We start from the raw sequence: 72,089 nt of genomic DNA, 5'->3' as shown, positions 1-72,089 counted from the left end.
AAACAAAAATGGTACAAATATTTTTCAGTAACATGTACACGATTCCATGTATCTTTCTTTAATTAACTTTCCTACTATTACTACTACTACTACTACTACACTATTACTACTACTGTTACCATTACTACTACCACTGCCACCAAAACAACACAACACACAACACTCCAGCCACCCACTCTTCCACTCTTCCCCGCTATGTCTGTCCGTCCACATGCAACAGAGGGCGGAGAGCAGCGCTAAGACAAATACCTCTCCCCGGCTGATCCCTGTGGGGTGTGTGCACGCAACAAACAATGAAGGATAAGCTTTCTGTTCCCTGGCTCCCCTCCACGCCCCGCCCTCCCGCCTCTTCCTACCTGTTAGACCCGGCAAAGGTGTGAGCTGTGCTGTCGGGATTGATTGCTGTGTGGTGAGACAGTGAGAACGAGAGATAGATAGATAGAAAATATGAATAGATAGCTAAATAGATAGGTATAGAGATGGATAAGTAGATAGATAAAGAAATATATGGATTGACGGATAGATAGGTATACAGATAATTGATAAATGTATTGAGTGAGGTAGATAGATAGAGACAAAGACGGACAGAGAGAGACACAGACAAAAGCACACACACGGACAGACAAAAAGACAGACTGGCATAGAGAAAGACAAGCCGAACGACACGTAGACAGAAGGTAAACAGAAACTAGACAGCAGGGTAAAATATGATGATGATTATTGGAACGTTCATTTCTTGGCGCAAAGGGTAAAAGAAAAACACAGACATACAGATAGACAGAAAGACAGATAGATAAAAAACAGACACGCAAACTGAGGCAGACAGACAGTATGGCGGGTAGGCATAAATGACAGAGGAGGAAATCATTAGCAAAACGTATTAATAATCATGAACTTAATAAGTGCGCCGAAATGAGACATGTTGTGTTAGATAGATAAACCCGCCGCGTCCATTTGGAAGATCGATAGATAGTGATGATTATGCATTTACTTTGAACTAATAATTATCACAAAAAAATACAGTTACCGCTAATTGACATCGCATCGTATAAATGAACGGAAAAAAAAGATAAAAAAAAGAGGTGTCCTGTAAAATATTTTCCAATAAAACGAAAAAAAATAATTCTGGGGACACTTTTTATTTCTCTTCCCAGGAATTTATTTACCGTTAATTGCGTTTGTTGAAATATTGCGAGAATAAAAAAACGGGATGTGCCTCAAAGGATTTTTTTATTTTTTTTATGCTGAAGAAGAAAAAAAATGTCGGCATCGTTTTGATAATGACGCGAGTTTTAAAACAATGCAATGAAGAAAATTAATGAGAGCGATAAATGAGTGACCCGCCATCGTGTGTGTGTGTGTGTGTGTGTGTGTGTGTGTGTGTGTGTGTGTGTGTGTGTGTGTGTTCCCTCACTTCTTTCCTTCGATCACTTCTCAGCCTTTTCCTGTGTCTTTTACTCCCTGTTTTTCCTCGTCCTTTATCTCCCTCAATTCCCTCCTCCCTCTCTTCTTCTCTCTCTCCTTTCCTCTCCTTCTGAACCCTTTTGTCTCCCTTTAATAATGTATCTTTAATCCTTCTTTCTTCTTCCTCTCTTCCTTCCCTCCTTGACTTTCTCCCCTCTTCCCTTTCTTCCCTTCATCGCTTTGCCACCTCCTCTCTTACATCTTCCTCATTCTTTCCTTCTCTACCTTTCCCTCCCTTCTTTATCTTATCACTTTCCCTTCTGTATATCCATCACTCCTTCCTTTCCTTCCCTTCCCTACCTTCTTCATTTTATCAAGTCCCTTCCTTCACAACCCTCGCTCCTTCCTTCCCTTCTTGCCTGCTTAACCTAATCCCTTCCCTTGCTTCCTTAACAATCTCCCCTACTTCATCTCCTTCACTCCTTCCTTCCTTCCCTTCCCTTCCCTTCCCTTCCTTCTTCATTTTGCCACCTCCCTTCCTTCACAACACTCACTCTTTCCTTCCCTTCTTGTCTTCCTAACCTAATCTCTTTCCACGCTTTTTTAACTCTCCCCTACTTCCTCTTAGTCCTTTCCCTTCCGTCCTGTAACTCCCTCGCTCCTTCCTTCCCTTGCCTTCCTAACCTCTTCCCGGAGCACAAGGGGGCGGCACAAGCTCCCCACGTCGCCAATTAAGTCCTGTGCTTGCTACGGTTGACGGCGCTTCACACGGACAGGCGAGGAGAGGAAGGAAGGAAAAAGAAGTGGGAGTTTTCAGCCGGAGGAACGAGGTCAAAAGTCGCCGTGAAAATGGAGAGAACGATGAACGAGAGGGGTGAAAAATGTGCACCAACCCAGCGATGTTTGTTCTGTGTGTGTGTGTGTGTGTGTGTGTGTGTGTGTGTGTGTGTGTGTGTGTGTGTGTGTGTGTGTTTGTTCTTGTGTGTGTGTGGGAGGGGGTAGGTAGGGTGTGTTCTTGTGTGTGTGGGTGGGGGGGAGGGGGGATTCTTGTGCGTGTGTGTGTGTGTGTGTGTGTGTGTGTGTGTGTGTGTGTGTGTGTGTGTGTGTGTGTGTGTGTGTGTGTGCGTGTGTGTGTGTGTTTGTTTTGCTGTGTTTTCCTTTTAATGTCTTTTCTTTCTTCTCCTTTTGCTTCGTTCTTTCTTGCAGTTCTTTCTTTCTTATTTTTCATCCGTCTCCTTCTTTCCTTCTCTCTTTTCATTCTCAGTGTTGTATTTTTTGCTTTGTTCCTCTTTCTCTTTTTCGTTCCACACAGTTTCCTCTATACGCCGCCAAAAATTATGCAAACACAAAAATAATATTAATGTGGGGGAGAGGAAGAGAAGACGAGGCGGATGAGAAATATATACAAGAACTCGAATAACTGATTGAAAAAAAAAAAGAACCAAAAGCTGAAAGAAAATGTTATAAAAGAAAATTGTTTAATGGTTGATGTCTCTTTCATTCTTCAATTTATTACACTTTTTATTATTAGTATTATCTGTGCCTCGTTTTTTTAGGAGATAATAAAAAAAATGAAAAACTAGGCAAAAAAAGAAAACAGAGCCAAGAAAAGCATAATAAAAGTAAAAATAAGATGATTCAATATTAAATAATTTTCAACTATTTATAATTTCGGTATTTTAATAGTTTTCCTCTCTCTCTCTCTCTCTCTCTCTCTCTCTCTATCTTCTTATTCTTCTTCTTCTTCTTCTTCTTCTTCTTCTTCTTGTTTTCCTTCTCCTCCCTCTCCTTCTCCTCCCTCTCCTTCTCCTTCTCCTTCCTCTCCTTCTCCTTCTCCTCCCTCTCCTTCTCCTTCTCCTTCTCCTCCCTCTCCTTCTCCTTCTCCTTCTCCTTTTCCTTTTCCTTCTCCTCCCTCTCCTTCTCCTTCTCCCTCTCCTCTCCCTCTCCCTCTCCCTCGTTCTCTAGTCTGAAAAAATATATCAAGTCACAGAAGAAAATATAACCAAGAAAAAAAATATGCAATGAAGATGATTTATTAGATTTTGGCTTTATTTCTTATTTCAATTTTTTAGGCCTTTCAATATTTTTTTCCTCTCCTTCCTTTTTTCCCTCCTGTCCTTTATCTTGCCACACCCCACAACTCTCCCTCCCTCCCTTCCCCCTCTACCCCCTGACACTCCCTACCCCACTTAGCCCCGCGCCCCGGCCCACCTGTACGGCGCCTGCTCCTCGACTATTAATTGGAGGTGCTGCTGGCCTTAACACCTCGCTAATTGGACCCACCTGAGGCAGTACCCGCCCCGCCCCCTTGGAATGACTTCTGGTCCGCGCCAAACACTCCCCTTGTTTGTGCCACGCGAGGGTGTTTGGCGGGATGGACGGCCTTCAACACACACACACACACACACACACACACACATACATACCATAAATAAATAATGTGCTCTTAGTTTCTTCATAACTCTACATACATTTAAGGTCTTCAAAATACACAATGAGAAGATAAAGGAATGATGATAAAAGCGTGTTTAGTTATCTCATCATAGTACACACGCTTTAAGATCTTCATAATGCATAACGAGAAAGTAAAAGAACGATATTGAGTTGAAATGATGGTGATTGAAGTACTGGAAAGAGACAAGTGGCCAAATATGCACTATTATAAAAAGGGAAATGTAAAATGGTTATAGATAAAGCATTTGGTCAATCCTCTATCTGCCCTGACTTATACAATTCCTCGGCTGCCATGTCTTATGAGTTCAACGTATCATAAGCTACCATGTGTTTTATTTGTTCTCTTCCTCCTCTTCCCTACCTTCGTTTTCTTCTTTTTTTTTCTTTCCGATACTCTGTTTTCTACTTCTGTTCTCTTTGTTGTTTTATTGTTTATTTTTACGCCTCTTCTCTCCATTCGTTTTCTTCTTCTTTTTCTTCCGATACTCTGTTTTCTACTTCTGTTCTCTTTGTTGTTTTATTGTTTCTTTATACGCGTTTTTAGTTCTTTCATGTCAGTAATTTTTACATGCGATTGATTCCAGTGCTTTCCGTTTTGTTCTTAATCACTAGTAGACGATTCGCAACAAGTGAGGACATTATCAAGCCTTTCCACGATTTTAACTGACGCGAAGAAGAAGAAGACTGCAAATCGAACGTCTCTCTGTAGCATGTCAGATGAAAAGAGAAACAGCGTGCCTTCCTCAATAATCCTAACCCTTCACCAAGACGCGGAGGGAAGAAAATGATGTGAGGAAATGTTACCACACGAATCAGAAAACCAACCGAAGTTAAAACACATTTTCCTGATGCTGCGAGGTGGCATGACATTTGAGTTTTCATTAGTACAGGGAACGAGGAAGAGACTGATGCTGAGGAAATGAGAAGAGATGCTGCGTCGGCTACCTGAATAAGCTGTGCAATAATTTCTTGATGGGAGAGAGTTAGATGGATATAAAGATAGCGACACATAGATAAATAAATAGATAGGAAGATAGATCGATAGATACAGAGAGAAAAAACAAGAGCTAAAGACAAGCTGCTAAATGTCTGCTATATGAATAAGCTGTGCAATAATTCCTTGATGGGGGAGAGTTAGACGGATATAAAGATAGAGATACATAGATAAACAAACAGATAGCTAGATAGATCGATAAATACAGAGAGAGAAGCAGGAGCTAAAGACAAGCACAATAAGCATATGAAACCCAATGATTTGATGAAGTTTGAAGACTGGTTAAACATTTTTCGGTTATTTTTGTATTGATGTCAAAACGAAGCCTGGAAGAACTAATTAACAACAAAACCAGGTATAAAAAAAACACAGGTAATAAATATAAAACGAAAAGGAAAACACGAATATTTGTTGAGGTTTGCGGAGTAAAATCAACAAAGCCAGATGTGATAAACGAAGGTAAGGAAGACAAAACGAGATAATAAAAGACCAACACTGACTTAAAATAATGGGAGGAGAAAGGTAAATAAACAACCTTGACTGAAATAACGGACAGCGACAAGATTACCAAAATATGCACCATTACCTGAGTGAAACGAACACGCAGATAAACATTAATGAATTACAGGAAACACAAAATAAAACAAAACACGTTAAAACAAAAATGCGGTGTGAAAATGGACACTTGGCGGTCATTAGCGAAGGGAAAGGAAACACAGAATAAAGGGAAAGATCGTAATACAAGACGAGAGGTGAACGAACCAACAAAGGCTTGAGAAACAGAGGGAAGAAGGGGAAGGAGAGGAGAAAACAACAGAAAGAATGCAAATGAGAGAACAAGTTGAACAAAAGAAGGCGATCAAGAGGAAGTAACATTACGGTAAAGAGAAGAGAAGGAGGAGAAAATAGAATAGAAGTAGAGAATAGTGAAGAAAAGGAGAAGAGAAAGGGGAAGAAATGAGAGGAGAGTAAAGAGGATAAGAATAGGTTTAAAAGGTAAGAGGGAGAGAGAAACTGGGAAGAAAGAGAAAAGAAAATGGAAGTGGAAAAAAGTGAAGAAAAGGAGGAAAAGAGAAAGGGGAAGAAATGAGAGGAGAGTAAAGAGGAAAAGAATAGGTTTAAAGGAGAAGAGGGAGAGATAAACTAGAAAGAAAGAGAAAAGAAAATGGCAGTAGAGAAGTGAAGAAAAGGAGGAAAAGAGGAAGGGGAGAAATGAGAGGGCAGTAGAGGAAGAGAATAGGTTTAAAGGAGAAGAGGGAGAGAGAAACTAGGTAGGCAAAGAGGAGAAAAGAGAATGAAAGTAAAGAAAAGGGAAGAAAAGAAATAAGAAAGAAAAGGGACAATGAGAGGTGAAAATGAAGAGAGAAAGAATGGGTAAAAAGGGGACTGTAAGAAAGGAGGAAAGGAGAAACAGAGAAGAGAGAGGAGAAAAAGAGTTAAGAAAAGGGAAGAGGGGGAAAATAATGATGAAAAATGACACAGAGGGGTGAATGAAGGGGGAAATAATGAGCTAAGAAAGGCATATAAGAAAGAAGAAAACGAGAATGAAGGAAGACACAACAAGGGAAAAGAATATAACTAAAAAGATGAAAATAAGATAGAAAAAAGAAGGGGAGCAAAAGAAAAGAACAAGGGAAAGGTAAACAACAAAAACAAACAAAACATCTCACTTAATCAAGGTTACAAAGACTGGAGAGAGAAAAAAAAAACGAGTACAGAAAAGATTAAAAAAAATACACAGCTAAAGAGAGGAAACCAGGATGTGAAAAGGATGGAAGGAGAGAAGGACTGAGAGGGCAGGGGGACGGTTCAACATGGTAAGGGCAATCTAACAGGAGGTGTGTACCCCGCGCCTTCCCTCAGCTACGGAAGGGGAAAGCCTTTGAACGATGGGCAGAACGAGGGAGGAAAACAACACGGCCATAGGGTTGTACTGAGGGGAATAGAGAGGATTAAAGAGTAGAGGCATGACGGAAAGGAGAGAGATGTGAGTTAGCAGAAGGGGAGTAAGATGAGAAAGATCAAGAAAGGTAGATAAACAAGTAGAAAAAAACAGAAAAGAAAGTATTAGGAGGGAAAAGAAGAAAAGAGATAGGAAGGGAAGAGAGATGAGAGAAGGCAGGTGAGAAGGGGAGAGGAAGAGAGAAGAGGTTAGAAAGAAAAGAGAAGTTAAGGGGAAGAATGCATAAGGGAATTGAGATTAGGGATAAGGAAAGGAAAGAAAAGAAAAAAAGAAAGAGATAGGAAGGGAAGAGAGATGAGAGAAGACAGGTGAAAAGGGGAGAGGAAGAAAAAAGATGTTAGAAAGAAAAGAGAAATTAAGGGGAAGAAAGGATTATACTTAAGGGAATAGAGAGGTTAGGGATAGGGAAAGGAACTGAGACCTCTCTTTTGGCCACTCATAACTTTTGTCTCTAGGAACAGCGATTAGCGGGCTTTTTTTTATTACACATTTCTTGTTGCCCTTGAGCTGTTTCTTTAGCTGTAAAAAAAAAGGAGAAAAGTATGGGGAAACAGAGCAGATAAAAGCAGATAAGCAGGTAGAGGAAAAGGGACATTACAGGTAGATGCAAATTAGAGAAAAGAAAAAAAGAAGAAATAGGAAAAAAAGGATGAGAAAGGACAATTACTATTACCATTACTAACATCACCACCATCACCACTACCATCAATAGGCCTACCGTTCCATCATCACTGCGGGGAAAGAATGCGCAACTAAGCCGTGTAAGGGGAGCAGGTGACGATCTATATAGAGTGAATGGGATTTTATTGTGTGTGATGGGAAAGGTATTTCAACAACAACCTAAAGACATCAATTACCAGTAGGAAAAAAATAGGGGAAGGAGGAGGAGGAGGAGGAGGAGGAAGTGGAAGAGGAGGAAGAAGAAGGAGAAAGAAAGTGTAACAAAGTAAGGAAGAAAAAGAAGGAGAAGGAAAAGAAGGAAAAGAGGAAGAAAGTGTAACAAGTAAAGAATAGAAATGGAGGAGAAAAAAAAAAGGAAGGAGGGAGAGATGAAGAAAGCCAGGGTGGAGGTAAAATAAGCTAGGTGGAAATAAACGGAGGAGAGATGAGGAGAGAAGAGAGAAAGAGAAAGGAAGAAAGCCAGGGTGGAGCGTAACGAGCAAGGGAAAGAAAGGAAAGGAAATATGAGAATGTAAGGAAGAGGAAGGAACGAAAGAGGAAGCGCAAGAAAGGAGAAGACCAAGGACGAAGAAAAATGTGAAGAGAAAAAGAATGGAAAAAAGTGAAGGAAGGAGGGGAAAAGGGGAAAAATATTGAGGAAAGTTCAGGAAGTGTGGAAATTGCTAAGGGAAGGAGGGAAAGGTAGTAAAAGTGTAAGAAAGAAAAATATAGTGATTGAAGAAAACTAATTGAGGGAGAGTGTGAAATTTTAAAAGGGGATAACAAAGAAATAGAGAAGGAAGGAAGGGAAGGAGGGGAAAGGGGGAAAAATATTGAGGAAAGTGCAGGAAATGTGGAAATTGCTGAGGGAAGGAGGGAAAGGTAGTAAAAGTGTAAGAAAGAAAAATATAGTGATTGAAGAAAACTAATTGAGGAAGGGTGTGAAATTTAAAAGGACCTAACAAAGAAATAGAGAAGCAGAGTGAAATACAAGTTTATTAAAAATGACACAGACTAGGCCTATTTGTTTCTATATTTCCTACCAACGTTCCTTAAAAATGATATAGACATGAACCAACGTCAGAAATACATTAGGAAAACTATTACAACTTCCTTCGAAACCAGAAACCATGAGACGAAGAACTTAAAACTCCTTCAAGGCCCCCCCTCCCCCCCCCCAAAAAAAAAAAAAATAGCCCCCCTTCCAAATACAAAAACTAGGCCCCCCCAAAAAAACAAATACTACGCCCCACTAAAAAAAAAAAGAACACTACACCCACCCTTAAAAATATAGCCCCCCTTTCCCCCCATCCCCCCACCCACGAAATATAATCTTGCTACAATATTTTTTCATAACTGACGCCAAGAAAAAGGAGAAAACGAGATATGCAAATGAAAGCATATACGTATACTACTCATGCTAATACAATACGGCTGAAATTGTGAAGAAGTTAATGCAATATTCGTCTCTCTCTCTCTCTCTCTCTCTCTCTTTTTCCTTTTTTTCTTGTTTTTTTTCGGTAGATCTGTTTTAGCATTGTTTTTCTCTATCTTTTTTTATCTCTTAACTGAATTTTAGGTTTAACATTCTCTCTCTCTCTCTCTAACAGAATATACACAAATGAGAACAATAAAAAAACAATAACCCGCCGGAAACAGCGTCAGATAAAAGACTCAATTGAGGACACAAAAAATAGGTCGGAAAATTGAGGGGGAGAAAAGGAGAGAGAAAAAAAGGGGAATGAGACTAATGGTTGGAGAGAGCGTAGCAATGTTTACAGATGAGAGAGGGAGATAAGGGGGGAGGAGAGGAGGGGAAAGGAGGGAAGGGGAGAGGGAAGGAGGGAGGGTAAGTTAGGTGGACAGAAACGGAGTGGTGAGGGGAGAAGGGAGAAGGGAGAAGGAAGTAAGGAGAGAGGGAGGGAGGGAGGAAGTCAGAGTGGAGGGAGAGAAAGTTAGGTGGAGAGAACACGATGATTGAGAAAGCAAAGAGAAGAATACAAGAAGAAAGAAGGAAGAGATGAAGGAAGGGAGGGAGGTAGTTAGGATGCAGGGAGAGAAAGTTAGATGGAGGAGAAACGATGGAAGAGAAGGTAAGGAAAAGTGGATGGATGAAAGGAAAAGGGAGAGGAAATGAAGATATGGGAAGAGAGAGAGGAAGAGAGGGGGGGAGAGGAGGTAAAGCGAGACGATAGGGGAGAGGTAGAGAGGAAGAGGAGGGAATCTCAGTCACTTTCCTTTCAGCATCTTTTCATTCCTCCTTTATTCATTATTCTTCATTCCTCATTTATTTTTCTTCTCCTCTTCATTTCTTCTTATCCTTTTCATTCCTCCTTTATTCATTATTTTTCATTCCTCATTTATTTTTCTTCTCCTCTTCATTTCTTCTTATCCTTTTCATTCCTCCTTTATTCATTATTCTTCATTCCTCATTTATTTTTCTTCTCCTCTTCATTTCTTCTTATTCTTTTCATTCTTCTCTTATTCAGTATCTATTTAATTGTGTCTTTTAACTTTATTATCTATTTATATCTCTATCCCTCGGCTCCTTTCCTTCCCCCTTTCCCTCCCTTCAATTAATCGAGTCCCCAAGCCACTCCCCGCTTCACCGCGCGCCCCGCCTTGTGTGTGGAAAGCTCGGGTCCTCGTCGATCATTAGGGGAAGGTAAGGCGGCGGTGTGTCTAGCTGGGGAGGCGGGAAGGGCAGGTAAGTGAGGTGGTGCTGAGGAGAGAGAAAGGACAGTGATGTGTGAGGTGAAAGGAGAGAGAGAGAGAGAGAGAGAGAGAGAGAGAGAGAGAGAGAGAGAGAGAGAGAGAGAGAGAGAGAGAGAGAGAGAGAGAGAGAGAGAGAGAGAGAGAGAGAGAGAGAGAGAGAGAGAGATGATAAAGAGAGAACACGGAGATAATAATAAAATAAAGAAAGCGAAAAAAGAAAAGAAGAGGAAATGACGATGATAGAGGAGGAGAGAGAGGAAGAGAGGGAAAGAGAGGAGGAGGCAATGGGAGAAGATAAGGGAAAGGGAGAAGATGCTGGGATTGGAAAGGGAGAGAAGGGGAAAAGGAAAAAAAGAAAGAAAGAGAAAATAAAGGGAGATATTAGAGATAGAAATAGAAGGAAGAGAAAAAAATAAACAAAAGAAAGCTAATAAAAAAACAAGACTTGAGAGACATAGAACTATACACAAATAACCCACAAAAAAGGAAGAGGAAAAAAACAATTCCGTATCTTCACACAAATTCAAATCGAGACCAGAAAATATGAACATCAATTTCTACGCCTATATTTTTCTTTATCTTATTTTTTTGTGATACTACAGACCGAGATAGAAAGGGAGGAGAAAGAGGAAAAAAAGGGACAAAGATCAAACAGAAAGGAATAAAAAAAAAAAATGCATTCCTTCACGAACCAAGTAACATAATTTCCCAGCCCTCCAAAAACACAAAAAAAGAAGAAAAAAAGCTTCAGACATCCAAAAATCAAAGGAAAGAAAACGCTCTGCTCTCTCTCTCTCTCTCTCTCTTGGCAAGAATTTAGAATGAGCCAAGAAATATCAACCTTCCCCTGCATATTCCTCTTTGGACAAGACTTGTGACCTTGAGGAAGAGAGGAAGGAAGAGAAAAGGAAGAAAAAGGTAAAAAAAGAGGGATACTGGAGAGAGAGAGAGAGAGAGAGAGAGAGAGAGAGAGAGAGAGAGAGAGAGAGAGAGAGAGAGAGAGAGAGCAGAAATTATGGTTCAAAACAGAGGGGGAAATATGCGATTTTTTTTCAACTTTTTCTCTCTCTCTCTCTCTCTCTCTCTCTCTCTCTCTCATGTTTTCTTTCGGTATATCTGTTTTAGCATTGTTTTCCTCTATCTTTTTTATCTCTTATCTGAGTTTTAGGTTTATTTTCTCTCTCTACCTCTCCCTCTCCCCCTCCCTCTCCCTCTCTCTCTGGATGGTTTGCCTTATTTCGGTTTCGCTCAATTTCGGATCCACGTAAAAGCAAACACTCGATTGGGCAGCAAACGGCGGCGTGCATTGGCTGAGTCCCCCCTTCGAACCCACCGCCTCCCCTTCGCCATCCTTTCTTGTGAAGATCTCCAATAATTTACCATTTATTCGCTGGCCATTTTTTTTTACTTTTTTCTTTACAGATTCATTCCGGAGATTCACCCAATACAGATCCACAAACACTTAAAAAATACTTGCAAATAAGAAATCTAACTACAAACCCAAATTTCATAAGTTATTCAAATGCTTACTCTTCATTACACGTGAATCCCAAAAGTAACTAGTGACCCAAAAAATCTCAACATCACACATCAATGCCAAAAGTAAACAGTGACAAAAAATTCTCAAACTCTGAAATTCTGATTAATTTATACTAACGTCAAACCACACTTACTAAACCCACATCAGAAACTTCTTATGCCATTTCCGTGTAATAAATAACTTAAAATACGAGTGTTGGCATAAAAATAACACCAACATTTTTTTTTCACTTTAAAATTCAGAAACGTTGGCTCCAGGTAGCAACGTTTAATTTCCCTCGCATTCACATTTATCATCTCCAATTGAGGTTTCGCCTTCGCCCATTTTTACCTGTCAATTAACCTCTAATCTTTTCCCTTCCTTCCTTTCATTGCGTTATCTCCCTCCCGCCCTGAAATGAGCCGGGCTGGAGGGAGTAAAAGACTTCTTGCCATTGGTTTTAAGTTTCCTCTTTCACGCCTATGAGAGAAGATTAAATGACAAAGAATATATGAAGAGAGAGAGAGAGTGGGAAGATGAGAGAGAGGGGGGTGGGTTAGAGAGAGAGAGAGAGAGAGAGAGAGAGAGAGAGAGAGAGAGAGAGAGAGAGAGAGAGAGAGAGAGAGAGAGAGAGAGAGAGAGAGAGAGAGAGAGAGAGAGAGAGAGAGAGAGAGAGAGAAGAGAAGAGAAGAGAAGAGAAGAGAAGAGAAGAGAAGGGAAGGGAAGGGAAGGGAAGGGAAGAGAAGGAAAGAGAAGAGAAGAGAAGAGAAAAGAAGAGAAGAGGAGAAAAGAAGAGAAGAGCAGATAAGAGAAAAGAAGAGAAGAAAGGAGAAGAGAAGCGAAAAAAGAAGAGGAAAGAGGAGAGAGAGAGAGAGAGAGAGAGAGAGAGAGAGAGAGAGAGAGAGAGAGAGAGAGAGAGAGAGAGAGAGAGAGAGAGAGCGAGAGAGAGAGAGAGAGAGAGAGAGAGAGAGAGAGAGAGAGAGAGAGAGAGAGAGAGAGAGACGTTATGTATTTTTCCTTCTAAGTTATCAATATAAAAACTAACATACGACAGCAGAATAAACCATTTGTCTGACATATATACATCTTCATCGCAATATAGCACATTAAGTAAATAAGAAGTAGTTAAACTGATTACTTCAATATTTTTCATTCTCATTCATCCTTTGTCCAAGTTTTTGATCGACTATATTTTCCTTTTTTATCTATTTTATCTTTACTTCCTTATACAAATTATTTTCTTGCATATGAGTTTTCTTTTATATGACTTATTTTTAGTTCCAGATCGACTATAATTTTATCTTCTAATTCTTAACCTCTTTTCTACCGATTTTTTATCTTTTCCTTTGTCATTTTCTTATAAACATTTTTTCTTGCATGTGAGTTGGCTCCTTACGTCACCCATTACTTGTTTTTTTCTTTATTTTTATGGGTCGAGGCTATATTTTTCTTCCTAACTAACTCCTATTCCTCTCTCCCTTATTTTTCTTCCCCTATCCACTGTTATCCTCGCAGCTGACCTCTCCATATCAGTCATTTTTCTCTTCTTAACAAACTCATATTCCCTCCCCCTATCCTCCCTCATCCTTCCAGTTGACCTCTCCCTATCAATGTATTTTTTTTATTTTCTTAAAAAAAACAAATTCCTTTCCCCTATCCCCCCTTATCCTCCCAGCTGACCTCTCCATATCAAAGCCATTACAAGTACTGCCCACCATTGATCTTTCTTTTCTACAATTCGAGTCCATTTCTCTTCCCTTAATTGACCCATATTCCCTCTCCTCCCTCCCGTGTGATCAGAATCTCTTCCCTTCTCTACAAATGGCATAGATTTCTCTTAGTCGTCCCAGAGAAACCAACTATATATTCTTTACTAGAGGACTGTATCTGTGTCTTTGTCTCTGTCTCTGCCTCTCTCTTTGTGTGTCTCTTTCTCCCACTTTCGAAATTGATTTAGTTATTTCTCTCGTAGATCTGCTTTTCTTTATTTTATGTGGAAGAGAAGGGGGATGAGAAACGAAGTGATGGAAAAGGAAACTGAAGAAGGAAGGCATATAATGATAAAAAGAAGAATGAAGGGGAAGAGAGAAGAATAGAAAGGAAGGAAAGAATAGGGAAGGAAAGACAAAAGAGGAGAAAGAATAGGGAGATCAAGGGATGGGAAAAATGGGAAAGAAAAGCAACGAGACGGGAAGGAAAGGGAAGAGAGGGAAAGGGAAGGAAGAGGAGGGCAAATAAAGAGAAGGGAGGAAAAGAAGAGGTAAAACAAGGGAAGAAAAGGGAAAATAATCAGAAAAAGGTTATTTAACAACAGAAAAACAAAATTTAAAACATACTGAGAAAAAGGAAGGAAAAAACAAAACAATACACACTACAAAAAAACAAAACAAGGGAAGAAAAGGGAAAAAAATGAGAAAAAAAGGGTATTTAAGAACAGAAAAACTGAAAATTTAAAACATACTGAAAAAAAGGAAGGAAAAAACAAACAAACAATACACGCTACAGGAAACAAAAATAGAAGTGAAGGGTAGAAGTAAAAGGGTTGAAGGGAAGTGAAGTGGAGGCGGGGGCGGCGAGGCGTGAAGGGGGGCAGTCAAGAACGATGAAGGGAGAGGAGAGAGAGAGAGAGAGAGAGAGAGAGAGAGAGAGAGAGAGAGAGAGAGAGAGAGAGAGAGAGAGAGAGAGAGAGAGAGAGAGAGAGAGAGAGAGAGAGAGAGAGAGAGAGAGTACATATAGTAATTTCCACCTAAAGGAGATCAAATATTCTGTTCCAGTGTATTCTAACAATATTTAATCTTATTGAACATAGGCTTTCTAAACATTATTAAAGATTCACAACTCCCCCTTCCCCTCCTCCCTCACCCCGTTTTCTTTCAGCTTCCAATGATAATCTGAAGCCTATTGTGCTTCCCTCCGTTTGTTTTTCATCATCTTTTCAAAGGACGAGAGGAACCGATGTTTTAGGCCTACTCTCTATTCAGGTTCTGGAGTTATGTCATTCTTTCTTTGGTAACTTGTATGTTTTTATGGGTTTATATTCTAAGTTTGTCTTCATGCGCGGTTATCAATGTATCCAGCCCGTCTTAATATACTGTTCAGAAACTTGGCATCACACAAAATATATAGAGAGAAAGCTAGAAAGCGTACAAAGAGGAAATGAAATGAAATTGAAGGGTATAAAATGAAGAGACAGGAAGAGAGCATCATGGATCAAGGAACAGAACAAAAGTTAATATTCTAAGAACAAATAAATAATTAGGGCAGACAATACCTTGCGTAGAACTGATAACAAATCGAATGACAAAAGTAACAAAGAGGCAAACAAGACATTTTAGGAGTTACGTAAGAAAGAGAACAAGTTAAAAAGATGAAATTTGAGTATTTGCCGGAGAAAAAGAACGTTATCCCCACACAGAATTAAGTGGAAGAAAACAGATTCGAATCATCCGTTAGCTTCAAGTCAGTAATAATTAACATGGCTTCTTAATAAAGGAGAACTAGGAGTGCGGTCGTTGAGCTCCACTTGAGAATATCCAGAAACAAACATATGTGGAACAGTTATACAATAAAATGCTTCCTGATTATTTTTCCAGAGTTTACAGCGGGGGAGGAGGAACAGGAAGCGAGGGAGTGGCTCTGAGTACTTCCACGGTAAGTTCATTTTCTGGGAACTTGGAGAAAATTATTTTAATACGTTTGATAGTTCGGAAGTATCAAAACGCAGTGCAAAGGAGACAAATCACGAGAAAATTGAGGTAATGTAAATTGAATGACAGAGAATACCAATTAGAGTACAGCGTAAAGAGTATAGAGTATTATGAAGCAGGGTAGAAAGGATTATATAGAGACAGAGAGAATATACAATAGAGAACAACAGTGCCACACGAGGGAACAGAGTACAGAGGATTTTACATAATCTGGTACATAGCATCACTTATGGGAGGTGAGGCAGCTTACATGAACTTGGTGGAGAGAATAAAGCAGCGTTCACATATGGATAATTATTTCGGTATTTAGCAAAGGGAAAGCGGCTGGAGGTAAACAGACAGGTGAGAAAAGGGGATATTCCCAAGTGAAAAAAAATAATGAGGTCGCATACATTGGAAAAAACACCTGAGATCAGAGGTAGATAATTACAGAGATTAGACAGTCAAAATGGACAATGTGTGAAAGCAGATTAGAAAGGGGAGTTTAATCATAGCTTCATATAATAGAAATAAAAGAGATTAGTGTGAAAAACTCCAGTCCATAATGTCACACGGTTAATTATTTCCGGATTATGTAGAGAGAAAATTAATATAGAAAATAACACAAAACACAGGGATTTTCAACGCAATCTTAGCCAATGGGAATGAAAGTGATAAGTGAGGAAAATAGTTGCCCATTAAGATAAAATACATTACGTTAGGACACAAAAATAAAAATGGATCACAATTAATTATTCCAGGATTATGTAGACAGAAAATTAATGACATGGAAAAAGGGAATTGAAACATAACCTTAACCAGCGGGAATGAGAGAGACAAGTAGGAAAAATAGCTGTTCATTACGAGAAAGAATACAATGGAACACAGGAGTAAAAAAAAAGGGGGGAGGGGGGGGAATAAACATACACATAAAGTTAATGTAAAATGAAGAATGTGAGTGAAAAATGGGAATGAAAGATATAAGATGGGATGATAGCAGTACATTTAATAAAGGAAAAATACATTAATAAGAACACACACGTAAAAAAAGAAGGAACTTGAACACACATCTCCAGTTAATGTAAAATGAAAGAGGTGTGAAAAATGGAAGTGCAAGAGATAAGAGGGAATAATAGCTGTCCATTTAATAAAGAAAAATACAGTACGTAGAAACACAGAAATAAAAGGACGGAACTTCAGCACACAACTTCACGTAATGTTAAAAGAAAGAGGTGGGTGAAAAATCCTTCCCCACATTGTCATAGCCGTGTAGTAATTCAGAGTTTGTGAAGAGCACGGACGGGGAGGCAAAAGCATCCCTGTAAATATGGCAGGTAAAAATTCTATACAGGTGCTCCATACTACAGGTGTTTTATGGCCGGGTGAAAGGGAAAGGATTTATCACGCGAGGGGTGGAAAAATAGATATACGAAAAGGTTAATAAGGGGAGGTTTTACGCATATATATAAAACATTTTTCGCACAAGAGGACGCAGTTTTGACGGTTATGGAAAATGGTTACAAAATGAAGGTGGATAAATAGACGTGTTCCGTGTAGACGAGGGAAAGTGAAAGCGACGTTACCTGGAGAGATTACGTTGCGTTTGCACATGAATTAGAAAGAGGTAAATATAATGTTCGTCTTATAAAGTCTGGTTAGTTTCTCTCTCTCTTTCACTCTCTCTCTCTCTCTCTCTCTCTCTCTCTCTCTCTCTCTCTCTCTCTCTCTCTCTCTCTCTCTCTCTCTCTCTCTCATCCTTTCCTCTCTCCCCCTTATAATCTTTTTCCTCCCCCTCCTTCTCTCCCTCCACTTCCTAAATCCATTGCTCTTCTCTGCTTTCTACCTCCTCATCTCAACTAATCCTCCTCCTCCTCCTCCTCCTCCTGCTCCTTCTCCTCGTACCTTCCTCCTCCTCCTCGTACCCTGAGCCTACACAAGACAGACAGACACAGCCAACGTTGCCCTAAACTCGGGAACACGGGCAGGCCTCGGGGATAATGGACACCTGCCGTAATCACATGACGACTCAACCTCCGCATTATCCGTACCTTGAGTTCACGCCGACGCCTGCACCTTCACAGCCTCCCTCAGAGCCTTGGAAGTGTGTCAAGTGAGAGATATTTGTGGAGGTGTTGAGTGTATGCTTGGCTCGTTCGTTTTACTGATGCATACTAGCTTGGTTTAGTTTATCTAGTGGAAATTGAAGATGTTTACTATAGTTTGAAGTCTTTACAATCAACTGAAGACTGTGCTAAGATGTGCTGATTAAGGGATAGATAAAAGAATGTAGTGGATTGGTAAAGGAGACAGATAGTATAGTGTTAAGTCGTTACAATCAACTAACTGTACTAATGTGTGTTGAGTGAGGGACAAGGTTATCATTATTATTTAAGAGTTTGGAGTTATTATACTTAACCGAAGACTGTACGAAGGTGTGTTAATAAAGGAACAGGTAGGTAGTGGATTAGTTAGAGTATATTCGTATTTGCTTTTGTTTTTTTTCATTTTTAGGTGATTTTAGAGTTTAGTATGTCCTTTTAATATCCTTTTCAAATATTTTCTGAGCTTTTCACAGTGGTCCTTAGATTTTCTATTTTTCATATTTCCATGTAATTTAGCGTTTTATTGATCGAATATTTAGAGACTTGAATGTGATTATGTAACGTAAAGTCTCTCTCTCTCTCTCTCTCTCTCTCTCTCTCTCTCTCTCTCTCTCTCTCTCTCTCTCTCTCTCTCTCTCTCTCTCTCTCTCTCTCTCTCTCTCTCTCTCTATCAGGGGGACTGGAGGAAAAATTTACACTCATTTTTATTTCCCTTATACTATTTCCGTCACTGGTCTCTCTCTCTCTCTCTCTCTCTCTCTCTCTTTCCCTCTAGGCCTGCGCTCTCCCCTTCTCACACTCCCCTCATTTGCCATTCCCCTCATCATCATATTTTCCAGCCTCCCTTTACTCCCTATAGAGGCATATATTTTTAGTGCCGTTCTTTATTTGCAACTGGTTTCCGCTCCTCTACCTCTTTCAGAACCTTAGTATCTTTTTTTTATTTTTTTCTACTACTCCAGCTTTTCTTCTTCCTAGTCTTCCTTTTCCTCCTCTCCTTCTCGCTTTATTTCCTCCATCTTCTCATTTTTTCTTAGGTTTCTTCTTCCACTTCCTCCTTCTGGTCTTACTTTTCTTTTGGTTCCTTTTCTCTCCTTATCTCCTCCTCTACCTCATCGTCAAAACCTTCATATATATCTTACTGTTCATCTCCCTCCTCCTCCTCCTCCTCCTCCTCCTCCTCTTCCGCTATTACTCTATTTATAAGTTTTTTTCGTGTGTGGCGCAGAATAATATCAAACTTAAATTGGTTGCACATTAAAGTTTGTTGGAGTGTTTTATAAGAAGTTCTTGATATTAGCGGGAGGTACAGCTCTCTCTCTCTCTCTCTCTCTCTCTCTCTCTCTCTCTCTCACGTTTAATTCTTTTTTTGCGTTAATTTCGTTTATCTCTTCGTTGTTTTCTATTTAGTGTGATTTAATAATGGTTTCAGACTCGTTTTCTTTCACTGTTGCGTTTTTTCTACTTAACTCACTCAGGACTTTATTTTTTTATGGATGACGATTATGTTTTTTTTTTTTTACAAGATTCCAAGTATCTCCATCCCGACCTCTCTTCTGGCTACTCCTGTTGTCTAATTATGAAGAAGCAGAGATTAGCAGGCTTTTTTTTTCCTTTTATTTATTCCCCTTGAGCTGTTGCCTTTACGGTAAAAAAATAATTGGTCTTTGGGTAGCGAGGGCGATGGGAGTTGTATTTTTTTTATAGTAACCATCATTATCACTTCTACCCTACAAACACCAGCATGTTCACCCTTACCATTATCAACATCAACATCACCTTCAACACTACACGTATGTAACACTGCTTCTCCTTTGTGGTCTCTCCCAATCTATCCTTTTTGCCTAACCGTATTCTCTTCTTTGGGGAGAGAGAGAGAGAGAGAGAGAGAGAGAGAGAGAGAGAGAGGAGCTGTATGTTAAGCACCACCATCACTACACCATCTTCCTTACCATCATCCCTATCCTCATCACCATCCTCACATATATATATATATATATATATATATATATATATATATATATATATATATATATATATATATCTCTCTCTCTCTCTCTCTCTCTCTTTGCTTCCACTAGCCTTCCCCGAAACAGCCAGACACAGCCACGGCTCCCGGCCTCAACAAACACGGGCTGCCCTGCGGAAAAGACACCCTCCCCGGCATGCTCTCTTCTGTTCGTATACCTGGAACCACCTGTGTAATCTGTGTCATTCCCTTTGCTTTTCCCCTCTCTTCTTCTCTTCTGTCTTCTCTGCTTTCGCTTCTTGTCCTTTAATTTCCTCTGCTCTCCTCTCTTCTCCTCTCCTTCCTCTCTCTTTATTCTATTCGTTCTTCCTACAGTTCCAAGAAAGAGGGAGAGAGACAGAGAGGGAAAGAGTCAGAGGTTTCTCGATTCTAACATCCACTTAATGTACATTTCTAACTCTTTCTTCTTCTTTGCATTTTCCTTCCACTCTAACCTCTCTTCAAGACTTTTCATCCACACTCTTCCCCTTACTAAACAGACCTCTTATAACCGACACCATCAAAGCAAGCGAGAAAGAGAGAAGGAAAAAATGTTATGTTCTTATTTTCTCAACGTTCTCGTCTTGTTCTGTTTCCCTTAAGAGTTTCCCTCACTCCCTCCCAGACCCGCATTCCCTCCTTCAAAGCCTCAAAGCCTCCCTGATCCCCTTCTAAACAGGCCCCGTGTGATCCAACCCTCTTCCCCTAAAGGCAGAAGGTCCTCAAGATCTCAGACGGCGATAAAACTCGTGGCAACAATCCTAATTTATCGCCCGCCGCTAACTCCTCCTCGCCACTCAAGACCGCCCGCTTAATCTTCCCCCCGAGGCCTCCCCCCTAACACAACAAATCATTCTCGCCTAATTACTCACCCACTAACCCTCCCCATCATCGCTCCAGGCCCATAACCATCCCTGCTCCATCATCATCCCAGCTTCATCACCACTACGGCTCCTCCACCACTATAGTCCCATCACTACGCTACCCCCATCACCTCTAGTCCCATCACTGCCCAGAATCGGCCTTTGTCTAAGTCTATAGCCAGTTTTCTCACACGCTTTCGGCTCTCACAATAATTATTTTCAAAGACCACAAAGGAGATTAGTCCGGTTCTCATGTGGTGTTTATTTCCTTCATGATGTAGATGTCTTGTCAAACCATCACCAGCCTCATAAAACTACCCATGGAAATACTAACACAAGCACTATGAAAGCCTTGTTAAATGTGGGTGTGTTAGGAACGGAATGGTGGAGAGTATGGGTCTAAATCTTTGCATGTAGTCTTTGTTTTGTTAAGTTTTGAGTTGGCAACAAAAAACGAGGAGATGTAATAAAGAGATCCAACTTGGAGAATGACCGTAAGTGCGTCAAAAAATGTCCTACCTTTTACTTGTGTCTCTGAATGTGAAGAGAAGGAAAAACATCAACTACACCTGACATGTTTTAAGCTTTCCTTGTCTTTCTTTGACGGATGCTGTAAGAGGTTTCAGCCCCAAGGGAAGTTTTTAAGTGTATTACAGAGAGGAAAAAAAAACTAAAACCTTATTCCTGAGTTTCTGGGAATGTCAACCGGAAAACATCCACAACTTACACGTTTTTTTATTTGTTTATTCCTTGGTGTTTTTAAGAGATGCTATAAGAAGTCTAATAGATTACTATGTATAAAAACCCTTGATACCTGTCTCTACGTACTATAAAAGGGTAGCCGGAAAACATTAACCGGAAATTGCGTGTGTTGCTTTTTGCAGTAAAGAAAACAGTTAAAAGAAATAAAAACAGAAGAAAAAAAAGACACTGATCGCTACTCCTTCATAGGTAAACAGGAGTGGCCAGAAGGTCAGTATCAGATGTGTTTTTCAGTCTATATTCTTAAGAAGGTAAGGTAATATTATTTTTTTTTATCACGCGGCAGCTACTCCGGCTCACTGTGCACCAAGGAAGGTCATTAGCGGCGGGTCTCAAGCACCGACACCGTTCTCGAGGGCCCTTGTGTCTGTCCTGGCCCAGCGTCCTCGAGGAATCGGCTCGGGAAGGGACCAATAACGTGATCAGGATAGACGCGGAGTGATACACAACAGGAACGGGCGCCAGAAATGAGAGTCAATTATTACACACAGACTGTTGGGCAAAAACATATCGTGATAAAAAAAACGAACAAAAGTGATAATTGATTCAGGACAGAAATTCGTTATTAAAGTAAACAGTAAACAATCTCATAAACATTTCCCACTGCCAAATAATGAAAAGAATAAAGTTAATGAGAAGAAGAATGTAGCAAACTGGCAATATTAAATAGCTGATGTTACGAAATAATATATGATAAAAAGAAACCAGATAAATAATAAACTAATATAAATATGCTAAAAATAACATCATAAAACAAATAATAACTTGAAAATCTTTACTTAAAATATTCACCCTAAAATTTCAACTATTCTGCCACTCTTTGATCGTTCCATTTAGGCAACAGCAATACACACACACACACACACACACACACACACACACACACACACACACACACACACACACACACACACACACACACACACACACACACTGCAATATAATGACGCCAGCCAGCAAAGAGAAATCATAATGTAGCGTTAATGACAGCTACTGGCGCTCCACTCTTGATCGTTCCCATGACAAACACAACAACACAAACACAGCAACACAAACTCCAATACAATGACGCCATAAAACAAACCATCACAGTGTTGCAATAATGACTCACTCATCAACGTTGCCAGCATTCCATCGTTACGCTTCACTCTGGGCTCTCTGCATGACCGAACATTTGTCAGCCAGCGAGCACTCTCTCTTTACGCACCAGAAAATTAGCAAAGAAGTATTGAAAACGTGAGATGAAAGAGAAACAGAGCACGGAATGACGAATACATATGAAGTTGGAGGTGTGCTACATACTTTCTGTACGAACAATATAGGAAACAAGACTCAAAACGTGTGATAAATGAGAAATATGATACGAAATGATGATAAATTCAACCTGGGAATGAAGGAGGAGGGGGGTACATTCTTTCTGCACGAATAATATTGAAAAGAAATATCGAAAACGTGTGAAAACTTAGAAATAACAATACAAAATGACGAGTATATGGAGAGAGAGAGAGCCGAGTTTCCTTCCTTCCGCGTGAACAATAAAGGAAAGAAATATTGAAAAGGTGTGATACGAAGAAATAACAATGCAAAATGACGATTACATAAAACTGGAGGAACAACACATTATTTTTGCACAAATAATTTAGAGAACAAGAATGAAAACGTGTGATGAGCAAGGAAAAACAATACGAAATGAGAAATATATAGAAATGCAAGTTTGTTATGTTCCTGACGCACGTAAAATTAGGGAAATAAATTTAGAGAACAAGAATGAAAACGTGTGATGAGCAAGGAAAAATAATACAAAATGAGGAGTAAATGGAAATGAAAGTGTGTTATCTTACTGACTTCCTGCACGAACAGTATAGAGAAGAAAGGTAAAATAAACGCGTGGAAGAAGGAAAACAATGCAGAATGACGAATATATGGAGAGGGAGGCGAGTTGCATTCTTTCCGCATCAACAATAAAGGAAAGATTGAAAACGAATGATGACCAAAAAATAACAACGCGAAATAGTGGAAATATGGAGTTACTGTTTTTCTGCATCAGTGATTTATCAAAGAAATATCGGTGACATGTGATGAGTGAGAAATGCAGAATAAAAACACAATTATATGGAGCTGGAAGTGCGAGATGGCGAATGAATAGTGAAGGAGGAGACACGCCCGAATTCTTAAAACATTCCGGGGGCCAAGCTCACATATTTCACAAGACTTTCATAAGAGTGTTGAGCGTTTAAAAGGGTAGTTTTGTGACCCTGGTGGCGGTTTGTCACTCCTTCTGTATCATGAACCAAAGAAAACACTGATTAGAACCCGACATATCTCCATTTTGGCCTTTGAAAATAGTTGATAAAAGAGGCAGATGCGTCTTGCAATACCAACCTTACAGTATTTCCACCTAAACAATATAGAAAACAAGAACCGGAAGCATTTTATAGGCAAGGAAAAACAAAAGGATATGACGAGTATCTGAAGCGGGAGGGGAGTTGCATTTCCTAATATTCCTCTCCCTCGTTTCGCCAAGAGTCTTTCCGCAATACAACAGAGTATAGAAAGTATTGGCAATGTGTGATAAATGAGGAAACACAACAGGAAATAGCGAATATGGAGGTGGAGGTGTGTTACATTTCATACTGATTGCCTTTTTCTCCCCTTCGTTCCTTCAGCATAAATCTAATAAAGTGATTTTTTTTTTACAGCAAAGGAGACAATTCAAGGGCGTAAAAAAACAATATTAAAGAAAGAAAGCCCGTTACTTACTGCTCCTGAATAGAGTACAGAGGAGTGGCCAAAAAGAGAGGTCAATTTCGGGAGCAAAGGTGTCCTGATTACTGAAAAGGTGTGATAAGTAAAGAAATGCAACAGAAAATAGCGAATATGGAGGTAGAGCTGTAGAGGTGTGATACATTTCTTTATATTATCTTTATTTTTCCCATCGTTCCCTTTCCATAAATCTAATAAAGTGATTACTGAAAACGTGTGATAAGTAAAGAAAGGCAACAGGAAATAGCGGATATGGAGGTAGAGGTGTGATACGTTTCTTAATATTATCTTTATCTTTCCCTTCGTTCCCTTTCCATAAATGTAATAAAGAAAATTATCACTGAAAACCTGTGATAAATAAAGAAACAGAACAGGAAATAACGAATATGGAAATAGAGGTGTGATGATACATTGCATATCTTTCTCTCGTTCTTTCCGCATAAATAAATAAAAAGAAAACAAAAATACTAAACGTGGGATAACAGAGATACAACAGGAAATTAATTAACAGGGATTTTGAGGTGTGTTTAATTTCCTGATGCTATTTTGTTTATCAACCCATTACTTCCTTCTGAATGGATTATAAGTGAAGAAGAGAAAGATATATACGCGGGACATCTAAAACGAAACAGGAAATTACCATCAGCGTAAAAATTGAAGTGAGATACATTTGTCATCTACTTGCGTTTGTCTGTGTGTTTTGTGTTTTGTTTGAACGTGAAAATAAAATGAAAATGTCAGTCAGGTGTCATGGTTGGGAGGGTTCAATACGAGATGAGTAACGTGGAGGTGAATATGTGGTGCAGTTGTTCGTATTTCCATCTTTAAATTTGAGTAAACATTATATATTTATGGACAAAAAAAATGCTTGGTGTAAACGTGTAATAGGTCAGAAATACTAGACGGAATTACTGGTATAAACGTGAATGTGAACTAGATTTCCTGTTCTTTTTTTTCTTTTTTCTTTCTTTGTTTTTCTTTCTTTCTTTCCTTCTTTACTCCTTTCTTTCTTTCAGTACTCTCTTCCTTTCTTTCTTTCCTTCTTTTTTCTTTCTTTCAGCCCTCTTTTCCTTTCTTTCTTTCTTTCTTTCCTTGTCTTTATTTATTTCTTTTTTATTTATTTATTTCAGTCCTCTCTTCCTTTCTTTCTTTCTTTCTTTCCTTCTCTTTCTTTCTATCTTTCTTTTTTTCTTTCTTTCTTTCAGTCCTCTCTTCCTTTCTTTCTTTCTTTAACACATAACATATATATACAAGAAAAAAAAAAAACAGTGAAATGTTGAGGAATAGTTACCTTTAAAAACGGTTAATACTACTTCAAAGAGTGACAAATACAACCACATACACTAACTAAGAAAATACAACACTCAATATATTTAATAAAAAGTTAACTACAAGCTGCATTCTTTTACATTCCTCTCCTTCACTCCAATCCCATTCGCTTCCTCAGCTATCAGTCACACACTCTTTCAAACTCACGTCTCCCAATCACTCCATTTTAGGTTCCGTATCTCTCGTCACCTCGGTTTTCACGACTCCCCGGCCTCCCTGTCTGTCTGTCTGTCTGTCCCCTTGTCTGATTGCATTGCGCCTGTTTGTCTGTCTCTCTCTCGTCTGTCTGTCTCTTCTTGAACCTCTATTAATCAAACCGTCGATCACTTCACTTATCAAAACGTCCGTCATTAAGAAGGAAAAGGTGATTGAGGAGGAAAGAGAGAAAGGAAGATGAGAATTATGAAAATGGGAGGAAGAGAGACAGACACAGAGATAGATGGAGAGAAAGAATGGTAGATGTGAATTATGAAAAGAAAGAGGTAGAAACATAGATAGATAGATAGACAGATAGACAGAGAGAGGACGTTGATATATATGTAAAGAGGGAAGTAGAGAAACAGACAGACACATAGAGAAAAGAAAGTGAGATATATGAAAGAAAGGGGAAGAGAGACAGACAGAAAGGTAGAGAAAGAAAAAGAGAGGAAGAGACACAGATACAAAGATATATAAACAGAAAGAGAGAAAGAAAGACGCGGAACATGAAAAGATAGAAGGGAAGGTAGAGACAAACACAGAGATAGATATATGGGTAGACAGATAGGAAGAGAGAGAACGAGGGATGATATTAATGATACAATGAATTTTAAAAAGGAAAGGAAACAAAGAGTTGTGAAGAGAGAGAGAGAGAGAGAGAGAGAGAGAGAGAGAGAGAGAGAGAGAGAGAGAGAGAGAGAGAGAGAGAGAGAGAGAGAGAGAGAGAGAGAGAGAGAGAGAAAAATAACTGACACTCAAATTTACTCAACGAAAAACAAATATACGGCGACCGATTTTTTTTTATTGTCTTTAATTTAGACGGAGAGAAAGTTTGTTAATACTTGTCGAACACTCTCTCTCTCTCTCTCTCTCTCTCTTTTCCATCCATCCATTCACTCATCAGTCTTTCATTCCATCTATTTACTTATCAATCATTCCACCATCCATTTATTTTTTATCATTATTTATCAAACTCACTATCTATTTATCTATTTGACTATCTATCCTCTTTCTATCTATCCATTTATTAATATAAGTACTAATCTAGTCAATTATTCGTTTCTATCTCTTCTATCTCCTCCACCTTTCTATCTATCTCTTCCGTCCATTCTATCCATATACTTATTACAACTACATAGACTTATACTTACTACACTTACATAGATAGATACATATAGATAGATAGACAGGTAGATAGAAGCAAAGAGGAAGAGAACAAGAGGATGCGAGTACACCCCCTTTAATAATTTACAAAGAACATCTACTACCTACGTACTACCTGCCTGCCGGCCGGACTAATGAACTCTCTCAACGAATCTATTAAAAGCCCGACACACGACAGATTGAATTTATAGCTCGCCAACACCTCGCCTCGGGCCCGACAGGTGGCGCTGAGCGTGTATGAATACATCTACATTCATAGACTCACGCACTACATATAGACAGAAGGCAATGCTGATCTGTATAAAAAGATGGGGTGTGTGTGTAACTGTATGTGTGTGGGGGTGAGTGGGGGTGGGTGGAGGGAGTCTGTCTGTGGGTGTGCGTGTGTGGGTGTGGGTGAGGAAGGGGGGGAGGGGATGTGTGTGTGTGTGTGTGTGTGTGTGTGTGTGTGTGTGTGTGTGTGTGTGTGTGTGTGTGTGTGTGTGTGTGTGTTTCTCCTCCTCCTCTTCCTTTCCTCCTCCTCTTCTACTTTATCTAATGCCTCTTTTCTGCGCTTCTCTTTTATTACTGTTTTATCTGAGACATTTTTCTTTACTTGATGGTGTTATATGTTTGTGTGTGTGTGTGTGTGTGTGTAGGTGTGTGTGTGTGTGAATGCGCTTACCCTCGCTAATCCGATTTCGCGTGACTGTTATGCGGACAAGATAACGTGGCGAGTGAACTGGAAACACGCACCCAAAATATGCCATTCCCCTCCTCCTCCTCCTCCTCCTGACACACTCGTTACTCGTCCTGAACACGGTCATATTCACTCTTCCTCCCGTTCATTCCCGTCACTTGCTCGCCCTTACTCACGACACCATGACAATCTTCTCACCTCTACACGGTCTTCTAGTTGTGTTTTTATCTTACTCTTTGCTTCATATTCTTTGCTTCCTCTCATATTCCTCCTCTTATTCCCTTTTCCTTCTGCCCTTCATGTTCCTTATTCATACTAATTTTCATCTTTTTTTTTTAATCTCGGTTTCCTACTTAACTTTTTTTACTGATACTATATATAAAAATCTTATATTCGTTAACTATGCTTCTTGTTTTCCATTCCCATTCTGTGTGGCTCATTTCAGTTAAGCCAAGTCAGTGTTTTCCTCATTATTTCGTATTATTCCGCATTTAGTATTTAGAATTTCAGAAATTTTGTATCTAGCATTTCATATTATATTATCTGGTATTAGTATTTAGTAGCGGTATTTAGGGATTAGTATTTATAATTAGTAGTTATTTGGTCTTTAAGATTTAGTAGTAGTATTTAGTATTTAAATTAGCTCGTTAACCATGCTCCCATTTTCTTTGTTTCCCATTTTCTCCGCCGCACCACATTTGCTTCCTCTCGGTGCATGAACCCCGCGCGCCGAGTTGCCAGCAGTCGCCGGGGATTAATCAGAGAGAGAGGAAATGTGTTTGCCAACCTTTCCAGCGCACACAAAATGGCGAACACGCGCACACAAATGTTTCATGATTAGCAGAAATGAAAAAAAGAATAGACAAAACTTTGGGTGAGTGAAATATTTCTCCACACTCGGATTTTCCTGCATTTTTTATTACTTATGTTTTACGTATTTTATTTATTTCTCTCTTAATCTTTTTTACATTTCAATATTTTGCTTCTTCTCTCTCTCACTTCACCTTGCCTTATTTTCCATTCGCATGCCTTCCCATAACGTTCCTTCCGCCACTTTCCTTATATTTTTTTCCAAGATCAACATGATTCAATTTCCCTTCGTTTCTCTTCCCTTTTCTTCTTTTCTTTTAATTTTCCCTCACGATATTTTCCTTTCCTACCTCACCATTTCCTTGTTTCCTCTATTCCCTTAACTTTTCATATCTTCCCTTCTCTTTTCTTCCCTTCCCTTCCATTTTCTTCTTTTCCCCTCCCTTATCTTCATCTCCTTTCCTTTGTCTTCCATTCCCTTCCTTTTCTTCTCATCTCTTTCCTCCTTTCTCTTCATATCATTTTCCTTTTCTTCCATACCGTTTTCTTTTTTCTCTTCATCTTCTTCCTCTTTACCTACGCCCCCCCCCCCCCCCACACACACACACACACACACAAACACAAACACCATAGCTCTGCGGGAGACAGTCAGAACAATTAATTAACCAGGATGTAAATAAATAGATAGAGGCGATCAGGTGTGGTGAGCCGGATGTACTAAGTCAGGTGGAAGAAACACACACACACACACACACACACACACACACACATGACCACCGTCCGGCCACTTAGTTAATTGAGTTTGAAATTTATATCTCGCTTTTAGTTCGCCTCGCCTAAGGGAACCGGCGGAGAAGACCCGAGCTGATGCGAACATATGTGTTTTAATCCGCCTACACACACACACACACACACACACACACACACACACACACACACACACACACACACACGTAATGTATCTCTTTGTATGGTTATCAAATATCACCAGAGTTACGGCTTATCTTCTCTCCCTCTTCCCATCTTTTTTTTTCTTCTAATTATTTATCTCTCTCCTCCGCTTCCTCCTTCTTTCCCTGTTCCTTCGCCTCCTTCTCCTTCACTTTCTTAGCCCCCTTCACTTCCCATTTCGCTTCCCTTCTTTCTTTCTCCCTAACACTTACTCTCCACTTCACTTCACTAGATAGATAGATAGACAGAGATAGAAAAAAAACAGATAGATGCTTAGTTTTATGATTACTTGTGTTCATATTATTGTCATGTGCGTTCTGTTATATATTTCATCAACTCTTTCCACCATAACCATAATCTATCATCACCATTTTTCATCACCATCACTACCATCACCATCATCACCACCAACAATATTCATCACTCATTATCACACAATTAACCTTCAATTATCATCTCTCTCTCTCTCTCTCTCTCTCTCTCTCTCTCTCTCTCTCTCTCTCTCTCTCTCTCTCTCTCTCTCTCTCTCTCTCTCTCTCTCTCTCTCTCTCTCTCTAATCCTGTATATCCCTTTTCTTTGAGTCTTCCCATAATCCTTTCTGTTATCGCTGGTCTAATGAAGCCGCGTGTGTCGAGGGAGAGGAATTAAACACTAAAGGAAGGGGATCAAAGGGAAGGAAGATGATCAAAGCCTAAAGGATAAGAGAATAAACGGCTCTTTCTTTACATTCATACACAAACATACATACATACATACATACATATATACATTCATACATAGTTGGCGGCCGTTTAGTGTTCGTCTCTCCTATTTTCCATTCCACGTTCTTATGATTAAACACACAAAAAATGATGAGCCCGCTTAAGAGGCTTGCGGTGGCGTGATCCTCGGTCTTATGTGATAACGCCGCGGAGAATCGCTAATTAATTTCGAGGTTGTTGAGGTTAGGGTTGCATCTGTCGCCTCAAGACTTAACGCTATACACTCTCGTTTTGCCTCTGTGTTGACTTTCATTGTGTATCATTGTTTTTATTCTTTCCTTCTTTGTGTTCCCTTTCCCTCTTTCTTGGCAAATGTTCTGATGGTCCTTCGTATCCGTAAGGTCTTAGGGGGCACATCACAGCATATAAAACATTCTTTTCTCTATTTTCTTCTCGTTTCTCAGCTTTCTTCTCTTATTTTCATCTTGGCATGAGTCACCACAGAGCATTTCCACGTGTCCATAAGATTACTTTCCTGTGGGCCACCTCTTTTGCTTTACTTTAGGAGCAGCGAGTAGCGGGCTTTTTTTTATTATTGTTTTCTTTTTTTGTTGCCCTTGAGCTGCCTCCTTTGTTGTAAAAAAAAAAAAAAAAGAATAATGAGATCCAGGATTAGGAACAGTGGAATGGTGATAATCAGACGTGTAGTAAATTGTGTTTCCTCTCCCGAATTTGTATTTTTTTCCCTTTTCCCGGTTTTTTTCCGTTCCTGTTATTTGTTTCTTCCACTTTTTTTCTTTATTTTTCAGTTTTTGTTGTCTTCATTCTTCCCCTTTTCCTTTATTTTTTTCTTCGTTCCTATTATTTATTTTCTTTCACATTTTCTTTGATTGATTTTCCATTTTCTTTATTGTTTTAGTTCTTCCTTGTGTTCTTTCTCTCTTTCTTTGTACTTTTGCTTTCCTATTTTTGCTTCCCACTTCGATTGTTTTCACTTTATCTCTTTCTTCCATCTTTTTTATTCTTTCCTTCCTTGTCTTCCGTTTCCCTCTTTCTTGGCAAATGTCCTGATGTTCCCTTGAATCTGTAAGGTCTTGGGGGGGGCACATCACAACACATAACACATCATTTTCTCTTATTTCTTATCTTTTCTCAGCTTTCTTCTCTTTCATTTTCCTTTCATTAAGTTTGTTTACTTTTCCTCTTTCTTGACAAATGTTCTGATGTTCTCTTGTATCCGTAAGGTCTTAGGAACATCACAACACGTAACACATTTTCTTCTCTCCTTCCTACTCGTTTCTTTTCTTTTGGTTTCATTTCCCTTTTTCTTGGCAAATGTTCTGATGTTCTTTTGTATCCGTAAGGTCTTAGGGGGCACATCACAACAACGTAAGTCATCCCCTTCTTCCTTCCTTCATTAAATTCTTCTCTCCTTCCTTCCTTCATTAAATACTTCTCTCCTTCCTTCCTTCATTAAATACTTCTCTCCTTCCTTCCTTCATTAAATTCTTCTCACCTTCCTTCCTTCATTAAATTCTTCTCTCCTTCCATCCTTCATTAAATTCTTCTCTCCTTCCTTCCTTCATTAAATTCTTCTCTCCTTCCTTCCTTCATTAAATTCTTCTCTTCTTCCTTCCTTCATTAAATTCTTCTCTCCTTCCTTCCTTCATTAAATTCTTCTCTCCTTCCATCCTTCATTAAATTCTTCTCTCCTTCCTTCCTTCTCGCCCCTCTTAACTCACATTCACGCCGCGGTTCTGTCCCTCTCGCCTCCTTCCCTCCCGCTCCCTCTCATCATCTCTCCGCCTTCCTGGATTGCTGGCTTAATATATTCATTACCAAAGTGTTAAGGCGGTGGTGGCGAGGGTATGGCTTCGTCTTTACCTCATTACGTCTTTACCTTTTTGTTATTATTTTCTGATCTTTTTTTTTTTTTTCATTTTCGCTGTATAACTTTTTTTTTTTGCTATTTGCCTTTTTCGTCGTATTGTTTGATCCTTTTTTTCATTATCGCTATGCTGGTTTTCTTTCTGGTTTTCTTTTCTTTTTCTGGTTTGTTTGTTTTCTTTTATTGTTTTCCTTATCGGCAGTTCTCATTTTCGCTCCTACATTTTTTATATTGTTCCTTTTCGTTTTCTTGTTTATCTTTCCATTGCTTTTATTACTGGCTGTTCTTACCACGTTCTCAAATTTTCTTTCTAGTCTTCTTTCTTTCTCTTTTGGTTTTCTTTCTATCTTTTCTTTATTGGCTGTTCTCATTTTCGATTTTACATTTTTCTCTGGCATTCTTTTTTCCTCTTTTTGTTACCGTTTTATTGCTTTTCTTTACCGGCTGTTCTCGTTTCTCAGTCTATTATTTATTAGGTCACTATTTCCCTTAGGTCATGTTTAGTATCACGCTTTTTATTCCCCATTTTTGTTAGTTCCACGTTCATAACATCACCCTTGACCTCTTCTTCCTCATCATTTAGGAGCAGCGAGTAGCGGGCTTTTTTATTATTGTTTCCTTTTTTTGTGCCCTTGAGCTGTCTCTGTTGTTAAAAAAAGAAAAAAACATTATCATCATCAGTTATTTCCTTATGTCTTTCGCTTTCCTTTCCCTGATGTTAAGAGTATTTCACCGTGCTCCAAAAAACTCAACTCCTGACTATCATCGTGGCGTCTTTACCATCCCAAGACTATGCGAGGAAGACGATGGGACGAAGGGATGGTGACAGCGTCGGTGGCGGAGGGGAGTATAAAGTTTCGCTTCGACTTATCGCCCGTCAAGGTTCGAGTCCCGTCGCTTCATCACGCCCGTCTGCCAGTTCGTCGCCTCACAAATCTTGGGCCAGAAACTCCCGCCAAACTTTATCGCCAAGTCCAGAAGGGGGGAAAATTTGATCTTCGTGGGCGCGGACAGGCAGTTTACCGCTTCATTGATTCTGCTTCAACGTGTCTCCTGCGATGTACCTCTTGCGTGTGTGTGTGTGTGTGTGTGGGGGGGGGGCAACACACACACACACACACACACACACACACACACAAAGCTGCTGCTGCTCATGGTGGAAGCATTACATGGGGAAAGTTATTATTGCAGCAATATGTGTGTGTGTGTCTGTGTGTGTGTGTGTGTGTGTGTGTGTGTGTGTCTCCCTGTTGCCTCTGCGCCGCTAATTGTGTGTTGGTTAATATGTTCGTTTGTTTTCTTGTTTTCCTCGTGTGTGTGTGCGTGTGTGTGTGTGTGTGTGTGTGTGTGTGTGTGTGTGTGTGTGTGTGAGAGAGAGAGAGAGAGAGAGAGAGAGAGAGAGAGAGAGAGAGAGAGAGAGAGAGAGAGAGAGAGAGAGAGAGAGAGAGAGAGAGAGAGAGAGAGAGAGAGAGAGAGAGAGAGAGAGAGAGAGAGAGAGAGAGAGAGAGAGAGAGAGAGTGTGTGTGTGTGTGTGTGTGTGTGTGTGTGTGTGTGTGTGTGTGTGTTCGTTTGTAAGCTTTCCGTTTGTTGCCATTTGCAGTCGTCCAATATTTTCATGGGCGTAATTGGTTATTGTATTGCCCTCTGTGTGTGTCTGTATATGTGTGTGCGTGTGTGTATGTGTGTGTGTGTACCCTTTGCTCTTCATTCCCTCTGACACGACTTTCCACAACTGTAATGAAACGTTCCCTTTAGAGTTTCAGGATTTCCTTTTCCAGCTCAGTCCCCGCGCGGCCCGTGAAGCAGAATTTTACCGACGAAAGCTCATTAACGTTTCTCCGGAGCCCGCGAGGTAAATGTCTGCATATACTTGCCTGCTTACACGTTGCCGCTGCCTGGTCTTAATATTTCTTGGTGCGGGATGCTTATGACGGTCTTTCAATACACTGCACCTCGCGAATGCCTGGAAATTAAGTCGACGATCTGGAATGGTTATGAAAGATGACCGTCTTATTAATGTCTGACTGCTAATGACTTTGAAACACATCACTTAATACATATATGATGACGGCCTTTCTATACGTGCACCTCGCGAATGTTTGGAAATTAAGTCGACGATCCGTGCAACAATTAGGAAAGAACGACCACCTCATTTATGGCAGAATGTAAATAATGACTAAGAGACATTTCACCAATTACTAAATATCTCTGTTATGGTTTTTCTATGCACTACACCTCATGAATGTTGGAAATTAAGTCGACGATCTGTGCAATATTTAGAAAAGAATGACCACCTCATTTATGGCGGAATGCTAATGACTAAAAAAACTTCACCGATTACTAGATATCTCTATGATGGTTTTTCTTTGCACTACATCTCAAGAATGATTGGAAATTAAGTCGACGATCCGTGCAATAATTACGAAGAAAGACCACCTCATTTACAGCAGAATGCAAATAATGACTTAGAAACGCTTCACTAATTACAAAATATCTCTATGACGCCCGTAGTAAACACCACTGACAATAATAATAATAATGAAATGATAAATAATAAATAAGTAATAAGGTAATGAACACCACTGATAATAATAATAAATAAAACAATACTCTATGACGGTTTTTCTGTACACCGCACCTCGCGAATATTGGAAATTAAGTCGAAGGTGTGCGCAGTAATTATGAAAGAAGGACAATCTCATTAATGTTGGAATGCTAATGACAAAGACACACTTCACTAATGAAAAAATCGCTTTATGCTGCAAATAAATATATACTTAAGGTTTGGAAGAAAATGACGGTCAATTTGAAAGGAATGAATAAGTTGCAGGTATCATGATTTTACATTCTCTTTTTGGGAAAGGATAATGACCGTGGCAATTTCTGTTTTTTCGTTCATTGAGATAAATACATAGCTAGATAGAGATAGATAATTAGATGAATAGATAAATAACACCAACGAGGAAAAAGATAAATTCTGTATAAAAATGCTAATAACAGAAGCATCTTACATATTTATTGACATTACTCAGCCATCGTTATATATATATTACAATTTTTACATTATCTAATCATTGCATGGAAACACCTTATCCATACCTGTGTATTTAACGTAATTACACCTGGACAACAAACATTAAATTTACCTGCACTGCGAGGGGAGACTTTTCTGATCTCATTAAGGGGAGGAAGACAGGAGGGAGGAAGACACAGGAACACGGGGAAGGTTAAAGGGGAGCCGTTTTACCTTGAACAGCGATGACAAAGGAAGAAAAAGAAGAGGAAGAAAAGAAGTGAAAGTTTAAATTGCCATCATTGTAACTTCGAGAGCAAGATGATGACATTGAAGAACTGTGTAGGGAGAATGAAAGGAAATTAGGAGAAGGAACTGTAGGGATGAGAGAAGGAGGAAGGGAAGGGAAGAGAGGTGAAGGAAGGGAGGGGAAGACAGAGGAGATGGAAGGGAAGGGAAGACATAGGAGGAGAAAGGGATGAATAAAGAAGATGACGAGGAGGAGGAGGAGGAATATGAAAAAGAAGGATAAGAGGGGAGAAGGAGGAGAAGGGTAGAGAGAGAGAGATGTATAAGGAAGGAGTAAAGGGAAGCAAGAGGAGAGGAAAGGAAGGAAACGGAAGGAAAGGGAAGGGAAGGGAAGGGAAGAGAAAGAGGAAAGGAAGGATACTGGAAGAAAGAGAAGGAAGGGTAGGAAAGAGAAATGAGGAGAAAAGAAGGAAAGCGAAGAAGGAGGAGAGAGGAAGGAGGAGGGAGATGAGAAAGAGGAAGAGAGGAGATAGAGAAGGAAGAGAAGTACAGGAAGGAGAAAGAGGAGGATGAGAAGGAGAGAGAGGAGAGAGCGAAGGAGGAGGAAGAGGATAGAGGAGGAAGGTGTTGAGAGACAGGAGAGGAGAGAGAGAGAGAGAGAGAGAGAGAGAGAGAGAGAGAGAGAGAGAGAGAGAGAGAGAGAGAGAGAGAGAGAGAGAGAGAAGAGAAGAGAAGAGAAGAGAAGAGAAGAGAAGAGAAGAGAAGAGAAGTGAAGAGAGAAAAGAGAGAAGAAAAGAGAAAAAAAGAGCAAAAGTGAAGAGAAGAAAAGGAGAGAGAGAGAGAGAGAGAGAGAGAGAGAGAGAGAGAGAGAGAGAGAGAGAGAGAGAGAGAGAGAGAGAGAGAGAAAAAAAAAATACCCTACAACCTTTAATCAAATAACAAACCAAATAACTCTTCTCGTACTGTGTTATTCCTTCTACCTCCTCCTCGTCGCAGCTTTCCCCAGGTGCTAAGGGTAACAGGTAGTATTTAATCAACTCTAAGTAAGGGGCGTCGGCAGCTTACTAGATTAGAGAGGCGAGGAAGCTATACACGATTTTACGTTTTGATGTTCTCCAAGTCAACATTTTGGGATCGTCTTCACCGTTGCCAAGTTATCGGACTCAGAGCATAGTACGTATTTACCGGTTTCTGACGCCTAACTCTTGCCAAGAAACATAAGGATCTAACTCTTTTAACGATGACTATAAATGAGTTTCGTTATTAATTTTTTTTCTTATTTTTTACAACAAAGGAGACAGCTCAAGGGCACACAAAAAAGGAAACAATAATAAAAAAAAAGCCCGCTACTCGCTGCTCCTACAAAAAAGAATCCAAAGAGGTGGCCGAAAGAGAAGTCAATTTGGGGTAGGATGTCGGGAAATATAAGCGGCTGAGTACAACAATCTCGCAACGTTGATCGTCTTGTTTGGTTCGGCCCGGTAAACAGATTATGAACCTCCATTTATCTATACTTGACTTTGGGCTGAAAAGTGGCAGAGTCAAGAGATGGAAAGTTTACGTTCATTCTATATATTTCTATTTTCCTTTATTCAACTCTTTTTTGCTTTTGTTCCTTTAGTTCCTTTTTCTTTGACTTTTTCTTTTCCTCTTCCTTTGATTTATTTTCTCTTAATCTTTTTATTTTAGTTCTTTTTCCTTCAATTCCTATTTTTTTTCAGTTCCCTTCCCTGTAGTTTCAATTTCTTACATTGTTTTTCCTTAAGCTCCTTTTCTTTTGGTTCATTTTCCTCTAATCCTTTTCTTTCATTTCATTTTCCTTTAACCCAACGATTTCAGGTTTATTCCACTAATTCAGCCAATAAAACAGAATATAAACCCAACAACAAATAATTTCACACTGTGGAAATACTATAAACGAATTTCTATTTTAGTTCAGCACTTTCGGATTATTCAGCCTCTTAAGCCCAGAAAGCAGATTTTCAACCCCACCGTAACAACACTTAACTTTGGACTAAGTCTGGACTAAGAAGAGAGAGAGAGTAAAGGGATCAGAAGCTTCCATCTATTTTACGCACTTCTATTTTCCTTTTTCTCTAGTTGTTTTCCCTTTAGTTCAACGATTCCAGCTTTATTCCATTGAGTCACCCTTTAAAACAGAATATAAACTCAACAACATATAATTTCAAAACGGTGAAGAAACTATACGGGCTTTTCCAATTTAGCTCAACACTTTCATATTACTCAGCATCTTAAGCCTAGAAAACAGAATATCAACTCTACCTTAACAACGTGTAACTTGGGGAAAGGAAAGGGAAGGGAAGGGAAGGGAAGGGAAGGGAAGGGAAGGGAAGGGAAGGAGCAGAGGCAAAACTTTGGTGGAAACGTTTCAAACACCGAATAATTCCCTCTGATCCCCCAAGTTACCGCCCGACGCAAAATCATGTCTAGAGGGGGAGTGGAACATGGTCCAGGAGCGATACGAGGGTGGGTCGGGGTACTGTAGGGTGGGTAACGGTACTGGGTGGGTTGCGGTACTCTAAAATGGATTGCGGTACTAAGTTTGGTTATGGTGGGCTGCATTGCTTTTTTGGGGTGGGTTGCGGTATTATAGGGTGGGTTGCGGTACTTAGATGGGTTGCGGTACGTTTGGGTTGCTGCTTTTAGGTGGGTTGCGGTTTTTTGGGTCGGGGTACTGTAAGGTGGGTAACGGTACTGGATGGATTGCGGTACTCTAAAATGGATTGCGGCACTAAGTTTGGTTACGGTTTCGGGCTGCGTTGCTTTTTTTGGCTAGTTGCGGTACTAAGATGGGTTGCGGCACGGTTGGGTTGCGGTTTCTGGGCGGGTCGCAGATCTCGGGTTGGGCTACTTTGCTGCAAAACTATCCCCGCTTCACAAGAGTAATTAAAAAGGATTCGCGGTTCCTTTGGCCGCGGAGATAATGGGATTTGCGACTTCTGAGCTCGTCTTGCAATTCATATGCGAGCAACACGAGTTTCCGGCCGGTTTATTAAAGGGAGGACTTTCCGGTGGTCTTAAAGAATTATGAAAAATCTCCGAGTTGGATTAGATTCCCTTTAGAGGTTTAGAGTAGGAGCTCAATTATATCAAGCATAAAAGTAGTATATCTCGCCGAACAAGACAAACAGACGAGGGAAAATACACATCCACACGCACCCCCACCCACCCAACACACAGACACACACACACACACACACACACACACACACACACACACACACACACACACACACACACATCTTTCAGACACACCTGCTTCCCCTGTAATAGCTGGGCGGAGGATCGGGATAAAGCAACACCCTTAGAAAAGCTCTGATGAGGGTGTGGCGTGAAAGAAGCGGGCGGAGGCTGGGGAGGAAGGAAGCAAATGGGGAAGGTGGATTGAGAGGAGAGAGAGAAAAGAGAAAGGTCAGTTAAAGAAGTGGGAAGAATGGGAGGTACTACTGGAAAAAAGATATACGAATGAGAATGAAAAGAGAGGATGGATTTAGGAGGAAGAAGAAAGGGATAACTTGGATATGCTGGAAAGAGAATAAGAGAGATGAGGGGAGTGAAGTCGAGGAAAGCAGAATAAAGAAAGGGAAGAGGAGGAACGGTAAGGCTGCATAGAGGAAGCAAATAAGAACCAAAATTGACCTCTCTTTTGGCAACTCTTTACTTTTATCTTTTATGGGAGCGGCGAGTAGCGGGCTTTTTTGTACCCCTTTTGTTGCCCTTAAGCCGTGTCCTCTGATGTAAAAAAAAAAAAAAAAAAAAGAAGTGAAGAAATAAAATACGTAGTACTAGCGATTGAAAGAGAAAGTAAGGGAGTCTGGGGAAGGCTTTAAAGGACTGATTAACACCTGTGAAAATGGATGAACAGAAGCAGGTGAAAACAGACAAAAACAAGTGCACAATAAAAGAGAAAAGTGGCATATGTTTACCTACAGTGATGATGAAAATGAGAAGAAGGTGAATGAATATAAGAACATAAGAACATAAGAACGTAGGGAGTCTGCAAGAGGCCGGTTTGATAGTGTAAAAATGACACACTATGAAGAAACCAACCACTTCTGTTCTAATCAGTTATACATTTCCAAGAGATTCAATGTAACAGTACGGTCTGTAACACAAACCTTCATTACATCACTCTTGCTGTACACATGTTTACAATTACCAATATAACGACAAGCCAAGTACCCGTTGCAACACACGACGACCCAATCTATCATGCAGCGTTCACAGAAAGGCCGAGGTAATTCACTGAGCCGCCATGATGAATTACTGATGTACTTACAAAATAAAATTGAACGAAGCTATTCTCACTGCATCCAACTCGCTGCTGTCATGATTAATTGGTCGCATTCTTTACGAACACTTTCCATTTTTATACAACACTTCATTAATTTCACTAAGACCCCCCCCCGCCGCCCACGCCCTCTCTCCCTCACTGAATAAAAATGAATAAATAAAAACTAGATATCAGCGATGCCAATTTTTTTTTTTTTGTTCTACATTGCCGGGGAGAAACGAACGCTTTGAAAAATATCAAAACTGTTAATTATTTCCTGACAACAAAATGATCGCAAACGAATGGAATATTCAATTTCAATTTCAATAGTGTTCCTTTTTTTCTCGAGACTGTTAAATGTTAAAATATTGTCCGATACAATCAAAAGGGAAAAAGTGCTTGTGTCATGTTTCGAAATGATAAATAAGGTGCGATGCTCATGTGATTCTTCTTCCGGGTAACTTTTTTTTCAGGCAGAGGTTATCATGACAAACATAAAATTATATCCACGTTTCTATTTCTTATCTATTTTTCGTCTTTCTTTCTTTTTGTATTAACGGAAGAGTCTAACGAACTTCTTCCAATATTTTTCTTCCGGTTACCTTTTTTTTTTCAAGCAGAGGTTATCATGAAAAATATTTATCCACGTTGCTATTTCTTGTTCATTTTTCATCTCTCTTCCTTTTTGTATTAACGGAAGACTCTAACGAACTTTTTTCCAATATCTATCTTTTTCTTCTTTCTTTTTTTTTGCATTTATGGAAGAGCTTAATGACATTCCAATATTTCCCTCACTATGAACCATCCACTTTTTAACTCTTCCATGCCTTCACTGAATTCCACATACGTCCCTTTCAATTATTTATCCTCTCTTGACATACAGTACTTGAGCCACACTATTATTGCAAAAGAAATTACTACTCTGAAGGATGCAATTAACGAGCAGAAGTGGTGTAGAAGGCTTACTAGGAATGGAAGAGAGAGCTTGTAATATGGGCGTATCTATATCAGGACATAAAACAAGAGAAGATGGAAAGATTAAAGACAGAAAACGAGAGAGAAGGAATGGGAGGGAGGGAGGACATATCTCTATCTTGACAAAAGAAAAAAAAAAAAGATAAAAATACATAAAGATAGTGAACAAAACAGGAAAAAGGATATTCATTTCGTTTTTTCATTTTCCTCTCTATTTACTATTTGTTTCATACTATTTTTTTGTCACTTTTTAGCACTTAACGTGGAAAAAAATAGAAACAAATGGTAAGATAAAGATAGTGAAGGAAAGAGAGAAGGAAGGAAAGGGGGGTGGGGATAAGAGTTCTTTTTCTATACATCCAGCAACGGACAGATATCGCAAACCTATCGGAAATCACTACCTCGATACACCGGCACTTGATGGGCGCCGAGCGAGCCCTTGACACGCGTTGAGGCGAAGAGGAGGCCCAGGAGGAGTGTTTGGTGTGCCCAGCGACCGAGTGTTTGTCTGTACACACTCACACCCTTAATGAACCGAACGTGAAAAAGACATACTAAAAAATTCAAGCCTAACTCAAGTCTAACCTAATGAAACCAGGCCCTAAAATAACCAAACGAAACATAATATAACACAACCCTGTCAATCTTAACTCCTTGACTGCGGATTTCCTACAAGAAGACATCACCAAGCTACAGGAATGGAACAAAAAGTGGCTGCTACAAACCAGTGAAGAAAAATATAAAGTCATGCACCTTGGGAGGGGAAATCCAGCATGCCAATACCACATGAGAAACACTCCACTATCCACCACAGAGGCACAGAAAGACCGGGAAGTATATGTTACCAGGCTACCAGTGAAGGCGAAATCCGTGCTAATCGCAGCGGACAGGGCAAACCTAGACTAAAATTAAACTCATCCAGACAACCCATCTCAGCTTAACCAAATCTAACCAAACCAAATATACCCCAAACTCACCCAACATAACTGGACCAAACCCAACCTAAAAGCTACTAAAAAAAAAAAAAATTAAAACCCTAGATTTAGAAGTATGATAAATTTAGACGTAGGATTAGTTACGGCTGAAAATAATAGTAGTTTCAGAATTAAAGTACTACACTCCACGTAAAAAAATATAGTAAGGCTTAGAAACATTTTAAACAATAGCATAATTATGGGAGTCGTAAAAAAAGTGATAAGATAGTGAATAGTGAAGTATATTAGAGGAATGATAAATGATTTCCTGGAGAGAGAGAGAGAGAGAGAGAGAGAGAGAGAGAGAGAGAGAGAGAGAGAGAGAGAGAGAGAGAGAGAGAGAGAGAGAGACAGAGAGAGAGAGAGAGAGAGAGAGAGAGAGAGAGAGAGAGAGAGAGAGAGAGAGAGAGAGAGAGAGAGAGAGAGAGAGAGAGAGAGAGAGAGGTTTCAGGATTGACCGTGAGCATGTGACATTTAGCTTTATAGTTCTCTCTCTCTCTCTCTCTCTCTCTCTCTCTCTCTCTCTCTCTCTCTCTCTCTCTCTCTCTCTCTCTCTCTCTCTCTCTCCTCCATCCCTTCCCCCCTTCTCCACCCTTCCCTCTTCCCTCCCATTGTCTCTCTTCCTCAAAGTCTCTTAATATTACTTTCCTCCTCTCTAAGCTTCTCTCCTCCCTCCCTCTCTCCCTCTCTCTCAGAATCTCTGGCCTTCTCTGTCTCCCTTTCCTCCCCTTTCTTCTAAGTTTCTCAATATCCTTTACCTCCTCTCTATTTCTGTCTTTCTTTCCCTCCCTTCCCTATCTATTCCCTCCTCCATGTCCCAGTATCTCTTTCTTTCTCCCTCGAAGTCTCGGTATACATTTTCCGCGCCTCCTCCCTTCATTCTCATTTCTTCCTCACTTTCCCTCGCTTCCTCCGTTTGGCTTCCCTCCGTTGTCTCCCCGCTTTTAATATTAGGAGCAGGAAGGTGACACTGAACGACACCGGAACATTGGAAGCCAGGATTGGAAGGGGAAGCTGCAGAACGCCTTTGGGTCGGTACCGTCAGACACTTCTAGACCTCACATCAACTATTCCCAAAGGCCAAAAAGATCAGTCGGGTTTTCATGAGTGTTTTCTTAGGTTCATGGTACAGGAGAAGAGTCAGACTACCACCAGGGTTAGAAAACTATACCCCTGGAAATGTTCAAAACTTCAAAAATACGAAAGCCTTGTCAAATAGGTGAGCTTGGGCGACAAAATGTTTTATAATACTTGATATAATACTTGATTTTTTCCAGTTCCTTTACCTCCCCTCGCTCTACCTCCCATTCTTCCCCATTCCCCCTTGGTTTTCTCCCTCCCCTCTCTCTCTCTCTTCTTCCTCCTTCCCATCCTTTTGAGGCTATATATGCATACTGTTATATGTATGTATATATCTCAATAAATGTATCAAATCAAATCAAATCCCTCCCTCCCTCCTCTCTATCTATCACACCACAAGACACTGAAGACCAGAAACAGCTACGTATTCTTTTTTTTTTAGGAGAGAGAGAGAGAGAGAGAGAGAGAGAGAGAGAGAGAGAGAGAGAGAGAGAGAGAGAGAGAGAGAGAGAGAGAGAGAGAGTAATAATTAACAATGGAGACAATACTGGGCGTGGCTGGGAAGGGGGAAGACGCGATAGGAGGGAGGGAGGAAGGGAAGGAGTCAGAGAAAGAAGTTAGTTATTCATGACAAATTTATGACCGGCATCTGTACGCGGCGTGGAGACAAAACCTGAGAGAGAATGCTTCATGAGGACGAGAATAAAAAAAGAAAACAAGAATAAATAAATGACGTAAATGAAAATAAATAATGATGCAAAGAAAAAGAAAAAAAGGAAGAGAAAAAATAATTGAATGCATGAAAATGAAAGGAAAATGTGTGTTTGTGACCGGACAAATGCTAAAAAAATGATAAAATGTAAGAAATAAATAGAAAATAGACATAAAATGAGGAAACAAAATCAATATGCATAAAAAATAAATCAGAATAGAAAACTGGAGACGGAATATTTTATGAGGAAGAGAATAAAAAGTAATAGTAAATAAATTAGACGTGTACGCGACGGGATGAAGGCTAGAAAATATGAAAGAATAAGAAACAAAAGGGAAATTAGAAGGAAAATGAAACTAAAATGTGTAAAAAAGGAAGCAGAGTAAACAGAGAAAACAAGAGAAAAGAGGAGAAGGAAAAAGAGGAAAAGACAAAATGAGGAAAACAATTAAATATACGTAAAACGAGACTAAAATAAAAACAATAGAAAATAAAAGACAACAAGGAGACAAAACGGGTGAAACACACACACAATAAAAACGAAACAAAACTATAAAAAAAATACACAGAAAAAAAACATGAATGAAAAAACAACAACTATCGGACACACTTCACATTGAAAGAACTTTTGAAAAATGAAAAAAAAATGAAACAGACAAACTGACGCATGGAGAATGGACACAGCGAAAAAAAAAAAAAAAAAAAAAAAAAAAAACGGAAAGAAATACACGGCGCCAAACTTTACCTGGACAGACAGACGGACAGGTGACACGGGACAGGTAGGAAGTGATTACTGAAGGGAGGGAGGGAGGGAGGGAGGGAGAGGAGGAGAGAAAGTGACGAGAGGAGTAGAGGAAAGGAGTAACGATGGGAGGGAAGAAAGAAGTGAAAGGAAGAGAAAGTGAAGAAAGAATGAGGAAAGGAGGGATTGAACAGGATAGAATAAAGAGGGAGGGAGGGAGGAAGGAAGAGAAGGGGAGGAGACAAGAAGAGAAGAGGAGGAAGGAGTGACGGTAGGAGAGAAAGATGAAATAGAGATGAAATAATGATGGAATAAAGGAGAGAACCGGAGAAAATAAAGATGGAAAGAGGGAGGGAGGGAAAAGAAAGAGAGGAGACGAGTAGAGAAGGAGGGAAAGGAGTATTGATAGCAGAGAAAGATAAAGAATAGGAAAGAGATGGAAGAATGATGGAAGAAGGGAGAAAATCGGAGAAAAAATAAAGAGGGAGAGTGGAAAGGAAGGTGAAACTGGGAGGAGTGAATGAAAGAGACGAAGAAAGTGTGGGAGGAGACAAGATGAAAGAGAGAAAGAGGAAGAAAGAGGAACACAAGGCAGAGAAAGATGGGGGAGGAAAGAATGGTGGGATGAAGAAACGAATGGAAGGCGAAGTGGAGGAAGGGAGAGAAAGGAGTGCGGAAGAACGGAGAATACAAGAGGAAGGAAAAAGAGAAAGGGAGATGGATATGAAATTGAAGAGGTGGAGGAGGAGGCAGGAAAGGTGGGAAGAAGTGAAAACGGAGGGAGGGAAGGAGGTACAGAGGGAGAGGAGGAAGGGGGGAGGAGAGGCAAAGGAAGAAGGGAGATAAAGGACAATTAACTCCCCTTAACCCCTCTTAGCGCCCTCCTACCTTGCCTCCTCTTCACCCTGACCCCGATAGAAGGAACCCTGACAAGAACTCGATAACAAGTGGTCGGGACGTTCTCAGAATCAGCTCCTTTTTTGTCTCTCTTCTTTTGCTTTCATTTATTTCTGGTTATTTTTTTTCTTTTGAGTTTATTTTTAGTTGTTTTCTACGTTCTGTTTTGGTGTCTTTCTTTCTTTTTGTTATGCATTTTGTTGTGTGTGTGTGTGTGTGTGTGTGTGTGTGTGTGTGTGTGTGTGTGTGTGTGTGTGTGTGTGTGTGTGTGTGTCCAAGACGTCTATTTTTCTGCGTCGTTTTTTTTCTATACACAAAAATTCGGTTTAACTTTCGTATAATACATTCCGTTGATTAAATTCAGTACTCCCTTTGTTACATTTTCTTCATCACTATATAAAACTAGTAATGTAAAGAAGTATATTTTGCATAACTACACCTCAGATGCATTCTTAAACACAGATTACCATTTGTTCACTTTTATTAGATTTCTCCACATTCCATTTTCTTTATTAGTGTTAAGTTTGCAAAATCAAAAGCTTCTTTATTCTCTCTTAGATTTTCTTAAGTAGAGAAGGAGAGGAAGAAGTGATGGTACGAGAGAAAGATGAAAAAGGGATGGAAGAATGATGGTATAAAGGAGAGAACCGAAGAAAATAAAGAGGGAAAGAGGAAGGGAGGGAGAAGAAAGAGAGGAAACGAGTAGAGAAGGAATCTTAGCATTTTTTCTCACTTTCTCTGTATTTACCTCAAACCTTCGCTTCCTCCTTTTTTTTTTCGTGTTCTCTCCTTCTCTTCCACTTTCCTCCCTTTTTTTTGTCTTCTCACCAGTCCTTCTTCCTTGTCTTCCGTTTCCTCCGCATCCTTTACTCTCTTAGTTTTCCTTCCTCCCTGTCTCTATCTTTCCTGTTTTCAATCTTTCACTCTTTTCCTCGTCCGACCATTTCTTTTCCTCTTCAAAATTCTTTAATCTCGCAATTTTTTTTTTACCAATGTTTGCCCTCAACCTTGTTTTCTCTGTCCCCCCTCCACCTTATCACCAAATCAAACACACACACACACACACACACACACACACACACACACACACACACACACACACACACACACACACACACACACACACACACACATGGAGTAGTGAAAATCTTACACTCTTGTTTGACCTCCGTCCCCCTCAGAGCGTCACAAGAACCTCCTCTGTCTTATCAGGCCAAAAATATGTCGACGCGTCCGAAAAGAGAAGAGGGAGAAGAGGAGGAGGAGGGACAAGAGGAAGCAGAGGAGCGTCGGTGAAGTGGTGAGGTCGTGTGTCGCAAAAATTAATGTTCCTTTATCGTCCTCGGTTGGTTTTCCTTGCGTCGGGGCGTCCAGAGGTGGTTATCGCGAGTGGCCGAGGAAATGGGAGGGAAAGAGAAGGTTTGTTGTGGCTGGTGATGTTTCCCTCCTCTAAGATAAACGACGAAGAGCAGAATACAAGAGGAAATACTGACTTGAAATTTTTTGTTGTTGCTGAAGAGGTAAACTAAGAATAACGAAGGGTCTGTAATAGTTGACAAGGGAAGGTTGTGGTTGTGTTATCTTACTTTCCTCTCTTAAAAATGATGACAAACAGAATACAAAAAGAAATACTGACTTGAAATTGTTTGTTATTGTTGAAGAGGTAAACTAAGAATAAAAAAGGATCTGTAATGGTTGACAAGGGATGGTTGTGGTTGTGTTATCTTACTTTCCTCTCTCATAAATGAAGGCAAAGGGAAATACTGACTAAAATGATTGAATATTATGTTAACGAGGTAGACTGAAAATACTTAAGGGTATATAATGGTTGACGAGGGATGGTTGTGGTTGTGTTATCTTACTTTCCTCTCTTAAAAATGATGAAAAACAATGCCAAGGGAAATACTGACTTGAAAATGTTTGAGGTCTTATATTAACGAGGTAGACTGAAAATACTAAAGGGTCTGTAATGGTTGGAAAGGGAATGTTATGCTTGGTTTTCCTACTTTCTTTTCTTATAAATGCAGAAGAGCCGAATGCAAAGGGAACTGTTGGCTTGAAAATGCTTAAAATCTTTTGTTGACGAGGTAGACAGAGAAAAAAGTGAGTCTATTATAGTTAAAAAATATAATGTTGTGGTTTCTAATACAACTCCTCTGTATATGCCGAAGAAGAGAGTGCAAGATAAATATAACTTGTATAAATATTTGAATCTCATACTAGACGAGGTGGACTGAGAAATAGCTAAAGCATATTAAAGTGAAATAAGACTCGTGTAGGAAATTAAAAGACCAAGGCATCTTTGTGTGCCTCGGGCGGGGAAAGAAAAGGTAAGTGGTGGGAGGGAGGGAACAGCTGAGCGAGGAGGGAAGGTCGGGAGAGAAGAAAGGCCAGAGGTGTTGAGGAGGGAAAGGATGAACGAGGACGCCTGGACAGGACAGAAAAAGAAGGGGAGGGAAAAAAGGAAAAGTGGGGAGGAGAGCATATGTGTAGATAAGTGTGGGAGAGGAAATAAGGAAAGTAATATTATAAAGAAATTAAGAGAGCAGGAGAAAATGGGAAAGAGAAGGTAGGTGGACGAAAAAATGTAGGAGTAAATGAAAAATAAAAGCAGAAAGAACGAGTATACGGAAGGAAGGAAAGGAGGAAAGAGAGGGAAAGCGAAAAAAAAAGTGGACAGGAGAAAATTGAGAAGAGTAAAAATGAAATATAAGGAAATAAAAGGCAAGAAACAAGCCAGCATACCAACACACACACACAAACACACACACACACACCTCCCCCCTCCCTCGCCCCCCCCCACACACACACCTGACCTCACCTCACCTGTCAATTTGTCCGCCATTCATTAAGGTTCAGCCCCCCCGAGGCACACCTGTTTACCTCACCTGGCGGCCGTTCGTCCTCCCACGCCCCCCCCCCCTCCCCCTTCCCCCCTTTTCTCTCCCAGGTAGGGGCGCCTTCCCACCCCTACAATGACCCCCTTTGTTCCTCTTTTTTAATTTGATGGGCAGAAAATAGGCGGATATCACGGAAGAGAGAGAGAGAGAGAGAGAGAATGGAATGTTCTGAAAGCTCAGCACACACACACACACACACACACACACACACACACACACACACACACATGCGTCATCTAGCCCCAACTTAAAGAAAATAACATTACTCCACACTGTCCTACCATACCACACCACACCCAGCCACATTACACCATACCTTACCACACAATGATACACAACCTACACCCACAAACAAACGCACACGCCATTTAGCGCCACATCAGGGAAAATACCATCACACCACGCCGCGCCACACCAACCCACCGGCCACGCCACACCATTAATCACTGTGGCGGATGAGCACCAGCACCCCGGGGGACGCTGATGACTCGGAAGGGAAACTCGAGGAAGAATAACAGACATGACGTTACGAGCCGCCGCCTAACCTAACCTAATTTAATACAGGTCAGGATAAGTTAGGTTAGGTTAAGAATGGATTAGGTTAGGATAAGTTAGCTTAGGTTAGGATAGGTTAGATTATGTGTAGATAAGTGTGGGAGAGGAAATAAGGAAAGTAATATTAGAAAGAAATTAAAAGAGCAGGAGAAAATGGGGAAAGAGAAGGTAGGTGGACGAAAAAATGTAGGAGTAAATGAAAAATAAAAGCCGCCGCCTAACCTAATCTAACCTAACCTAACCTAACCTAATCTAACCTAATATAATACAGGTCAGGATAAGTTAGGTTAGGTAAAGATAGGTTAAATTAGTTTAGGATAAGTTAGGTTAGGTTAGCATAGGTTAGATTAGGTTAGGTTAGGGCATCCCTCTTATCCCATTCCTAATCTAGCCTGACCTAACCTAACGTAACCAAACCAAACCTAACCTGACCTGACCGAACCAAACCTAATCAAACCTTAGCTAACCTCACTTCACTTCACCTAACCTCACCTCACCTAACCTTACCAAACCAAACCTGACTTAACCCAAGCTTACCTAACCTAACCTAACCTAAAACATTGCAGAAGATGAGCGCTATAGAGCCGACACGTTTTGATATCATAGAAGATTTTACCACCACTGTGCTTTTCATAGTTTTTCTGAATACTCTCGAATATGTGTCATGAATATGTTAATAGAAGCAAAGGTCGTGGACGCTAATGAGGTTACTGGTGTGTTAAAAAGAGGGATTTATGCGTGTAGGTGATTTTTACGTTTCCCAGGACAAATGTGGATTACCAATATCAATGTAATCCCACTTCCACGTGACTACTTTATAATGCGTGTCATGGATATGTAGAATAAAGGTTAAGTTCGTGGCCGCTAATGATAGTCTTAGTATTCTTGAGTAGGTATGTGGTAGGGAAGGGAAGGAAAGGGAAGAGAAGGGAACGGAAGGAAAGGGAATGCAGAGGAAAACGAGGGATTGAAAGAAAATAAAAAGGAAAGAAAAAGTGAGGGAAAGAAAGGGGAAGGATGATGAAGGTAAGGGAAGGGAAAGAAAGGGAATGGAAGGGAGCAAAAAGAAAGACAAAATAGGGAAAAGAAAGGGAATGAATGAGTTATATTTACATTTCCTAGGACAAATTTGACTTTCCAATATTAATGTAATTCTGCTTATACGTTTTATAGAGAAAGTGTGGTAATGCGCCAAAATGATATTACTTCGCGATAAAAAATGGATGTTCTTTGGTAGATTAAGGAGAAAAGATATCACAGGTCATTACTACCGCATTTTGTTTACCAGGAATCACCAGCAAGCAGCGAGGAAGCTACAGTTGTGTTTAATCATCGTATAAAGGTCCCAAAAATTCGTTAGTACCGCATTTGTGTACCTGAAATCGCAAAAAACAGAAGACGATGCTACAGCTGTGCGTCAATCATCAACTAAAGGATCAGATCTCACTGGAACAATACACATGCGTTAGTTACAGCTTAGTATCACCTTTCAATTCTTCTTCTATTATTCACAGTCTTTCAACTCCTAGAGGGTATCACAGGTCACTATTATCGCATTTAGTGTACTAGGATTCACCAAACAGCAACGATGAAACAACAGTAGTGAGCTTATTAACCAAAGGATCGGATTTCACTGGTATGGGAAGGGAAGGGAAGGGAAGGGAGAGATAGGAAAGGGAAGGAAAGGGAAGAGAAGGGAACGGATGGGATGGGAAGGGAAGGGAACGGAAGGAAAAGGAATGCCGAGGAAAACGAGGGAATGAAAGAAAATAAAAAGGAAAGAAAGGAAAAGTATAGGAAAGAAAGGGGAAGGAAGATGAGTTTGAATAATCTCACGAGCTTGACATCACCTTTCAATTATCCTTCCATTACTAAGCGCGCCTTTCAATTCTAAGGAGCTTTAAGAGGCAACATTTATTTACAATTATACGTATTGATTCAACGATGTACAATGTTAGGACTCCAACATTTAAGCTTACCCATATTACATCAATTATATACATTGTTTGAAGTCAATATTTAGAATCATGGGTATCAATCAATCTTAATGCCTTGTTTAAACGGGCAACAAACAGCCTTATGGGTCAAATTAATAACTAAAGGCATTTGTTTAAGAGACAATATGTAGCCCTGTGCGTATTTAATCAAGATCTTCACATTATTTCGAGGCAATATTCAGCGTTAATTTAGCTCTGTTTTGTATCAAAATAAACTAGGGGCAACATAAGTCCTATGCGTGTAAATTAAACTATATACATTGATTCAAGTTGCAAGATTTACCCTTCCGTATTTGTTTAAAGAGGCAATATGTAGCCCTGTGCGTATTAATCAAGATCTACACATTGTTTCGAGGCAATATTCAGCATTAATTTAGCTCTGTTTAGTATCAAAATCAACTAAAGGCAACATTAGTCCTGTGGGTGTAAATTAAACTATGTACATTGATTCAAGTGGCAAGATTTACCTTTTTTCCGTATCAATGCTGGAGTTTCGGCAATGTATTAACTCTCCCCGATGATCTCAGTCTAACCGGAAAATCAGGGGATGCGATGCTTAGCCGAGAAAAGAAAACGATTTAGGAAGTTAATGAAATCGTAATCCTTTTGTTGGTTCATCGTTCATTTGCTGCAGCCAACTTAATCCCGACTCTTGAGATTGACTTTGTTTGTATCTTTTTTTCTAATTATGTTTTTACTTGCGAGAGAGAGAGGGAGAGAGGGAGAGGGAGTATGCGTGTGTGTGTGTGTGTGTGTGTGTGTGTGTGTGTGTGTGTGTGTGTGTGTGTGTGTGTGTGTGTGTGTCCGTGCGAATCCCAGAGCTTAACCAACACTCTTATCTCCTTTTCCCACGAGCACAACAAGCGAACATATTAATCCGGCCATAATTACATATCAGGATCGTTAAAAAGATCCGAAGCAAAAAACAAAACGAATTACCTCATTTTTAACTCATTTTACACCTGGCTTTACACCTTTGGCTGGAGGGAAATAATGAATAAATCAATTACCACCTGTAGCTACCTGGAGGAAGAGGAGGAGGAAGAGGAGGCGGGGAAAGAGTAAAGGATGAGGTCTCTTCACGCACACTTTACCTGGTGGCGGTTTGGCCAGGTAAAGGAAGGCAAGGTAGGAAGGAAAAGGAGGAGGGAGGGAATGTAGGAAAGGTAACACAGGGAAGGGAGAGCGAGGGTTGAGGTAACGGTTTGCGATAGATAGATTAAGGAAAGGTAGATAAAGTTGACGATAGACGAGGAAATTTTAGAAGGTAGACAAAGAACTTAAGTAAATGAGAAAGATTAGAAAGTCGAAAGTATGTAGAGTAAATAAGTAACAGTAAGCAAATAGGCAAGAAAGTAAGAAAGTAATTGAAAAAGATTATTAGAAAGCCGAAAAAAAGGACGTAAATATGAGAAATTAAATGAAAATATGAATAGAAGAAAGAATTAGAGGAAAATTTAAGAGAAAAGAAAAACAAAAAGGATGAATAATATTGGAGTTTAAGTTTTATTGTCTGCGTTTCTTAATACAAATTAATTATGAGGTGAATAAAACCGACAGCATATAAAGCTCAAAACAATCAAAATCCAGGTGGCAGAAAACAATATTAACGTAGATTAAAAGGAAATAAAAAAACAAAAAACAGATAGAATGAAAAAACCCTGCTGGAGTGAAGATAGATTGAGAGGAGAGGGAGAATCAATCACATTAGCGGGAGAAGAGGGAGAGAGAGAGAGAGAGAGAGGAAAGATCGAGGGAGGGAAAGAGGGAAGAGAATGGGAAAGGAGAAGAATGAAAACAAGGGGAAAAGATGATGAGGGGGGATATATAGTAACTGATCGGAGACTTTAGAATAGGAGAAAGGGAAAAATGGAGATAATGGATAAGATGCAGCATGGGAAAAAGGTGTTAATGAAAAGAAAAACAACAACAAAAGACAAAGATAAGAGAGAAAATAAGACACAAAAAGGAGAGAATGGGTAGAGGAATAAAAACTGAGAGACTTTGGAATAGGAAAAAGGGGATAAGGGAGATGATGGATTAAAAGCAGCATGGGAAAAAGGTGATAATGAAAAGAAAAACCAACAAAAGACAAAGATAAGAGAGAAAATAAAACACGGAAAAGAGAGAATGGGTAGATAAATAAAAACTGAGAGAAAATAATGAGAAAAAAAAAGGGAAAAGCTGAGAGACAAGAATACGACCAAAGTAAGGAAAAAAAGAGGGAAAGGAGGAGGAGGAAAAAGAACATGGAAAAACAGAGAAGAAAGAGAAAAATAAGGAGAGACGGAGGCAATAGAGAAAGGAAGAAGGGAGATACTGTAAAAGAAGGAGGAGGAGGAGGAGAAGGAGGAGGAAAAGGAGCAAAACCAAGACGAAAAAAAAAAGATAACGAAGAAAAAAAATACGAGTGATCGAAGACAAGGGTATGAGATCAACGAGAGGGAAAAAAAGAAAGAAAAAAAGAAGGTTTGATGGATGAACGTGGAGGAGGAGGATGACGGCGAACCATCTACAGAAGGGAAGAAGAGGGACGGGAGGAAGGGAGGCGAAGGAGGGAGGGAGGGAGGGAGGGGAAAAAATATCTCCAGGTAATGAGGGAAGGAAAAGCGGAGGAAAAATTAGGTGTTGAGTGTTAGGTAAGGAGGAAAGGGAGGTAAGGAGGGAAGGAGGGAAGGGTTAAATGGCCTCCCTTCTCTTAGCGAGGGTTACAGGGGGTGGAGGGAAGGATGGAGGAAAGGAGGGAAGGGAGGAATAAGGGAAGGAAGGGAGGGGTTATGGAGGGCGTTATATGATCGTAAAATTCCTGGGTCGACGGAATGCCACTGGAAATTAAGGTGTGGGAGGGAAGGGAAGGGAAGGGAAGGGAAGGGAAGGGAAGAGAGAGGTAGGGAAGGGAAGGGAAGGAAAGGAAAGAGAAGGGAAAAGATGGGATGGGATGGGATGATATAGGAAGGGAAGGGAAGGGAAGGGAAGGGAAGGGAAGGGAAGGAAAGGGAAGAGAAGGGAACGGATGCAATGGGATGGAATGGTATGGGAAGGGAAGGGAAGGGAATGCAGAGGAAAACGAGGGAATGAAAGAAAATAAAAAGGAAAGAAAGGAAAAGCAAGGGAAAAAAGGGGAAGGAAGATGAAGGGAAGGGAAAGGAAGGGATGGGAAAGGAAAGGAATAGTATGGAGGAAAAAGAAAGACAATATAGGGAAAAGAAAGGAAAAGAAATGGAAACAAGGGGAAGCTTAGGAAGGGAAAATAGGGCGGGAGAGAAGAATAGAAAAAAAAAGATGAGGCAATGTGTGTGTGTGTGTGTGTGTGTGTGTGTGTGTGTGTGTGTGTGTGTGTGTGTGCGTGATATAACACTACAAAAGCGTTGCGCGACACGAAGATTAACTGAACCTTTTTTTTTCCACTAAGCTCTCTGTGAGTTTAATTGTTAACGTAATAATGTTTTAATCATGGTCGTCGGGCTAAGGAGATTAAGGGAGGCTCAGATTAGCAGCCTTTTATCCCGGCCCTCGTGAAGTCTTGCGTCACATTCCACGGAAAAAAAAAAAATGAAATAAATAAACTCACGTTGAAATAATGACTGGAATGAGCAATACAAAAATGAACTCTTGGAACTCGAGTTTCTTGTTGCAGTCATTAGCTATTTCGAGATACTTTTATATGTGAAGGTAGACACATACAGACACACATAACGATAATTAAACAGATAAACAAAAATGAAAGTAATGAATGAAAGAAGCAATACACAAATCAACTCTTGGAACTCGAGTTTCTTGTTGCAGTCATTAGCTATTTCGAGATACTTTTGTATGTGAAGGTAGACATATACAGACACACATAACCATAATTAAACAGACAAACACAAGTGGAAGTAAACAATGGAAGAAACAAAACCCAAGTCAACTTCCACAACTCGAATTTCTTGTTTCAATCATTCACCATTTCAAGATATTTAAAGAGACGAAGACAGGAACATATAAGCACACACTAACACATAAACACACGTACAAATAAAGACTGCAAGGAGCGAAGCCGAATTCAACTTTTAAACACCTCGAATTTCTTGTTGCAATCGTAATTATTTAACAGTTATTTGGACAGGTAATTTAGTTTCCTGTCAATTAGTCGTTTACTCCATCGGTTGCATAATAAGAGGAGAAAGAAAGGAGAGCAAGAACAGCAGGGAGATAAAGAGGACCAAGAACAAGAAAAAGAACAATAATAACAATAACAAGAAACAAGGTCAATAACAGGCCAATTTCGCTTTTCGTTAACAATTTTCAGATTCCGTATTTTACTCTCTCTGTCACATTCCGGTTCGTATTGCTTCCCGGGTCGTTTTCTACACATATACAATTATTTCGTGTTACATAAATTTTCTGTGTTTTTCTTTACTCAGTACAATTTCGCGTTTTACCAAGTTCGCTGTTTCGCTTCTTCTTTATCAGTGAATTTTCGTGTGTATATCATTTGTTTTCTTATTTTCGTTTTCGGTACATTTTTGCATTTGTATTTACTTTATTCTAATTTCACTTCAGCAGACATATACAGACAATATATCTTTTTATGCTGGGGGGTTTTCTCTCGTTTTTGCTTATCATCGGAAGTTCAATCCTTATGTAAATTGATCACCTTTTTCTTCATCAGCTCAATATCGTTTTTCCTTTCATTTTCATCTTTACTGTTTTTCACTTTATCAGGTCATCATCTTTTTGTATAATTTTTGCTCTCGGTTTAGCTCATTATCAGAATTTAAATATTTATCTACAGCGAGAGTCTACTTCTTCTTTATCAGTTCAATATCGTTTTTTTTGTTTTTTCCATAAATTCAACTTTATTCTTATTTAACGATCAGTACTTCATCTTTCTTATATACCACATTTTTTTCTCGTTTTTACTTATCATGGGAATTTTAATCTTTATGTACAATGATTATCTACTTTTTCTTCATCAGTTCAATATCGTTTTTGTTTTTCCATTTAATTCAACTTAATTCATATTTAACGATCCGTACTTCTTTCTTTTATACCACTTTTTAACTCGTTTTTACTTATCATGGAAATTTCAATCTCTATCTACAACGACCGTCTACTTTTTCTTCATCATTTCAATATCGTTTTCATTTTCACTTTCATTTTCACCTGATATTATAACACACACAAAAACACTGTACATATAAAAGAGTTCCCGTGTTCCGGTTCTCTTTGTATTCTCTGCTTCCAATTACCTTTTTTTACCTCGTCCCATTAAAAAAAAAGCTCCATTATTTTATGAAGTAATTTTGTTATCCTCCCGTTCGGGCTTTTTACCGTCTGCCGTATGTTACATCTTTTTTTTCTCTCCATTCTTTCCTCTCCCTCGATTACCTCTTCCGGCTGCAGTTTTATCCAATTCTCTCACGCATTTACTTCCTCCTATATAATACCTCTGCCTCCCTCCCTTCCCTTCCTTTATTCTTTCTCCTACGATTTATTCTCTCACTCTACCTCTATCCCCCCTTTGAAGCGCCTTACCTCTCTCAGTTTCTCTTTTCTTCTTTTTCTACCTCCTTGTATCCAATTTTCTAGCCCATTTACATCCTCCTATACCTATTCCTCTCTTCTTATATTCGCCCTTCAATTATTCATTCTCTCCCTCCACCTCTATTTCCCTTTTGAAGCCGTTCTATCTTTCTCGGTTTCTCTATTCCTCTTTCTCTACCTTCCTTTATCGTTGTTTTCTACCTCTCTCAGTTCCTCTCTACCCACTTTCTCTACCTTCCTTTGTCGTTCCTTTCTACCTTTCCCCGTTTCTCTCCCTCTTTCTCAACGTCTCTTTATCCAATTTCCTCACGTTTATGCTTCTTCCTACCTCCTCCTCCCCTCCTTTATTCTTCCTTGTATGATTTATTCTCTTCTTTCAACTTAATCTCCTTTCTGAGAACGCCCTACCTTTCTTAATTTCCCCCTCACTCCTTCCCTTCCTTCCTCTATCCCACCCATCCTTGCTTTCCTTCTTCCTTCCATCTTGATCCTTCCTTCCCGTCCTTTTTCTTTCCCTCCCATCCTTACTCCTCTTCTCTCCATCTCTTTCCCTTAATATAATCTTCCACCTTCCTTCACTTCCTTTCTCTCTCTCCCTCTCTCTCATCCTCGCTTTCTTTCTTCCCCTCATCTATTTTCCTTAACGATCTTCCTTCTTCCTTTCCTTCTTTTCTCTATCTCTCCAATTCGTGCTTTCCTTCTTAAATTCCATCTCTCCCTTTTAGAGTGCCCTTCTTTCCTTCCTCCATTCTCTTTCTCACATTCCCTCACACTCTCCGCCTCTCGCTTACCACTCAGCGCCTACACAACACCTCTCCTCCATCCCTTCATCCTCTTCTATGTTACCTCCAAGTTCCCCATTCATCCTACCCTCCCTCCCTCCTTCCCTCTCTCCCACTCTCCTTTCCCTTCTCCTCCATTAAGGCAGGTGATGAATTGAGGGAACACCTTTTGCTATCTGTTATATTAATCTTGGGTTCCATTAACACTATCTCGGCGATGAATCACTCTCGCCATCTCATTTTGGAAGTAAATATCCCCTTATAAGACTTCTTAGTGGCTTCTTCTTTCCCTCTATCCCTCATCTCTCCCTTCTCTCCCTCCTTCCCTCCAGCACCTGTTAACGAGGGTAGAGGGTAAGATGGTGTGAGGGAAATTGGTTGTGTCTAATCAGTTTGTAATAGTGATTTAATATAGTGTGTGTGTGTGTGTGTGTGTGTGTTCACCACGGCCTGATCACCAGCTTTCGTTGTCGCCAGCAAGTTCTCTCCCGACAAGATCAAGATTCGTTGTAGTCGATCTTTGGTGAGGCTCGAACCTCCGCTTGTTAGGCCGCGAAGTCCGGTAGTGCGGAGTTTTAACCGACTGAGCTATAGGAGCGGAGTGTGTTTAATCTCTCTCTCTCTCCCATAGTCAATATCCCTCCAGAAAACAGAACACGAAGCACAAAAAAAAGAGGAACACAAAGAACAAGAACAACAACAAGAAGATAAAGATGAAGAGAAATAAAAATAAAATAAAAAATAGGACTAAAAGTAATAAATGAAGAAGCTGATAATCCTCTTTTTAATGCTCCTGATTGACCAGCTCCAAACATCAAGGTCCTCCTCCTGGCGACCTCTTACCCCGACGGAGACTCAAGGGGAAGATGAGGGAGATAAAGAGGAGCCAAGACACTAAGAAGAAGGAGATGAAGGAGGAGGAGGAGGAGGAGAAGGAGGAGGAGGAGGAGGAGGAGGAGGAGAGAGAGAGAGAGAGAGAGAGAGAGAGAGAGAGAGAGAGAGAGAGAGAGAGAGAGAGAGAGAGAGAGAGAGAGAGAGAGAGAGAGAGAGAGAGAGAGAGAGAGAGAGAGAGAGAGAGAGAGAGAGAGAGAGAGAGAAAAAAACAGATTATCTACACACAGGAAGCAAGAAAAAGAGAGAAAATTACCACAAAAATAACAACACTACATTTTTTCATTAAACAAAAACACGCCAGAAAAAAAAAAATTAAGCCCAGCAACACACACACACACACACACACACACACATACACACACACACACACACACACAAAAACACACACACTCTCTCTCTCTCTCTCTCTCTCTCTCTCTCTCTAATAGGTGAGCGTAATGGGGAAATATGTAAAAATAGGGTTCTCTCACGCCACGGCCAGGGTTTAATGGGTAAAGGGGGGGGCGGGCAGGTGAGAAGAGGGAGGGAGAGGAAAGGGGGAGGTGAGGGGGGGGGGTCATTAACTACCTGGAGGAAAGAGAAAAGGGAGAGAAAAGGGAGAGAAGGGAGGGAGCAGGTGGATCGGTTCAGCCCACTTCAGGGAGAGAAAGGTAGAGAAGAAGGAAGAGAGGAAGGAAGGAAGGGGAAGAAGGGAGGAAGAAGGGCAGTGTAGGGGCGTGAGGAACTGTTATGAAGGGGAGAGAAGGAAAGGAAGAGGAAGAGGAGGAGGGTCAGAAGGAGGAATAGGAGCAGGATAAGCATTACGAGGAGGAGGAGGAGGAGGAGGAGGAGGAGGAGGAGGAGGAGGGATAATGAATAAAGTTCTCAGTATACTCAGGAACAAGAGAAAAGGAAAAAAAAGAGGAATATGGCGCGTGAGAGGGCGAGGGCGAGAGCGAGAGCAAGAGAGAGAGAGAGAGAGAGAGAGAGAGAGAGAGAGAGAGAGAGAGAGAGAGAGAGAGAGAGAGAGAGAGAGAGAGAGAGAGAGAGAGAGAGAGAGAGAGAGAGAGAGAGAGAGAGTACAGTTAGGAAGAAGAGTTCGGACGTAAGGTGAGGAAGAGGAAGAGGAGTAGGAGGAGGAGGAGGAAAGTTCAGAGAGCAGGTAGCGGGTTCAAGAAGAGGGAGGAGACGAGAGATGGGAGGAGAGGGAAGGGAAAGAGAGGAAGGATGGAAAGCAAAAGGCAAAAGAGGAGGGAGAGTTATAAAGGGGTAGAGGAACATATGGTGAGAGAAGGAGGAAGAGAGGGAAGGTGGGAGAGGAAGGGCTGGAAGAAGGGAGAAATAAAAGTAGAGTACAGGTAGAGGAGGTAGCAATTAACGCAGACAGGTGTAGCGAGGCAAACCCGAGACCAAAAGTGAGAAGGAGTTATGACGGTGCTGAGGGGGATGAGGATGAGGGAAAAGGAACAAGAACAGGAACAAGGAGAAAAGAAGGAAAGGGAAGGGAAGAAGGAAAGTTAAGGGAAGAGAAGGAGAAGGATATAACAAGAACGAAAAAAATTTAATAACAAAAACATGAAGATAAGAGCAAAAAAAGAAGGATAGAGAATATTAGAATTAGACAGCAAGGAAAAAGATATTTGTGAGAGGAAATGATAAAAAATAGAACAAAACAAAGACGAAGAGGTGCTGAGGGGGAGGAGGAGGGAAAAGGATCAAGAACAGGAACAAGTAGAAAAAGAGCAACAACAAGGAGAAAATTAACAACAAAAACAATAAGGGTAAGAAAAAAGCAAGAAGAATAGAGAAGATATTTAGAATCAGACGGCATGGGAAAATATATTTGTGGAAGGGAACAAGAGCAAAAAGAACAAGAATAAGACGCAGAGGTGCTGAGGAGGAGGAGGGAAACGGAGAAAAACAAGGAAACAAGGAGAAAAAGAACAACAACACGAACGAGAAAATTAATAACAAAAACGAGAAGAATAAGAACAGATGCAAGAAGGAGAGAGAATATATGATTAGAATTAGACGGCAAGGGAAAAGATATTTGTGAGAGGAAACAAGGGCAAAAAGAAAAGGACGAAGAGGACGAAAAATAAGACAATACGGAGAAGTGAATGTCAATAAGAAACAAATGTAAAAGAAAACAGAAACTTAGACCGGAAAATAAAACAGAAAAAATGGAAATCGAATAATGAAAGAGAGAAAAATAAAGCCTGGCACTAGATATCCCGACCCTTAACCATGCCTGTATGAGCTAATTAAGGATGTACTGAACGCGAATGACACACGACACGAAAATAAATGAATGTATGCATGTATGAATGTATTTATGAATGTATGGTGTATGAAAATTGGCTGAGAGTGTGGAGTAATTGATGTTACTGACTGGCTTTTATAACCTATGGCGCACCCTTTCCGTCACTCCACACGCACACACGCACGCACGCGAGGTACCAAATGGATGTATCCCCAACAAAATAACAGCATGTACTCACGTCAGCCTGCGGACGCCTCTTATGCTAGCTCATTAATTTTGGTAATTAATGCGGGCAGGAATAAATTACCTGAAATTACACAAAACCAAATATTATTTACATATAATTATACGGCGTGAAGGGAATGTGTGTGTATGTTGTGCGTGTGTGTGTGTGTGTGTGTGTGTGTGTGTGTGTGTGTGTGTGTGTGTGTGTGTGTGTAATATGGTATGACTCCAGGTTCAAGTGTGTCATGTGTGGAATGCGTGCAGGTGTCTGAAAAGCAAGGCCAGGTAGCCGATCACTTACCTCCCCGCGTCCTCTTCTTCACTGCCTGGTCCTCTTCCTCTTCCTCTTCTTCCTCCGCGGTCTCCCCTCCGGAAGCTCCTCCCTCATACCCTTGCAAACCTTTATAGCATTCCAATATGCAAATACGTATCAAACATACAGAGTGTACATATACATATATATACAAGTGTACAGTATATGTATGTATATGTAACCAGCCGAGCTATAGAGACGAGGCTGTTAAGGTAAACGATCCGAACACCAAATATTCAGATGAAGTTTGCCGGAACACACACCGGACGCCTCACGTCCCATGCACTGCTCATGCCAATGGAAAATGCAGGAAAATCATGACATCTCTTAACAGTTCTTGCATAAAACTGCGAACTCGCACGTTCACTCATGCGAACACTTTAATGAAAACTTTTGTGCACGGGTAAATGATAAAGATACTGTTCCTTTGTCCCGCAGCGGCAAGTGACGCCATCGCCTCGGTGCCGTGCTCGGCGAGGCGCTGCTGTTGCCTCCCGGGGCTTTGTCTCCCCCGGGAACACTCGCTCCGTGGCGGGGGAGGCCAGCAAAAATGACCGAGCCGAGGACAATGGCGCGGCAACACGTCCTTGGTGCCGCCTGGGCCGCGGCGCCACTGCCCGTCATCACGGCCACACCAAGGCCTCTTAGGGGACGCAGCGTTTACAGAGTGTACGGGTCCGTGTGGCCAGTTTTGAGCACCTTACCACGAACCAGCAGGCAGGGCGTGATTATCATTCCAGGCCAAGAGGGTTGAAACCTACCAAGCACCCAGCGGATCGACCCAGAAGGGGAAGAAACAGACAAGCCCATCAGCCCAATAGTCAAGGCAGCTGCTGTGCCTGAGGCAGAATCAAGGCTCCTTGCCTTGGACTTCAAGAAATATTAATCATTACGAAAACGGCGCCTCAGGAGGTTTAATCATCGCAATTGGAGTGCCAATGTGTGCTCGCGTGACCTGGGCGTGGGCGGAAGGGAAAGCCTTATCACGGCGAGGGCGTGGCGTGGCGTGAGTGGCGGGGCGCGGCCTCGGGGGCGCGGGGCAGATAGCGCGTGAAGGATTGATGGCCGCGACGCGCTATCTTGGTGACAAATAAGATTAATGAGCCGTGTGCGCTCTCATTATCTTCCTTTGTCAGCGATAGCCACTCGTGCGTTTTAGAATATTAACTTTAAACTACCAGCACATGCACAACAAACATGTCACTTATGTCATGAATATTCTGCCGCCCCGAGGCCGCCGCCCCCCCCCCTCCCCCCGGCACCCAAGCTGCCACCCCCCCAACAAAACGCCAGAAATCCACGAAAACGTAACGCAACGGAGACACACGTGCCTTAGGAGAAAAACACATTAGTATTGAATCGTTAATTAGGTTGCAGAATGGTTTTATGAGTCGTGGCGGCCAGGGAGGAAGGACTTTGTGGCCGCGTAGTCGTGGCGTCCGCCGATCGCCAGCACGTCCACGCGCCGCTCAATGATGCAACGACAAAATGCAACACACCAGTCCGCGCCTCAGGCAGGGTGGCCGCGGGCAGGGCTCGGCCGGTGAGGCAAGTTACAAGTTTTCTCATCTCCGCGTACCGTTTCCCTATTCCCTTTGGAGTCAGTGCTCACCTTTTACAAACTTTCCTTGGGGGGACGCATGTTAAAGGGACCTGCCCAGCCTGCCCGCCGCTTCGCCTGCTTGCAAATGACGCCGAGCTGGGACACGCGTGGACCCGCGGGCGACCGGCGGCGCAGGATTCTGATGTTCGCTTTAATATTGCGACTCAGCGGCTCCGAGACTCAGCCGGAGCCGGGAGGGAGAGACTGACAGACAGAAATTTACATGGACACGTAATCTGATTGATATCGGCTTTGGCAGCAGCAAGAACACTTGTTATTCCGGTGTTAGTATTAAAACTTTTCCCGACACATAACTCGCAGGAACAGGTTTTATTTTGAGAGCAAATATTGGGTCAGGATTAGAGGCATAAACTTTTCCGCCTCGCTGAAATATGAATAATCGGAGTGTGCGATCCACGAGCGGCCAAATACCGGAGTTGTGGGGCGGGGCGAGGCGGGGCGGGGCGGGGACGCTGAATAAATATCTCAAGGTCATCGGTCAGCCCCGGCCGGGCGGCGCCCCGAGAGATTACTGCGCCTCAGGGATTGCCGGGGGGGGGGGGGAGAGAGAGAGAGAGAGAGAGAGAGAGAGAGAGAGAGAGAGAGAGAGAGAGAAACGAAAAGAAAAGAAGAGAAAACAGAAGAGAAGAAGAGAAGAGAAGCGGAGTGGAGAGGAGAAGAAAAGAAAGGCAAAGAGGAAAAAGAAGAGAAAATAAGAGAAGGGAGAAGAGGAGAGAGAGAGAGAGAGAGAGAGAGAGAGAGAGAGAGAGAGAGAAGCAGAGAGACAGACAGACAGAGAAACTACAATCAGGATCACAAAGGCGAAAGAACTCCACAAGCTCTCTTGAGGCCGCGGGAGGGTGAATGAGTGTCTTCAGAAAGAATATATTTTTAAAACTCCCGCCAGACGAAAATCTGCGTTAATTTGCGAGACTCCAAAGGCCGAGAATCAGCGTTACTTACAGCATAACTTTTTCCTCCTCCTGTTGTAATCGGCTCAGCGGCACAAAGTCTTCCTCCAAAACCATCAACATTTATATTAAAACTTTTCCTTCGTAATCTGTTTAGGCAGGCAGAATCCCAGCTTTAGAATGATAATGGTCCTGATGCCGCGGGGGGACGGGGAGGAAGGAGGAGAGCGGAGAAGGTGGGTGGCGTCGGGTGGAGTTACCAGCGCGCCCTTATGCAGGTGGACATAAGGACGGCCTGGCGGCATCAGACCATTGTGATTCTAGAGGGATGAGTCAGTCAGTGGCAGGTCATCAGGCAGAGGGAAGTTAATTGTTGTCACGTTACCAGCTCCTCGAATCCACACACGCAGAGTGATCGCATGTATGTATAAACGGGATACATGACATGCGTGGACTGACCTCAATGGGCGTCCAGACACAGCCAAGATACGACCACAAGCCTTCTTGAGTACCTGAGCAACTAGGTAACTCAGGAGTCATTGGTTACAAGGAGTCGCCAGGAACCATTTGAGAAGTTCAGAACAAACCGAAAGGGAATGTACAGAATACCTTAACCAATTTCTCTGGAGCCCGTGAGCACAGAGGGAACACTTCAAAGTTTCTCAAATGCCAGAGGTTGACAGACGCATCAGATAAACCTTGAGGTCCCTTAGATGTCAAAGGATAACAGAGCCTTTGAAGCCAAGAGTTAACGAAGGTATGAAAGCTTTCTTCCAACTCCCTCAAGAGCGCTGTGAGTAGGAACAAAAGGGAGCTTACGAAGACCCTCAAATGACAAAGATGCACGACTCCTCAGCAATACAAAGGTCTAGTTTATCTGTGGCTGGCGAATCACTCGTGTGTGTCAGGGTTCGAGAGCTGGGCGACAGGCAGTGGTCCAGATAGCAGAAACAGCCCAACAAGCCTCAACCAGAACAGACAAACTGATCACGGTTGCAGGGAACAGAGGGCATTGCACACACGAAGGAATAAATGAGCTCCTTGCACTGGGAGGGTACGTTGGCGTGCGGGCGATACCTTCATAGCCTGATGTGGTTTTCTTGACGTCGCCCGTCTCTGAAATTTCCAAAGGAGGCGTTAGTAGGAAAACTCGTGGTTAAGATGCACAGCGTGAAATGTCATACAGATTGTGTTTTAAGACCCATGCAAGTGTTATACAGCGGCGTGCACAGAGAGGTGTCTGGTGTAGGCTGGAGTGCCCTGTCAAGTCGGTGCTTTAGCGAGGGGTGAGTCGGTCCCTCTATTTAGTTTTGGGGTGGAAAGCTGAACACCTCGCCTTACCAATATAACTTAAAGCCAGACTTATAAGACTATCTACACAGGACTACACGTTGTTTATTATAAATTTTCTTTTCTTCCGCGGCTCCCAACCTCGAACTCTTGACTTGGTATCTGAATCTGTGAAACGAAGCAAAAATATAGCGAAGCAAAACAATGATAAAACACAAACCATGGCATCTGAAACCGAAAAAACATAAAAACACTGCAAAGAAACGAACAAGAATCAAGAAAATATATATATACATAATGGAAAAGAATCAGAAAACTTGGCCGGGTTTATGGAAATGCGAACAAAAATTTCAAATAAAAATCAGGAATGAAGGTTAAGAGAAAAATGGAAAAAAAAAGAAAAAAAAGATGAGCTGGGTGGATGAAAGACGTATGAGCGGCGAAAGCGAGGGTGGCGAAATGCTTCATGAGGTAAGGGTGAAAAAAGGCCTCCAATGATATGACCTACATTCTCTCTTTCTCTCTCTCTCACACACACACACACACACACACACACACACACACACACACACGTTTCTGCTCATCTCCACACCCACCCACCCACACACACACACACCCACACACACACACACACACACACACGGAATATCATTATATCACTAGGCAATATGCAAATTTCATAAAACCTGAAACCGGGGACACGTGAGGCAAATGAGAGAGAGAGAGAGAGAGAGAGAGAGAGAGAGAGAGAGAGAGAGAGAGAGAGAGAGAGAGAGAGAGAGAGAGAGAGAGAGAGAGAGAGAGAGAGAGAGAGAGATAATAAACTACCCTATTCATTATCTTTTTTTTTTACCATCCCCTTTCCTTTCCTCAGTACGCAGAAACGCAAAACTCGATGGAAAGAGAAAGTTAGAAAATTAAAAAAATATACCCAAAACATTAATCCCGTTTTTTCCATTCCCTTTCGTTCCATTCCTTTCCTTCTCTCAACACAGAATGGTAAAACTCGAAGGAAAGAAATCAGCGGCCATCAGTTAGCAAGTAAGCAACTGACCTCTCTCTTGGCTACTATTTACCGTTATCTATTGTGTGAGCGGTGATTAGTGGGCTTTTTTTTTTACTCTTTTTGTTGCCCTTCAGCCGTGTCCTTTGATGTAAAAAAAAAAAGTAAACCCGTGGGAATAATATGCCCAACAAAAACTGTAAACTGCTAAGCCTGAGTAGAACGTCTGATGTGTGGATGGAAGAAGGCTGCGTTAAAACATCTATCTTCTACTATTTTCTTCTACTGATATTAAGGAATTTTAATCAGAGGAATACCAACTAACTATTCCCAATTACAAAGCAAATAAAAACAGACGGAATATATGTGATTTTAGGCATTGTGGTTTATATAAAAAAGCGTGTTAAACATTCCTATCCCTCTAATATAAATGCGTTCCATTCCTAATATAGTTAAAATTAGTGTTCAAAATTACATGGAAAAACAGCGAACCAGGAATAGGCGTTATCAGTATAAATACGTAAAAAAAAAAAAAAAAATTACGGTATCATCCCTCACAGAAGCAAGAGTGATGATATAACAGGCTCACTGCAACACGGTGAACACGATACAGGTAGACCCACGCACCTGTAAACACCTCCCATAGGACTTAATTATGCACCTGCCATCAGCTGGGCTTTGGAACTCCCTCACCTTTCGTTCCGGCTTAAGAAATGAGAGAGAGGGAGAGAGAACAAGCATTTTCCTCTTATTCTGCTTTTTTTTATTACAATTTTCCATGTTGTGTTTTTCCCTCTCTATCTAGCTATCTTTATGTATCTATCTACCCATATATCTATCTATCTCTCTTCCTACTTAACATGACTGGTTCAGGTTCATTTCCTTCTTATTCCGCCTTTTCTTATTTAATTTTTCCATGTTGTCTTCAATCTATCTCTATCTTCCTATCTATCTAACTGTCTATCTGCACATATGTCTATCTACCTATCTGTCTCTTCCTACTGCACCTTTCTTTTTTTCTAATTTTCCATATTGATGTGTCCCTCTCTAACTACTTTTTTCGTCTATCTATCTACCTAACTATCTATCAATCCGTATTTCTATCTATTCATCTATCTATCTATCTGTCTGCCTCTCTTCCTACTTCAAACATAACTGGTTCGCGTCACTCTTCTTACATTTCCCAACCAATTCCAGCACAAATCTGGAATCCGAGTCACTTGTTTTCCGGGATTCACTGCTATACAATTCCGTCAAACGAGGCGCTGCAAGAGTTAGGCGAGGCTCAGGTGTTCCTCCGTAGCCAGGTGTACCCGGACGCCGATGCAGCACTGTCACCTGGGTTATATTAGTGTTGCTTGTTCCTCACAGTCTGAAGGAATTCTAATATAGAGTCTGCTTAATCCATTACTTTCATTCGCGTTTATTTGTGGGTATTAAACTTTTTTGCTATCATCAGTGAAGCTTACTCGTATTTCTTTTGTTTATTATGATGTTTCAGTTAGGTTGAAATATTTTTTTTATGACCAACATCGAATTTCAAAACCTTATATCTCATCGTATATTTTTTTCTGTATGCATATTTTTAGGATCATTTTTGGACGACACTGTTTTATAATAATATTTCAGTTCTTCTATTTCTTTCGTAGTTAATGGTCAAAATTCGCTACTTTAAATATCATATAAAAATGGCTTAAAAAATGCTACGGGTAACAAGGTAAAAGAGAGGAAATGAACCCGAGGGCAATACTGAACCTGAAATTAGATTAGCAAAGGGAACCAAGCGCTCATTACGGAGGAAAAAAGCACTGTTAACGAACTCGATATTGGCCTAACAGCTTTACATGGGACAAAGGACTACGGCACATAATAGCCTATAGCGAACAACTCCCTCTAAACACATATATATTATCTTTCTTTCTCCATCGATAAAGAAATACAAAGAAACGAGCAGAGAAGAGGAGGGAAAGAAAAGGAGAAGAGAAAAGGAAACGAAAGAAAGTACAGGAAACCAAACAACAAACAAACAACGGAAATAGTAAAAACAGAGCAAAAAATGTGAGAAAAAAAAGGAGAAAAAAAAGGTTCAGTAAAACACACAGAAAAACAAACATCATTAAACGGAAACTATACGAAAAAAACTCCTCCTTTTTTTTGATTTCTACTTTTCTTTCTATTTTTTTCCTTTTCTATTTTCTCATTTTTTCTCTTCATTTTCGTTCCCTTCTTTTCCGTCTCTTTCTTCGTCTTTTTGTCCTAATTCTTCTTTGTTTTCCGTTCCCTTCTTCATTATTTCCCTATTTTTCTTTTTTTCCTCCTCCTTTTCCTTCTTAGAGTTTCTCCTTCAACTCCTTTTCTTCTTATATTTTTTATCATTCTTAATATTTTCATCCACCTCATTTCTCGTTTGTGCTCTCATTCTTTGTTTCTCTTCTCCTCCTCCTCTTCCTCCTCCTCCTCCTCCTCTCTTCCCTTTCCCTTCATCTCCTTCTCTTAATATATTTTTATTCTTTCTTTATATTTCCATTCATTTCATTCTAGACCTCTCCTTCTTTTCCTCCCCTCTTTTTTTCGCCCTCCTTTTTCTTTGGTTTCCTCCCCCCCCCCCCCAGCCAGCCAGCCTTAATATTCTCACGGGGGGCAAACTTTTCGAGGCGTATTGGTGGTTTTGAAGCAATTTAAGAAAGGGAACCCGCGCCCAGATTTAATAAGAAAGGTGAAGCGCTCTGAAACTTTGTATTTGATATTCTAATACTTTCTTTTCAGATTTAGATACAGCTCTCTCTCTCTCTCTCTCTCTCTCTCTCTCTCTCTCTCTCTCTCTCTCTGTGTGTGTGTGTGTGTGTGTGTGTGTGTGTGTGTGTGTGTGTGTGTGTGTGTGTGTGTTTGTCTTCCTTTGCTCTCTAATCTCATCGCCTTACCTCGCATTCAATCCTCTCCAAAAAGTATTCCCTAACACAAAACACAAAATAAAACGCCAATTTAATGAAACGTTCAAAACAGAATCACTAAAACAACGGAATACAAGTGGCAAAACTATATAAAGCTGATGTTTACTTTCAGAGGGAAGAAAATAAAGCAAAGAAGAAAATAAATGAAGTAAAAGAAAAGACGAGTCAAACAAAACCTAATTCAATTTCCAAAGCTTAAAATTCAGTAACTCTCCTTATGTCCCTTATATCCGGATGCTACAAAGGGACGGAAAAGAATCAGAGAGGAAAACCGTAACAAAAGAAACGAAAAGACACCAAAAAATGTTAAGTCTCACACTCTCTGTGGATTGAATCACAATACCTCCTCCTTCTTCCATGTCCAGCCACTTAGAAAATTAAAAAGAACGCAGCTTTGTATCGCTCAACATTATAGGAAGAAAAAAAAAAGAAAGAAACGACAGAGGAAAGAAGTAAAAAGACAACAGCGATAACTAATAAAAATCTCACTTCATCTTTTCTTAATTAGATTCAACAACTCGGGGTTTTATGTCCTCTCGCTAAAATAAAGAACACTGGGATATGCCCTCCTTAAGGTAGAGAAGAAACGGAGAAGGGAAACAAAGACAAAACAAAACCGGGAAGAAGAAAGAGAGGACAAAAGAAATTGAGAAGAAACAAAGAAAGCAAAACGAGAAGAAAGAAGTAAAAGAGGAGGAAAGAAGAAACAAATAAGAAACGACACAAAACAAAAAAGAATGAGAAGAAATAGAAGCAAAAGAAGAGAAAAAAAGCAAACAAAGAAGAAACACAGACACAAAACAAAGGGAAGAAAAAGCAAAAGAGGACACAGAGAGGAAACAAATAGGAAATACAAAAACACAGAACTAAAAGAAAAGAAAGAAGAGTAGATGTGGTTAAAGAGGATAAAAGGAGGAAACAGAATCTCACTCCATCTCCCCCGATTAAAATACAACACCTCGCGGTTTTATGTCCGGTCGCTTAGATAAAGGAGCATTGAGTTGTGTCTTTTAATTTCTTAGCACTGAGGCGAGGAAGTCCCGGCCATTACTTGATTGGACGCAACGATAACTTTAGGCCTTGTGGCGGGCAGAGGAAGCGGAGGAAACGGAGATAATCGGGGAAGGGAAGAGGAGGGAACGGACGGAGTTGGGAGGGAAGCGGAAGAAAGAGAAAGATGGGAGAAGGGGCAGGAGCAGATGGGTGGGAAAGGAAGGGGAGGGGAAGAAGAAACATAGAGAAGAGGGATGGAAGAGGAGGGAAGAGAGAGAACTGGTGAACGGAGGAAGAGGGAAGGGAAGGTCTGGGAGGGAGAGATGCAGAAAGAAAAAAAATATACGAGGAGAAAGGAGTGGAAGTGGAAGGAAAAGAGAATTGGTGAAAGAAAGAAGAGGTAAGGGAGGGAAGGGGATGGGAAGAGATACAAAGGGACAGAAATGGAAGAGGAAAAAAGAGAGATAATTGGTGAACTGAAGAAGAGTGGTGGAAATCAGAAGGAATCAAAAGGGATCTATAGATTGATGAGACGAAAACACAAATGGGAAACGGAAATAAAATGAAAAGTAAATTAAAATGGGAAAATAATCTAGATGACGAGCAAGATATAGCAAAAAAAACAAACAAAAAAAAAAAAAAACGAGGGGAAGTAACATGACAAGAATGGAGAAATAAGGGACCGGGTAAACGTAAGAAAAGAAACGTGGAAGAAAAACGCGAAAAGGATAAAGCGCACGAATAATAAAAAAAAAGGAAAAAATAAAAAGCAAAATGAAAAATGGAAAGAACAGGAGATGAGGAAAAGAAACCGAGCAATAGAGTAAAGAATAAAAAAATAAGAAAATGAAAAAAAGAATGAAAAAGAAAACGAAAAAAGACACTAAGAAAAAAGAAAACGAGCGCAGCATCTTCACACACACACACACACACACACACACACACACACACACACAGACGCACCGAGAAGAAGCGGCATCACCATTCCCCTCCTCCTCCTCATCATCATCATCATCATTAAGAAAGCAGCAATTTAAGTTTACAATCAATTCAGAAAGGTGAAAATTAACTTTGATTCGCCGCCGCCGCCGCCCCAGACGACCCCAATCACTGCTAACCGTCCGCGTGGCAGCGATAATCAGTAGTTAGCAGGCGCCCACCTCCCATTTACCTGTCCGGAAATACCTATGCTAATGACCCGGTAATTAAGGTGTTGTCAGCGCTTGTGTTGCTCGTTTGCGTGGCGTTATCTGCTTGGTGTGTTGCTGTTATGAGTGTTACTGTGGGTGTGTTGTTGTTGTTGTTGTTGGTGGTGGTGGTGGTGGTTGTGTTGCTTGTGATAATTTTAAGGGTGTGAGCTTTTGTCTGGGGAGTGTTGTTTTTGTTATTATTATTATTATTATTATTATTATTATTATTATTATTATTATTATTATTATCATTATTATTATTGTTATTGCTGTTGTTGTTGTTGTTTTTGTTGTGATTACTGTTAGAAAAATCGCAAGAAGAAGAGGATGAAGAAGAAGAAAATGAAACAAAAAGAAGAGGAGGAAAAAGAGGAAGAAGAAGAAAAAGAATAATAAGAACACGAAGAACAAGAAGAAAAAGCAAGAACAAGAGAAAGAATATGAAAAAACAAGAACAAGAGGAAGAAAATGAAGAAAAAAGTAGAAACAAAGCAACAAGAACAACAATAATAATAATAATAATGATAATAATAATAATAATAACAACAACAACAACAATAACAATAACAATACTAATAACCACCCCTAAAAACAGCATCGCCGCCATCTGAACGAAGTAATTACACAGCGCGGATTAAAAAAGAACACCCGAGCGACTGAGACACTTTCCAATTAATTTCCAGCGTCATTTATTTCCTTTATTTGGCGAAGGGGAAGTGGAGGAAACAATTAATGATAAGAATTTAGAGCTGCGTCATGGCTGGGAAGGAGGAGGCTGGCTTACTCCCTCCTCCTCCTCCTTTCCTCCATTTTGCTTCCTTTTCTTTCCTTTAATTTTCTTTCCTTCCCTTTATCCTTCCTTACATTCCTCTCATCCATCTTCAATTACCAGATGGAATGATGATGCCTACTCGTTTATCTATCTTTCCTTTATCTCCATTTCTTTCCTTTTCTTTCTTTTCCTTTCCTCTCCCATCTTTCCCTTTATTCCCTCTCCCATTCCTCTTTTCCATTCTTAAGCGACAACAGGAAGGATGGTTAAATTTTCTTTCCCTCTTTTTCCCTTCTTCCTTTTCGTTCCTTCCTTTCCCTCCTCTTTCCTTATCTTTCTTTTCCTATCCTTTCCTTTCTCTTATTCATCTTTCCATTTCTCGTTTCGTTCCTTGAGCAAGAGATGGAAGGATGATTTTTTTGTTTCCCTCCTCTTCCCTCCTTCATCCCTTTTCCTTTCCTTTCCTTTCTTTTCCTTTATTCCTCTCTCCATTCCGGTTTTCTTTACTATTTTCCTTCCTTTCGCGTTATAAAAATGGAGAGTATTCCTCTCTTTTTTCCTCGCCTTTCTTTCCTCCAACTTCTTTACTCTCCTCTATTCCTCCCTCTCCCTGTCTTTATTCCTGTTTTTCTTCCTCTTTTCCCTTCTTTAACCCACCAAAAACGAAGGATTGGCTCTTCTCTTTCCCTCTCCTTCCTTTCCGCCCTTCGTTACTTTCCTATCTTTTCTTGCTTTCCTTTAGCGCCAAAAGAAGAGAGGATGACTTCTCTTTTCCTCTTCTTCCTTTTAGCTCTTCGTAACCTTCCTTGCTTTCTTTCCCTATTCCCCTTTATCATCCTCTATTCCTTCCTTTAGTGTTATGATAATGACATGGAGAAACTGATTTATTTATCCTACCCCTTACTTTCCATCTTTTCCTCCTGTTCCTTACTTCCTTTCTTTTCCTATTCATAGTTTTCTTCCTCACATCCTCTTCTAACCTTCCTCTAATTCCTCCTTCATTTCAGTTTCTTCTCATCTTTTTTCTTTCTCTTATTTGTGTTTCTCCTTTTTATTCCTCTTTTACGTCTTCTTATTTACGATCCAATGTTTTCCTTCCCTCTCCCTCATCTCCCCATCCTTCATCTTCCTCCCCTCATCACCTTCTCCTCTCCCCCATCATTAGCACCCATTCCCTCGCCCCTCCATTACCCCATTACCCTTTACATCCCAATCCATTTCCCCTTTTTTTGCTACTACTGTTTCCTTTCCTTCTTACCCTCCCTCGACCCCTCGCCTTAACCCTTTCGTCCCCTCTTACTTTCTCTCTCAGTCTTTTCGTCTTTTCTCTTATCTTAACTTTTATCATTCTTCCTTGCTTCCTTCTTAATCCTTTCCTCTTTCGTCTCTCTC

Source organism: Eriocheir sinensis, chromosome 11 (assembly GCF_024679095.1).
Source record: "Eriocheir sinensis breed Jianghai 21 chromosome 11, ASM2467909v1, whole genome shotgun sequence".
NCBI classification, from domain to species: domain Eukaryota; kingdom Metazoa; phylum Arthropoda; class Malacostraca; order Decapoda; family Varunidae; genus Eriocheir; species Eriocheir sinensis.
Note: the sequence above shows the minus strand (reverse complement) of the source record.